Source organism: Oncorhynchus clarkii, chromosome 4 (assembly GCF_045791955.1).
Source record: "Oncorhynchus clarkii lewisi isolate Uvic-CL-2024 chromosome 4, UVic_Ocla_1.0, whole genome shotgun sequence".
In the NCBI taxonomy this organism is placed as follows: domain Eukaryota; kingdom Metazoa; phylum Chordata; class Actinopteri; order Salmoniformes; family Salmonidae; genus Oncorhynchus; species Oncorhynchus clarkii.
In genome coordinates this window covers 13,180,900-13,249,010 of record NC_092150.1, presented here as the reverse complement: position 1 = coordinate 13,249,010, position 68,111 = coordinate 13,180,900, and the positions used below count along the sequence as shown (strand labels likewise).

General features: G+C 42.6%; 1 protein-coding gene across 11 annotated transcripts; it reads right to left on the bottom strand.

Annotated features, from left to right (window-relative positions):
• Positions 1–12,784: 12,784 nt before the first annotated feature.
• Positions 12,785–61,590, bottom strand: LOC139406449 (protection of telomeres 1 homolog). Of its 11 annotated transcripts, none has more exons than XM_071149041.1 (21): positions 61,496–61,590; positions 41,314–41,509; positions 40,057–40,190; positions 39,615–39,687; positions 38,469–38,590; positions 37,613–37,720; positions 37,437–37,505; positions 36,950–37,076; positions 31,533–31,663; positions 29,457–29,750; positions 28,473–28,628; positions 17,932–18,116; positions 17,743–17,822; positions 17,575–17,601; positions 16,603–16,759; positions 15,948–16,153; positions 15,545–15,680; positions 15,343–15,425; positions 14,252–14,346; positions 13,995–14,100; positions 12,785–13,172 (listed from the first exon to the last, which is right to left on the bottom strand). In XM_071149041.1, the coding sequence occupies exons 3-21, from the start codon at positions 40,174–40,176 to the stop codon at positions 13,027–13,029; spliced, it is 2,421 nt and encodes an 806-aa protein (XP_071005142.1). In that variant the 5' UTR covers positions 40,177–40,190; positions 41,314–41,509; positions 61,496–61,590; the 3' UTR covers positions 12,785–13,026. The 11 variants fall into 11 exon arrangements, 10 of the variants coding, with proteins under 10 accessions (XP_071005142.1, XP_071005143.1, XP_071005145.1 ...); XM_071149042.1 differs by having other exon boundaries at positions 38,469–38,569; positions 61,496–61,581; XM_071149044.1 differs by lacking the exon at positions 41,314–41,509 and having other exon boundaries at positions 38,469–38,566; positions 61,496–61,568.
• Between the last annotated feature and the right edge of the window lie 6,521 nt (positions 61,591–68,111).

The window sequence follows — 68,111 nt, the reverse complement described above, 5'->3', positions numbered from 1 at the left end:
GAGGGCATTTTTTGTGCAACTTTCCAATAGCATGATTCACTGCAACTAGACGTTTCTGTTCAGCGTGGTGGCATGTTGTATATGTACACATCAATGGATATGGCCTGGACTGCAAGACCACAACGTGAGGCGCTCGGGTTCATGGACGCAAGCGCTCATTGTCTTTTTGTGAAAAACTTTTGGGGGCCATGCTTTCAGCAATTCCAAACACACCAGCATACTAGTCTATAGGCTATTGATTCATGTACCATTTTACAGCCACATTCAGTGGACAGGAGTTAAAGTAACTGTCCAGGGTTTCCAGATTTCTATGAAATATTACCTAGAATTAATTACAATATGAGTAAAATAGTTTCCTTCTAAAAAAAAAAACAGTAATTAAGTATGTTCATCTTTTTTGTGTTGGAATGGTTTGGGAGTACCCCAATAACAGAATGGTGTGGCCATATGCAGTTGTTAAAAATATTTATGCTAGTAATCCGCTGATTGGCCAGATCATCCTCCTCGGGAGTATGACATCATACTCTGCGAGAAAATAGCAAGCATTAGTTGTGGCTGCTTTGGATGATGTATTGATGTCTCTATCTTCTTGCCCTTCGTGTAGTCTATGCCCAATAATGTTTGTACCATGTATCGTGCTGCGACCATGTTGTGTTGCTTCCATGGTGTGTTGTCATGTGTTGCTACCTTGCTCAGTTGTTGTCTTAGGTGTCTCTTTATGTAGTGTTGTGTTGTCTCTCTTGTCATGATGTGTGTACAACCCACTTGTGTGGGTTGTAGACTCCGTCTCATGCTACCACTAGAGTGAAAGCACCGCCAGCATTCAAAAGTGACGAAAACATCAGCCAGGAAGCATAGGAACTGAGAAGTGGTCTGTGGTCCCCACCTGCAGAACCACTCCTTTATTGGGGGTGTCTTGCTAATTGCCTATAATTTCCACCTGTTGTCTATTCCATTTGCACAACAGCATGTCAAATTTATTGTCAATCAGTGTTGCTTTCTAAGTGGACAGTTTGATTTCACAGAAGTGTGATTGACTTGGAGTTACATTGTGTTGTTTAAGTGTTCCCTTTACAGTGCCTTGCGAAAGTATTCGGCCCCCTTGAACTTTGCGACCTTTTTCCACATTTCAGGCTTCAAACATAAAGATATAAAACTGTATTTTTTTGTGAAGAATCAACAACAAGTGGGACAAAATCATGAAGTGGAACGACATTTTTGGATATTTCAAACCTTTTTAACAAATCAAAAACTGAAAAATTGGGCGTGCAAAATTATTCAGCCCCTTTACTTTCAGTGCAGCAAACTCTCTCCAGAAGTTCAGTGAGGATCTCTGAATGATCCAATGTTGACCTAAATGACTAATGATGATACATACAATCCACCTGTGTGTAATCAAGTCTCTGTATAAATGCACCTGCACTGTGATAGTCTCAGAGGTCCGTTAAAAGCGCAGAGAGCATCATGAAGAACAAGAAACACACCAGGCAGGTCCGAGATACTGTTGTGAAGAAGTTTAAAGCCGGATTTGGATACAAAAAGATTTCCCAAGCTTTAAACATCCCAAGGAGCACTGTGCAAGCGATAATATTGAAATGGAAGGAGTATCAGACCACTGCAAATCTACCAAGACCTGGCCGTCCCTCTAAACTTTCAGCTCATACAAGGAGAAGACTGATCAGAGATGCAGCCAAGAGGCCCATGATCACTCTGGATGAACTGCAGAGATCTACAGCTGAGGTGGGAGACTCTGTCCATAGGACAACAATCAGTCGTATATTGCACAAATCTGGCCTTTATGGAAGAGTGGCAAGAAGAAAGCCATTTCTTAAAGATATCCATAAAAAGTGTCGTTTAAAGTTTGCCACAAGCCACCTGGGAGACACACCAAACATGTGGAAGAAGGTGCTCTGGTCAGATGAAACCAAAATTGAACTTTTTGGCAACAATGCAAAACGTTATGTTTGGCGTAAAAGCAACACAGCTCATCACCCTGAACACACCATCTCCACTGTCAAACATGGTGGTGGCAGCATCATGGTTTGGGCCTGCTTTTCTTCAGCAGGGACAGGGAAGATGGTTAAAATTGATGGGAAGATGGATGGAGCCAAATACAGGACCATTCTGGAAGAAAACCTGATGGAGTCTGCAAAAGACCTGAGACTGGGACGGAGATTTGTCTTCCAACAAGACAATGATCCAAAACATAAAGCAAAATCTACAATGGAATGGTTCAAAAATAAACATATCCAGGTGTTAGAATGGCCAAGTCAAAGTCCAGACCTGAATCCAATCGAGAATCTGTGGAAAGAACTGAAAACTGCTGTTCACAAATGCTCTCCATCCAACCTCACTGAGCTCGAGCTGTTTTGCAAGGAGGAATGGGAAAAAATTTCAGTCTCTCGATGTGCAAAACTGATAGACATACCCCAAGCGACTTACAGCTGTAATCGCAGCAAAATGTGGCGCTACAAAGTATTAACTTAAGGGGGCTGAATAATTTTGCACACCCAATTTTTCAGTTTTTGATTTGTTAAAAAAGTTTGAAATATCCAATAAATGTCATTCCACTTCATGATTGTGTCCCACTTGTTGTTGATTCTTCACAAAAAAATACAGTTTTATAACTTTATGTTTGAAGCCTGAAATGTGGCAAAAGGTCGCAAAGTTCAACGGGGCCGAATACTTTCGCAAGGGACTATTTTTTTGAGCAGTGTATATATATATATAATACTTTTAAAAAATCCCAACCCCCTGTCCCCGCAGGAGGCATTTTGCATTTTGGGAGGCCCTCATTGTAAATAAGAATGTGTTCTTAACGTAAGTGGCCTAATTAAATAAAAGTTAAATAAAATAAAACAAAAAAAGTCTGTTTGAGATACAAGTGAGGTGGGGTTTTTTATGTGTTTTTTTCCTCTAATTTATGCTTTGGCCACAAACATGAGTATAGGATAAGTCAACAAAATGATGTGGGAATGAGTTAACCTCTTGAAACTAGGGGGCACTATTTTTACGTTCCCAAAGTAAACCGCCTATTTCTCAGGACCAGATGCTAGAATATGCATATAATTGACAGCTTAGGATAGAAAACACTCTAAAGTTTCCAAAACTGTCAAAATATTATCTGTGAGTATAACAGAACTGATATTGCGGGCGAAACCTTGAGGAAAATCCAATCAGGAAGTGCCTCTTATTTTGAAACCGTTGTGTTCCTATGCACCCCTATTGGCCATTGAAAGGGATATCAACGAGATTCATTTTTGACATAGTTCCACACCTTTATGTTGAAGAATGAGCGTAAACGACTACATTGCGTAAGTGGCCAGCTGAGGGCTCTCAGAGTGATTCTTGCGTAAAAGACAGAGGTAGTAATTTTTCCTCTCGCTCCTACTGAAAAGCCAATTGTCCCGGTTGATATATTATCTAATAGATATTTGAAAAACACCTTGAGGATTGATTATAAAAAACGTTTGCCATGTTTCTGTCGATATTATGGACATAATGTTTTTTTTCTTGCAGTTGTCGTGACCGCTATTTCCGTTGGATTTCTCAACATAATGTGACCAACAAAATGAGGTATTTGGGGTATAAAAATAATCTTTATGGAACAAAAGGAACATTTGCTGTCTAACTGGGAGTCTCGTCAGTGAAAACATCCGAAGATCATCAAAGGTGAATTTTTAGCTTACATTTTTGTTAATCGAGCTGCACTGTCCAATTTACAGTAGCTGTTACAGTGAAACAATACCATGCTATTGTTTGAGGAAAGTGCACAACAACAACTAAAAATTATCACGGCACCTGGTTTGATACATTCACCTCTGAAGGTAAATAATGTACTTACATTCAGTAATCTTGCTCTGATTTGTCATCCTGAGGGTCCCAGAGATAAAATGTAGCATAGTTGTGTTTGATAAAATCAATTGTTATATTAAAATGTAGGAACTGGGTTCTACAGTTTGTTTGAACAGCTGCTGTGTCTGCTACTCACCTTTGTACAGAACAAGATTATTTCCACCTTAGCTGCTTCCTGACACCATGTAGCAGTGTATTCCACTATATAAATTTGCTTCACTGTGAATATCCATTTCAGGGACATTGAAAACCCCTTTTGAAGCTTTGGCTGTGAGAAAGGTATGCCGGGGGGGTTCTGTTGCGCTCTGCTCACACAAAGGGATGAAGTTAGAGAGCAGGTGTTGATGTGGGTGGATTTCCCCCAAGCGAACACTGGTTCCTCACAGCATGGATGATGCATACGGTACAAAACCAGGATTCAGGAAATCAGACTAAAGCTGACATCAAAAAGTCCCCATGCCAACCGCATTACAGCACACATCAACATCACTCCAGGCACCAGTCTTATTCATCTTGTTAATCATTTTGATCAGTGTGCCCTTGACTTAGGAGCCATTGGGCTATACACTGAGTACACAAAACATTAAAAACGCCTGCTCTTTCCAATACATAGACGGGCCAGGTGAAAGCTATGATTCCTCTATTGACGTCCCTTGTTAAATCCACTTCAGTCAGCGTAGAAGTAACGGAGGAGACAGGTTAAAGAAGGAGTTTTAAGCCTTAAGACAATTGAGACATGGATTGTGTCTGTATGCCATTCAGACAGTGAATGGGCAAGACAAAAAATGAAAGTGCCTTTGAATGGGGTATGGTAGTAGGTGCCAGGCACAGCGGTTTGAGCTGCTGGGTTTTTCACGCTCAACAGTTTCCTGTGTGTATCAAGAATGGTCCACCAACAAAAGAACTTCCAGCCAACTAGACACAACTGTGGGAAGCATTTGAGTCAACATTGGCCAGAATCCCTGCGGAACGCTTTCGTCACCTTGTAGAGTCCATGCCCCAACGAAGTGAGACTGTTCTGAGGGCAAAAGGTGGGGTGGGAAACTCAATATCTCAATATTAGCAAGGTGTTCCTAATGTTTGATATATTCTGTGCATATTACCTGCCGTCGGCAGTGCCCGCCTGATTGATTTGCTATACAGGACTTAAACTCTCACAATTACATAAATCAAAAGAATGCATCCGGTAATTAGGTTCTTGGCTGTTTCAACCAATGTTTTATCTGTTTATTACAGATGCAGTGTTTCCCCTCTATTCATTTAGCAGCGGGCATTTTATTTTGCTGACATTTTATTTTTAAATGGTAAAACATTTTCAGTGTAAACTTAAAATCAGATATAAAGTACAGTATGTACACAAGATAATGGAGCTATATATGAATTTTTAACAAGATCTTTGAGAACTAACAACGCCCAAATACAAACTACAGTCGGGGAGAATCTAAGAGTCACTCAGAAAGCATTAGAACACAAAATAGCGATGGCATAATGTGTAGAACTGCAGGACACTAGGTTGAAAACAGTCAAATGTTCTCTCCACCCTGATAAAATGTGTAGAATTGCAGTAAAAAAGCTTTAAATGGAACTGCCCAGTGAAAATCCAACTTGCAATAGTTCATGTTCTGTTAACTCATACGTAAATAATGTTGTTGACCCTGTGCTATATTAGTATTTGTGGCCAAAGCAGAAGTTGGAGAATTTTGTTACCAAAATTCCAAGAACAACAAGCCTGGCCACTAACATCATTAGCCTAATAATCAAACATAATCAAGTAATAGATTAGAAACCAAAACCTGCATGCACCCCACAGGGGCTCCATAGCGTTCATAACACATTTCACTGATACACCACCCGATGGAGCCCTAGAGCTACATGGACAATAGAACGTCACTACTAGTTCCCAGTGAACTATATCCATTTCAGCCACATTACCTCGGGCCATGAAGCCCATCATAAAACAATCGGTCACCCACAGATGAGCTCCATTGAGAGTGATACGACTGTGCTTTTAGAACCCATCAGGTGCCAGTGAAATTCAAAGAGAATTAAGAACTATCAGTAGACATTGAGCAGAGAAATAGTAATTCTATGGTTTTAACATGACATCATTTCACCCTGAGGCGGCCCTGGGTTGAAAGTGCCTACTGTAATGATATCCAATTAAAAACGTAATATATATTCTTCTTGCTGCAATTAAGCAGATGCAAACCTTCAAATCTGTCCCTATATAGGCTACAGAAGAAATAGTGTGATATGATGTAGAGCAGTGGTTCCCAAACTTTTTACAGTCCCGTTTACAGTCCTGTCCCTTCAAACATTCAACCTCCAGCTGTACCCCCTCTAGCACCAGGGTCAGCACACTATCAAATGTTTTTTGGCGTCATTGTAATCATCCTGCCACACACACTTTACGATACATTTATTAAACAGAAGAATGAGTGTGAGTTTGTGTCACAACCCGGCTCGTGGGAATTGACAAAGAGCTCTTATAGGAGGACCAAGGCACAAATAATAATCATTCATTGTGCTCTTTATTTAGCCATCTTACATATAAAACCTTATTTGTTCATATACAATTTGGGAATAACTCACCACAGCTTAATGAGAATGGTGTGCTAGAAACGATGCACATAACTCTGCAATGTTGGGTTGTATTGGAGTCTCAGTCTAAAATAATTTCCCACACAGTCTGTGCTTGTATTTATTTTTTTTTTGTGCTAGTGAGGGCCGAGAATCCACTCTCACATAGGTATGTGGTTGCAAAGGGAATCTGTGTCTTAACAGCTTGCCAAGGCAGGATACTCTGAACGCAGCCCTATCCTGTCTCCTAGAGATGAACGTACTATGGTGCGAAAAGTGCAAGTCAATCCCAGAACAACAGCAAAGGACCTTGTGAAGATGCTGGAGGAAACAGGTACAAAAGTATCTATATTCACAGTAAAACGAGTCCTGTATTTATTTATTTTTCTTTCACCTTTATTTAACCAGGTAGGCTAGTTGAGAACAAGTTCTCATTTGCAACTGCGACCTGGCCAAAATAAAGCAGAGCAATTTGACACATACAACAACACATACACATGGAATAAACAAAACATAGTCAATAATACAGTAGAACAAAATAAAACAAAAAGTCTATATACAGTGAGTGCAAATTAGGTAAGATAAGGGAGTTAAGGCAATAAATTGGCCATGGTGGCGAAGTAATTACAATATAGCAATTAAACACTGGAATAGTAGATTCCATGATTCATGGAATTTCCATGATTCAAATTAATCCATGCTTTTGTTACTTCTAGGTTCGACTACTGCAATGCTTTACTTTCCGGCTACCCGGATAAAGCACTAAATAAACTTCAGTTAGAGCTAAATACGGCTGCTAGAATCCTGACTAGAATCCAAAAATTTGATCATATTACTCCAGTGCTAGCCTCTCTACTCTGGCTTCCTGTTAAGGCTAGGGCTGATTTAAATGTTTTACTGCTAACCTACAAAGCATTACATGGGCTTGCTCCTACCTATCTTTCTGATTTGGTCCTGCCGTACATACCTACACGTACGCTACGGTCACAAAACGCAGGCCTCCTAATTGTCCCTAGAATTTCTAAGCAAACAGTTGGCGGCAGGGCTTTCTAATATAGAGCTCCATTTTTATGGAATGGTCTGCCTACCCATGTGAGAGACGCAGACTCGGTCTCAACCTTTAAGTCTTTACTGAAGACTCATCTCTTCAGTGGGTCATATGATTGAGTGTAGTCTGGCCCAGGAGTGTGAAGGTGAACGGAAAGGCTCTGGAGCAACGAACCGCCCTTGCGGTCTCTGCCTGGCCGGTTCCCTTCTCTCCACTGGGATTCTCTGCCTCTAACCCTATTAAGGGGGCTGAGTCACTGGCTTACTGGTGCACTTTCATCCTGTCCCTAGGAGGTGTGCGTCACTTGAGTGGGTTGAGTCACTGACGTGATCTTCCTGTCTGGGTTGGGCCGTGGCGGAGATCTTTGTGGGCTATACTCGGCCTTGTCTCAGGATGGTAAATTGGTGGTTGAAGATATCCCTCTAGTGGTGTGGGGGCTGTGCTTTGGCAAAGTGGGTGGGGTTATATCCTTCCTGTTTGGCCCTGTCCGGGGGTATCATCGGATGGGGCCACAGTGTCTCCTGACCCCTCCTGTCTCAGCCTCCAGTATTTATGCTGCAGTAGTTTGTGTCGGGGGGCTAGGGTCAGTCTGTTATATCTGGAGTACGTATCCTGTCTTATCCGGTGTCCTGTCTGAATTTAAGTATGCTCTCTCTAATTCTTTCTTTCTCTCTCTCGGAGGACCTGAGCCCTAGGACCATGATGACTCCTTGCTGTCCCCAGTCCACTGGCCACCCCTCATCATTTGAGAAACCAAGGCTGTTGAGTCTGCCGATAAGAATGTGGGGATTAACAGAGTCGAAAGCCTTGGCCAGGTCGATGAATATGGCTGCACAGTAATGGCTCTTATCGATGGCGGTTATGATGTCATTTAGGACCTTGAGTGTGGCTGAGGTGCACCCATGACCAGCTCTGAAACCAGATTGCATAGCGGAGAAGGTACAGTGGGATTCGAAATGGTCGGTAATCTGTTTGTTAACTTGGCTTTCGAAGACCTTAGAAAGACAGGGTAGGATAGATATAGGTCTGTAGCAGTTTGGGTCTAGAGTGTCACCCCCTTTGAAGAGGGGTGTGACCGCAGCAGCGTTCCAATCTTTGGGAATCTCAGACGATATGAAAGAGAGGTTGAACAGGTCTAGTAACAGGAGTTGCAACAATTTCGGCAGATAATTTTAGAAAGAGAGGGTCCAGATTGTCTAGCCCAGCTGAATTGTAGGGGTCCAGATTTTGCAGCTCTTTCAGAACATCAGCTATCTGGATTTGGGTAAAGGAGGAATTGTGGGGGCTTTGGCGGGTTGCTGTGGAGGGTGCCGGGCAGTTGACTGGGGTAGGGGTAGCCAGGTGGAAAGCATGGCCAGCCGTAGAGAAATGCTTATTGAAATTCTCAATTATAGTGGATTTATCGGTGGTGACAATGTTTCCTAGCCTCAGAGCAGTGTGCAGTTGGGAGGAGGTGCTTTTATTTTCCCTGGACTTTACAGTGTCCCAGAACCTTGAGTTAGAAATTTGCATCCTGTAGTACTATTTGAAAAAGCTAGCCTTAACTTTCCAAACTGCCTGTGTATATTTGTTCCTAACTTCCCTGAAAAGTTGCATATCATGGGGGCTATTCGATGCTAATGCAGAACGCCACAGGATGTTTTTGTGCTGGTCAAGGGCAGACAGGTCTGGAGTGAACCAAGGACTATATCTATTCCTTGTTAATTTTTTTTTGAATAGGGCATGCTTATTTAAGATGGTGAGGAAGGCACTTTTAAAGAATAGGCATCATCTAATGACGGGTCAATGTCATTCCAGGATACCACGGCCAGGTCAATTAGAAAGGCCTGCTCGCATAAGTGTTTTAAGGAGCGTTTGACAGTGATGAGTGGAGGCCGTTTGACAGCTGACCCATTACGGATGCAGGCAATGATGCAGTGATCGCTGAAATCTTGATTGAAAACAGCAGAGGTGTATTTGGAGGGTGAGTTCGTTAGGATGACATCTATGAGGGTGCCCGTGTTTACGGATTTGGAGTTGTACCTGGTAGGTTCATTGATAATTTGTGTGAGATTGAGGGCATCAAACTGGGATTGTAGGATGGCCGGGGTGTTAAGCATGTCCCAGTTTAGGTCACCTAGTAGCACGGGCTCAGAAGATAGATGGGGGGCAATCAATTCACATATGGTATCGAGGGCACAGCTGGGGGCAGAGGGAGGTCTATAGCAAGTGGCAACAGTGAGAGACTTTTTTCTGGAAAGGTGAATTTTTAGAAGTAGAAGCTCAAATTGTTTGTGTACAGACTTGGATAGTAATACAGAACTCTGCAGGCTATCTTTGCAGTAGATAGCAACACAGCAGTTCTATCTTGACGGAAAATGCTATAGTTAGCGATGGAGATGTCAAGGTTTTTGGTGGTTTTCCTAAGCCAGGATTCAGACACGACTAAAACATCCAGGTTGGCAGAGTGTGCTAAAGCAGTGAGTAAAACAAACTTAGGGAGTAGGCTTCTAATGTTAACATGCATGAAACCAAGGCTTTTACAGATACAGAAGTCAACAAATGAGAGCACCTGGGGAGTGGGAGTGGAGCTAGGCAATGCAGGACCTGCATTAACCTCTACATCACCAGAAGAACAGAGGAGAAGTAGGATAAGAGTACAGCTAAATGCTATACAAACTGGCAGTCTAGCACGTTCGGAACAGAGAGTAAAAGGAGCAGGTTTCTGGGCACGATAGTATAGATTCAAGGCATAGTGTACAGACAAGGGTAAGGTAGGATGTGAGTACATTGGAGGTAAACCTAGGTATTGAGTAATGATGAGAGAGATATAGTCTCTAGAGACGTTTAAACCAGGTGATGTCATCGCATATGTAGAAGGTGGAACAACATGGTTGGTTAAGGCATATTGAGCAGGGCTAGAGGCTCTACAGTGAAATAAGACAGTAATCACTAACCAGGACAGTAATGGATGAGGCATATTGATATTAGAGAGGCATGCATAGCCAAGTGAACATATGGGTCCAGTGAGTGGTTGTGCTGACTGGGAATACGGCGATTCAGACAGATAGCAGGCCAATGCTAACACGCTAACAGTTAGTAGGCCGGGGCTAAACAAGCTAGCAGTTAGCAGACCGGGGCAGGCAAGCAAGCAGTTAGCAGGGGCTAGCAAGTTAGCCTTTGGGGGACATCGCGATGGGGTTAAGTCTGTTTTTGCCTCTTCGTGCGGTGACGCCGATAGACCAGTCATGGAATTAGTAGGGTTCCAAGTAGCCAGCTTAGCAGGTTAGCAGAATGGGCCTTAAGCGGGCGCCGCGCCTTAGGGGCCTGTTGGAATCCTCGGGCTGATTATGTCGGTATTCCAGTCGTAGAGGATCGGCGGGGTTTCGTGCCCCATACCGGCAGTAGAAGGGGTCTGGATATTGTAGCCCAGGAGTGAGCCGGGAGATGGTTCTAACATGGGCTAGCCCCAGGCTAGTTGGTGCTAGCTCCGGGACGGAAAAGTTAGCCAGGAGTAGTCAACCCTGGTTGAGGTATTTCAGTTCTGAGGTAAATATAAATACTTTAGGGGAAAAAACATAAATCCACACCACATTGGGTGAGGCATGTTGCAGGAGAGTATTTTGAAGTTGAGGTTTAGGAAAAATATTAAAAAGAACGCAAAGAAAAATATATATACACACATGGGACGAGACAAGACAAAGACGTCTGACTGCTACGCCATCTTGGATTCTGAAAAGACACTCAGCAAGGAAGAAGCCACTGCTCCAAAACTGCCATAAAAAAGCCAGACAACGGTTTGCAACTGCGCATGGGGACAAATGTTGTACTTTTTGGAGAAATGTCCTCTGGTCTGATGAAACAAAAATATAACTGTTTGGCCATAATGACCATTGTTATGTTTGGAGGAAAAAGGGGGATGCTTGCAAGCAGAAAAACACCATCCCAACCGTGAAGCACGGGGGTGGCAGCATCATGTCGGGGTGCTTTGCTGCAGGAGGGACTGCTGCACTTCACAAAATAGATGGCCTCATGAGGAAGGAAAATTATGTGGATGTATTAAAGCAACAGCTCAAGACATTAGTCAGGAGGTTAAAGCTTGGTCGCAAATGGGTCTTCCAAAAATGGACAATGGCCCCAAGCATACTTCCAAAGTTGTGGCAAAATGGCTTAAGAAAAACAAAGTCAAGATATTGGAGTGGCCATCACAAAGCCCTGTCCTCAATCCAAAATAAAATTTGTGGGCAGAACTGAAAAATCGTGTGCGTGCAAGGAGGCCTTACAAACCTGACTCAGTTACACCAGCTCTGTCAGGAGGAATGGGCCAAAATTCACCCAGCTTATTGTGGGAAGCTTGTGGAAGGCTACCCAAAACATTTGACCCAAGTTAAACAATTTAAAGGCAATGCTAACAAATACTAATTGAGTGTATGTAAACTTCTGACCCATTGGGAATGTGATGAAAGAAATAAAAGCTGAAATAAATAATTCTCTCTACTATTATTCTGACATTCTTAAAATAAAGTGGTGATCTTAACTAACCTAAAACTTAATTTTTACTAGGATTAAATGTCAGGAATTGTGAAACTGAGATTAAATGTACTTGGCTAAGGTGTATGTAAACTTCCGACTTCAACTGTAAGTGAACCCCCAAATCAATGTAATTCTCATCATATTTGCACCTCTTCGATGGTCCAACGTCCCTGTCTGTTGTTCGGTGCTTTCCCAGGTCAGGGGGCAGTAGCTCTTCGGCTGCATCAGATTCACAACTGTCAGTATCCATGCTAGCTGGGCTAGCAACAAATGTAGAATTACTGATGCTAGCATTGGATGTGCTCGTGGAAGCAGAACAACTTGTGTCATCGACAGGTGTAGGTGTAGTACTGCTGGTAGTAGCAGTACTACCAGTAGAGGTGGTATGTGTCTCTATGGACGCAGGCCTTACTTTTTTTTGAACCATTTATCAATTTTTGAGCAAACGGAATGAGAAGCAGCTACGTTAGTCACCAAAATGTATAGCCCCGTTGGAAAATCTAAATGGACTGTTTGAAAATGTGAATCACATTTTTATTTGGCGCAGCCCTGACTGTCTTGCGTGTACCGCCAGTTGGGGAATAGCTGATGTAGAGTATTCAACTCTTACCCTATGAGGCCCGGAGCCTGCTGGTTTTCTGTTCTACCAGATAATGAATTGCACCCACACCTGGTCTCAGGTCTAAACCAGTCCCTGATTAGAGGGGAACTCTAATGCAGTGGAATTGAGTTTGAGGGATGTAGACAATGAAAATGCCATGGTTAAATTCAAATTGACAATACAAATAATTTTCACATAATTTATTTCTAAGAAGGGGAAAACAGAGTTTACACATACTCTCAATAAAGTTTAAAACATATAAAATGTTGGTACAAAGGAGGAAATATGACAAAGGAAATGGTCAGAGACACTCAAAGTCAGATACATTTCAGCCAATATAATTTGTTTTATTAATTTGGAGGTACACAACTGTATACAATATTCACAAATTACTATTTGGCATATACATGATATTTTGGTTGGTTGAGTGCTATGTGTCTCTAGGCGAGGCGTGAGGGTGTGTATGTGGGTTAGTGCCTCTGGTACCAGTGTGGCAGATCTGGTAGCAGGCCCGTCTCTGGCCGTTCTCCTCCACTGTGTAGGCACTGAGACACAGGTCCATCCAGGGCCTCTCCGCTGGGCACCAGAAGGGAAAGGGCACAGACAGACATGAATACACCACACAAAACAAAACATAAATACACCACACAAAACATAAATACACCACACAAAACATAAATACACCACACAAAACATAAATACACCACACAAAACATAAATACACCACTCAAACAATAAATACACCACACAAAACATAAATACACCACACAAAACATAAATACACCACACAAAACATAAATACACCACACAAAACATAAATACACCACACAAAACATAAATACACCACACAAAACATAAATACACCACACAAAACATAAATACACCACACAAACATGCATGCACACACACACCAAATTGAGATCCTTAAATACATATTTTAGCCTAGTCTGCTCAGGAGGACATGTGAAAACGAATTGCTGTCCAGTTACTTGCTCAATTGCTGCAGTGCATTCACGCTCTGAGGGGCCATCTGCCTGGAAGCTCATCCAGCCTCATTGCTCACTAATGGGAAACCTCTACGCGCTGTTTGTCAATGCTTCATTAGAGCCCACTGTTGATGTGGGGTTAAAATCTCTGCCCTTGAAATATTGACAAAAACATTCTCACTTCACAGGTCTATTTATGTGATAGTGATACATCCGTGGACAGTGCTAGAAGCACTGTCCAATGAGTCACTGTAGCTCAGTTGGTAGAGCATGGCGCTTTCAACGCTAGGGTAGTGGGTTCAATTCCCAGACTACCCATACGTAAAAAGTATGCATGCATGACTAAGTCGGTTGGATAAAAGCATCTGCTAAATGGCATATTATTATTATTATTATAATAATATATGATTACCCGTACTACTCCCTGGTGGGCAGAGTCTGTCCATGGTTTCCTGGACCCGGTCTTGTGCTTCCTGGTCAGCTGCTGCGTCCTCAGCTGACACGTGGAAGAAGGATTCCTGCCATAGGGTTAATGGCGTTACCAGTTAGATAACAAGAATACAACACACATAGAGCCCAAATACCCATGCAGACCTATGGGCACCAAGTTGAAAAATATTTCAATGTGTTGTGTCTGTCTTGTCTCTTCATATGGATGCCCTCACGTACTGCATCTCTCCAGAGCAGGGCCTCCAGGAAGCCAGTGCCATCCTGCAGCTCAAGCTTCATCAGTAGGCCATACTGCAGCAGCTGCACCCCGAGAGCTGGGCAAGGGAAGAGAGCCGAGAGGAGAGCCATAACATTAAAACCACATGATTTAAGAGAGAGACCTGAGCAGAGGCAGGAGCGGACGCTAGGCGTAACTTTACAACCTAAGGAGGGAAGCCATAACATAAAACTGAGGATTGGTGGAGTAAAGAAACACAGCAGACGTAACATTAAAAGTGCCGGTGGATTGGAGACATAAGATCAAAACAACTGAGGGTTCAGGAAAGGGGGAGGAGCCGAGTAACAAGAGGGAGATAGAAGACAATACAGTCCAACTAGAAGAGGCTGGTGGGAGGAGCTATAGGAGAACTCACTGTAAAGACGAATGGAATAAATGGAATGGTATCAAACACAACAAACATACGGAAACCATGTTTGACTCCGTTCTATTCATTCCATTCCAGCAATTACAATGAGCCCTTCCTCCTAGAGCTCCTCCCACCAGCCTCCCCTAGCTGAGGGCATGGTGCAGAGAGAAGATCAAGAATAGCCAGTACATTTAAAAGAAAAGAGAGGGATGAAGGTAGTCCTAACATGATCAAAACGAATGCAGTGACCATAGCATTAACAAACCGAGACGTCACAGACACAACAGAGCAGTGAAATGGAAAACACAGCCGAGCCAGAATATCCCCGAAAGCTGAAGAGGCAGTTACATTAAAAAAAACGTCAAGAACATAAACCCAGGTCACCGTGAGAGACCTGTCTCTGTGTATTGTAGCTCATGTTCCGCAAAGACCAGGTCACAGGTGTTCAAGTCACTCAAGTCCTTAAACTTGTACTTTTATTGCATGGAAAATAATGGTCTAACTGGTCTAATAAGATCTTCCTACCACTGCAAAATGTTTTGTTGAGGTTTTGCCTGTGAACACGACCCAGGTAAGAGGTTAATGTGATCAAGGGGTGAATAGGGAGAAATGACGATGGGGTCAGGTCCACACTAAATCGCCACCACCTAAAAGGTGTACATAGTGAGAAAGAGATCATCATACCGTCTGCCACACTTTTCTCATCCCAAACCTCTACTCCTTCTCCCAATGATTCTCCCACTTTTAGTTGGGAGCACTGTTTGCATCTGAAAAACAAAGGCATAAAAACCCACATCACATTTTAGTGTATTTAAGTACATTGATGGACAAAATGTGGCCTGTGTCAGATGTCGCTAAGACAGTCACTTTCAAGATAGGTACAGACCCATAGTATCTTTTCGTGCCCCGGAAGAGGAAGGGAGCCGAGAGATCCAGCGGGGTCATGGTTCCTTGTGGTGATGTCACTGGCACAATGTTACTGTACGCGGATGCTATCCGACACGTCTCCTCCAAGGTAGCCCCTACGGGAAAGCAGATAAAATAATGGTTAACAGTTTAGCCTTTGGCGTAAAACATAGAATCAAACTGTCATAGCATAGCTTTTAGAAGGTAAACGTGAAATGCATCACTAAAAGAGACACGCATCACTGTTTTTCAGTAGAAATAGATTGCATTTATATAGCGTTTCTTTACTAGGTTTCAAGTCTGTACGGTTGTGGCCATGAGAGGAAGAGAGATGCAGATAACACTCTGTCTCCATAGTAACAAAGCAGTTGTGTGGTTCGCACCCATAAGGAAGATCAGCTCCTTTGCCTTGCCCTTTCCCATTAGCTGACTGGACATCAGCAGGGTCAGGGTCCGGCTGGGGGATTCAGAAGGAGGCTCTCTGGGGAGAGGCAGAACCAGAGTCCAGTAACCATTATTACATGGTCCAACGTCCTTCTGGGCTTCTGAGAACAAGCCCCCCACTGTGACATCATCAGGGACGTCCCGTCTGAAAGGTACAGGGCAGTTTCTCAATCGTTTCTCAATCTATTCCTGATTGATTAGTGCTGTCTGGAATCCTAGGACGTCCCTACCCTAAACCCTAACCTTGTCCTTAACATTTAAAAATGTTTAAACGTTAACTTCAAATGGAGTAAGGATGTCACAAGGATCCCAGATAGCAAGGACAATACCTGATTGACACCCAGAGAGTGCACACATCTGTTTCAACTAATCAAAGGCTTGGTGATTAGTTGAATCAGGTGTGTTAGTGCTGGACTAGATAATTGTGCACACCCTGGGGTCCCCAATGGATTGAGAGAGACATGTGCGAGTATGTATATGAAGAAGCATGGATAACCTATGACCTCACAATTGGAGCTATGTAGCTAATACAATCAAGTAAATGTTGTGTCTTGCATGTTTGTGTTTGGTTGTCAGTGTATAGCAGTAACTCACATGGTTTTACACTTGTGACAGAAGAGTTTCAGGGACTGGTAGAGTCTCTGAGGCTGGTAAGACTTGAGCTGAACCTGAACGTGGAACACCTGAGGGGGGCTTCTGCTCTTCACTTCAGCCAGACTCACCTGTTCCACAGTGTGGTCACACGTCCTCTCTACACCAATACACATACAACAAGTGTCAGAGTAGCTAGCAGATTGTAACGGGCTAATGTGATTCTCCATTAGCCGTTATGGGATAGGTACTGTTTGGCGTAGCAGAGAATTTTCCACCAACCTTAACAATACTATCTTAGTTCTCGATTCACTCTAACATGCATCTTCTAAAATGCCCATGTCCAGTCGCAGCTGGTTCGTTTGAATGTAGAAAATAAAACAAATTAATGTTTTGCTCCATGAAGTAATCCAACAATGTGTACGCCACCATCTTTATTTCAAATCTTCTCTCACTGTGTTGGATTACGTCATGGAATAAAACAAATTATTTATTTTAATGACAGAGCATTTTCTAAATACAAACAAACCACTTACAACTGGACACAGACATTTTCGGAGATATATATTTGGGCGAATCGAGAACGAAGATAATATTGTCAAAGTTAAGGTTGGCCAGTCTCTATCCTGTAACGGCAAATGGAGCAGCACATTAACGCGTCACAATCTGCTAGCTAGTGTCAGACAGGACTGCAACAAATCAAAGACAGACTTTATCACAGATGTGGATGTACATTAGTAATGGAGGAACCCAGTTTCCATTGTACTGGTTGAGGGTGTGGATTACATCTAGACTGAGAAGTGATTTTGTACTGGCAGGGTGTGTGAATTATGTCTAAACTGGGAAGTGATTTTGTTTCTTGAGATGTGATTCAAACCTTTATTTTTCTGCTCACATCCTAATATTGTACAATTATATAAGCTTATAATTTGCCCACAAGTGTAACAAAATAGTGCCATACTTCTAATTTCATACCTGTAGCAATTTCATCTGGAGCAGTACCTAAAATGATAGCAGAAACTTATGTGGTGCCATAAGTTTCCTCCAAACCACAGCCTTCCAAGCCATTATGACTGTAAGGAATATTAACAGGAAAATGAGATGTTGTTCATATAAGCATCAAAGTGAAAAATGTCAACATACCAAAAGACTCTGGTGGTGTACTCCAGACTTCAAACATGGACGAGTCATTTATGTCAGACTCTGAGAATGTCTCCAAGATCCTGAAACAATGAGAAAATAAACTTCAAAGATTGTCACTTCAAGCGAAAGTGTCCTATCATTTAGGCCTTATGAGGTGACAACACAAATTGGCAGACAGCCCCCTCTTACTTTTTGAGGTCCAGTATATCTGGGCTGTCTTCAGGCAGCACACGTAACCCCCTGCCGTATGAGGTGCCCCCATGCAGGTGGAAACCCAGGTGTCCCGTCTGATCAGACTGGCCAGAGTCGTTGCTTGGCAACCGACTAGCCCCAGGAACTGCGTGTAGGTTGTATATCCGAAGGTATGACCCGGGCTAGAAGGAGAAGGAGGGGTCAAAGACATGTTAGAAACGTATGTATCACTCCAACCCCTCTCAACTAATGAAGTATGTTGAATGCTTTGGTTCAAAATAGCACCTGCATATTGGAAATTGATGAGGTGAGTTACTGTTTCACGATCCTTGGATTTGAGTCATCCAATGTATCATTTTTGCAATGCCGATTGTATTTATTTTGTATTTTTATGTAGTTGCAGTCTTCGCATCAGATGGAAATCAGCACCAGACATCATACTGCTCCCCATAGTGGTCGTTGAATCATTTCACTGTTGCTGAATAACAAGTAGCAGGATGCATCCGTTTAATTTGACACTTGCAGCCAGAAGAGGGCGGTATGGTACCAAATCTAAACCTTTCCCGTGATACGAGACAAATCAGGTTTTTTAACAAGTATATCTCATCAGCTAAATCAGCTAAACCGAATGTTTTTTAACAGATGAGCTTTATGGTCAAAACCAGCTTCAGGGTGACAGGAACCTGACTTCCCCACTCATGCTCTATCTGTGAGAGCACATGAGTACAGGGTAGTAGAGTAGTAGGGGAGCACCGTTTATCTCTACTGCTCATCAGAGGCTTTGTTCAGCTTCCGGTCACAACATGGGCTAGTACCGTGTACCTATCTAGTAACACTGGCCATGTTTAAAAGACAGCATACATTTGTGAGATACAATTCTTAGAAGTATCCTCCACAGGGTGAAAAAAGCTAACAGCAGAAGAAAATGGTCCAATTCATTCTTTATACTCAACTGCAACATCTACAGCCCAAAGACATTCCCTTATGTGCAGACAGAGGCAAGCAAGGTTTGCCTGATGGTCTCCCAAAACCTTCCTTTCTGGAGCAACACTCAGTTCTGAAGATTCTATCAGTCAGGGCTGACTGGAGCACAGGGGGTTGATAATGGTGCTGGGGGGGGGCACCAAAATTGCAGCACATTGAAGACATTTCACAGAAACATTGTCACAATATCCTAAGTATTTTTTTAAAAAAAATGAAAAGATCAACAACATTGGGGTGTCCAATGTTTAGTATTTGAGAGTTCTGTGAGTTGGCCACAGTTTTGTTTGTGTTTAAATGCCAAAGATAGAAACAGGTGTTAGAGCCGCAGAGTAAATGATTAATGCTCAGAGACTGGTGAGAGAACACAGGAGGACAGTGAGTCTTCTGCGAAACGGGGGTGATGCTGCATGCTTCTGGTTCAAAGCCAGCCAAGCCCAGCCCTGCTGCTAACCCCAAAGCTGTTCCTGCCTTGCTACAGCTATTACATCTACCATCCTCTGCCCAAAGTAGCCAGGTGTGGTTATAATGAGAACACATACTGAGCCAAGCGATGGGGGCTCTCTTTCTGCCAGTGACAGCTCTGGTTCCTGATATATTTTGTTGACGCATTAGGGTGACGTTTTCTATCCGCTTTAACAGTCATCGCCCAAAAATACATGTTCAAGTGCGTCTGTGTGACCAAACGTCATGATCCCACCGACTAACAGTGTCTCATTCTCCGAGTGACGCAATGATTGCTCAGTAAAGGATTCTCCAAATTCAGAAGATTGCTTTCGGCTTTACAGTTTCTTAACGAGTCAGGCTCAATAAACCAGACCAAACTTTAGTCGCCTGGCAGAGAAAAAAAACAACAACCCAATTTCACACCAGTCTTTTTATAATAGAGGGAAACTAGAACCAGAAGCTAGAAAGAAAGCCGACATTACTCAGTTACAGGATTCAGGGGTTGTGGGTGGGGAGTGGGGAAACTCACAGGAGAGGGGAAGGGGAGTAGCACAATAAGTGTGGCTCATTGAGATTAAGCACCTCGATTAAAAGTACAATGTTTGGGGCTCTTGGCAGCCATTTTGTTAACACTTTTCTGGAAGGTAAACAAAGTCAGACAAAGTGTTCCCTAAGATACAAGATTAAAACAAATGAGGAAACAGTGCATTGAAACAACTTTTTTTTTTTTAACAAGAGCTGCCTTAGTAATGAAGGTGGTTTCAGACCACGCTCATCTGACAAGTAACCTTGTGTGAGACCTGAAGACTTGTGTAGACTCCCTGAACTAATGCCTAGGCTTTAGCTCAGCAGCCTAACACCATCTTGTGGTGTTGGCTAGCCACGCAAGTGTGTTCAGACAGCACAGCTGCCCTGTCTCGCTCTTGTATTTATCTCGCACTTCATGAATAACAGATGACAAGATGTGTGGCTAGCCAAGAGGCCACAGTGGTACAGTATGGGGGATGGGCCTAACTATCCGCAGACAGAAAGTCATCTCTCTGGTCAACATGCAGTCTATGAAGGCTAAAGTGGTGGGACATTTACATAGAGGAGGCAGTTTATTCCCACTGTAGAGCAGGCCACATGTTTAAAGTTGTCCACGCACCCAGTCACGTAACTGACACGGTTTAATGCAATCTCAGAAACCCAGGGTGAGGTAAAACACCGGTGTGAGAATGGGACTGAAATCCTCAACTTGAGACAACCTGAGTCAAGAAAGGATACAACTACTAGGAGAGTTGCATTCTGGGAGCACACCAATGGAACTAGGTCCAGTTTTGAGTACTACTCTTCACATTGCAATTCTAATGATGTCAATAATCATCCCCATTATGATTAATAAGGACCGTTATTCAAAACAGCAATGATAGGAATCTGGAATCCAGGTGCTTCAATGACACGCGACCTCTCTTGGTCCAGACACCAGGGTTCACTTACAAATGGGGCTATTTATACGAACACAGACCTATGCAAAGCAGCGCTCCCAATTTGTCCTTTTTTCCCCCTTAAAATAACTCTAAAAATGGCATTGGGTTAAAAATGCCTTCTCACAGAAGGCGAGCATGGCAGATCATGTTTTCGCAGGCAAGGGGAGCGAGCGGAGTAATGAAGCAGAAGTGTGAACGTTATTCTTTCTCAGAATGCTCTCGCCATGCGCAATTGCTTTTTAAAGCATGAGGAGAAATGGCGTCTGACACTTCTGTACTTTACGGGGAGACTTTCAACCACAGCGTTAATCTCATTTTCACCATCATATACTGTGTTCAACAAACAGGAAGCAAGGGCAAGGGGTGTGGGGGAGGGGGAACTGCATCCAGTAAGTGCAGGGTCAGGGTAAATAATCACCATAGATTGTCCTCTGTATGTGTAAGTGTCTATACATACACATGGAAGGTCACTAACTATTAAGGGACTCTACTCTGCCTATTTTCTTACTAAAAGCAAATGGACATAACCAACACCTTTCCAGTTTATTTAGAATAAGTTGAATCCAAAAGTATCTATACATTTTGGGGTGGCGGCCTAGTGGTTAGAGTGTTGGACTAGTAAACGAAGGGTTGCAAGTTCAAATCCCCGAGCTGACAAAGTACAAATCTGTCGTTCTGCCCCTGAACAAGGCAGTTAACCCACTGTTCCTAGGCCATCATTGAAAATAAGAATTTGTTCTTAACTGACTTGCCTAGTTAAATAAAGGTATAATAATAATAATAATAATAATAATAATAATACACACACACACAAACAGTTGAAGTCAGGAGTTTACATGCACTTTTTCCCCCCCTTAACACATTTAATCGTAGTAAATATTCCGTCTTTGGTCAGTTAGGATCACCACTTTATTTTAAGAATGTGAAATGTCAAAATAATAGTAGAGAATGATTTATTTCACTTTAATGTCATTCATCACATTCCCAGTGGGTCAGAAGTTTACATACAATTAATTAGTATTTGGTAGCATTAACTTTCAATTGTTTAACTTGGGTCAAACGTTTCAGGTGGCCTTCCACAAGCTTCACACAATAAGTTGGGTGAATTTTGGCCCATTCCTCCTGACAGAGCTGGTGTAACGGAGTCAGGTTTGTAGGCCTCCTTGTTCGCACACACTTTTTCAGTTCTGCCCACACATTTTCTATAGGATTGAGGTCGGGGCTTTGTGATGGCCACTCCGATATCTTGACTTTGTTGTCCTTAAGCCATTTTGCCACAACTTTGGAAGTATGCTTGGGGTCATTGTCCATTTGGAAGATCCATTTGCGACCAAGCTTTAACTTCCTGACTGATGTCTTGAGATGTTGCTTCAATATATCCACATAATTTTCCTTCCTCATGAGGCCATCTATTTTGCGAGGTGCACCCGTCCCTCCTGCAGCAAAGCACCCCCACAACATTTTTTTTATTTGATTAATTTTTATTTCACCTTTATTTAACCAGTTAGGTTAGTTGAGAACAAGTTGTCATTTACAACTGCGACCTGGACAAGATAAAGCAAAGCAGTGCCACACAAACAACAACATAGAATAAACAAACATACAGTCAATAATACAGTAGAACAAGTCTATATACAGTGTGTGCTAATGAGGTAAGATAAGGGAGGTAAGGCAATAAATAGGCCATGGCGGCGAAGTAATTACAATATAGCAATTATACACTGGAGTGATAGATGTGCAAAAGATGAATGTGCAAGTAGAGATACTGGGGTGCAAAGGAGCAAGATAAATAAATAAATACAGTATGGGGATGAGGTAGTTGGATGTGCTATTTACAGATGGGCTATGCACAGGTGCAGTGATCTGTGAGCTGCTCTGACAGCTGGTGCTTAAAGTTAGTGAGGGAGATATGAGACTCCAGCTTCAATGATTTTTAAAGTTCGTTCCAGTCATTGGCAGCAGAGAAGTGGAAGGAAAGGCGGCCAAAGGAGAAATTGGGTTTGGGGATGACCAGTGAAATATACCTGCTGGAGTGCGTGCTATGGGTGGGTGCTGCAATGGTGACCAGTGAGCTGAGATAAGGCGGGGCTTTACCTAGCAAAGACTTGTAGATGACTTGGAGCCAGTGGGTTTGGCGACGAGTATGAAGCGAGGGCCAGCCAACAAGAGCGTACAGGTCGCAGTGGTGGGCAATATGAGGCTTTGGTAACGAAACGGATGGCACTGTGATAGACTGCATCCAGTTTGTTGAGTAGAGTGTTGGAGGCTATTTTGTAAATGACGTCGCCAAAGTCGAGGATCGGTAGGATGGTCAGTTTAACAAGGGTGTTTGGCAGCATGAGTGAAGGATGCTTTTTTGTGAAATAGGAAGCCGATTCCAGATTTAATTTTGGATTGGAGATGCTTAATGTGAGTCTGGAAGGAGAGTTTACAATCTAACCAGACACCTAGGTATTTGTAGTTGTCCACATATTCTAAGTCAGAACGATCCAGAGTAGTGATGCTGGACGGGCGGGCAGGAGCGGGCAACAATCGGTTGAAGAGCATGCATTTAGTTTTACTTGCATTTAAGAGCAAGTAGAACCCTGTGGCACCCCTATTGAGACTGCCAGAGGTCCAGACAACAGGCCCTCCGATTTGACACACTGAACTCGGTCTGAGAAGTAGTTGGTGAACCAGGCGAGGCAGTCATTTGAGAAACCAAGGCTGTAGAGTCTGCCAATAAGAATGTGGTGATTGACAGAGTCGAAAGCCTTGGCTAGGTCGATGAATACGGCTGCACAGTATTGTCTCTTATCGATGGTGGTTATGATATCGTTTAGGACCTTGAGCGTGGCTGAGGTGCACCCATGACCAGCCTGAAACCAGATTGCATAGCGGAGAAGGTACGGTGGGATTCGAAATGGGTCGGTAATCTTTTTGTTAACTTGGCTTTCGAAGACCTTAGAAAGACAGGGTAGGATAGATATAGGTCTGTAGCAGTTTGGGTCTAGAGTGTCACCCCCTTTGAAGAGAGGGATGACTGCGGCAGTTTTCCAATCTTTGGGAATCTCAGACGATATGAAAGAGGTTGAACAGGCTAGTAATAGGGGTTGCAAAAATTTTGGCAGATAATTTTAGAAAGAGAGGGTCCAGATTGTCTAGCCCGTCTGATTTCTAGGGGTCCAGATTTTGCAGCTCTTTCAGAACATCAGCTAGCTGGAAGGAGGTGCTCTTATCCTCCATGGACTTTAGTGTCCCAGAACTGTTTTGAGTTTATGCTACAGGATGCAAATTTCTGTTTGAAAAAGCTAGCCTTAGCTTTCTTAACTGCCTGTGTATATTGGTTCCTAACTAACCTGAAACGTTGCATATCACAGGGGCTATTCAATACTAATGTAGTACGCCACAGGATGTTTTTGTGCTGGTCAAGGGCATTCAGGTCTGGAGTGAACCAAGGGCTATATCTGTTCCTTGTTCTACATTTTTTGAATGAGTCATGCTTATTTAAGATGGTGAGGAAGGCACTTTTAAAGAATAACCAGGCATCCTCTACTGATGGGATGAGGTCAATATCCTTCCAGGATACCCGGGCCAGGTTGATTAGAAAGGCCTGCTCGCTGAACTCTTTTAGGGAGCGTTTGACACTGATAGGGGATGGTTGTTTGGCCGCAGAGCCATTACGGATGCAGGCAGAGGCAGTGATCGCTGAGATTTTGGTTGAAGACAGCAGAGGTGTATTTGGAGGGCAAGTTGGTTAGGATGATATCTATGAGGGTGCCTGTGTTTACGGATTTGGGGTTGTACCTGGAAGGTTCATTGTGATGCTGCCACCCGTGCTTCACGGTTGGGATGGTGTTCTTCGGCTTAGAAGCCTCCCCCTTTTTCCTCCAAACATAACACTGGTCATTATGGCCAAACAGTTTTATTTTGGTTTCATCAGACCAGAGGACTTTTCTCCAAAAAGTACGATTTTTGTCCCCATGTGCAGTTGCAAACTGTAGTCTGGCATTTTTATGGCAGTTTTGGAGCAGTGGCTTCTTCCTTGCTGAGCGTCCTTTCAGGTTATGTCGATATAGGACTTGTGGAGGACTGTGGATATAGATACTTTTGTACCCGTTTCCTCCAGCATCTTCACAAGGTCCTTTTCTGTTGTTCTGGGATTGATTTGCACTTTTCGCACCAAAGTAAGTTGATCTCTAGGAGACAGAACGCGTTTCCTTGCTGAGCGGTATGACGGCTGCGTGGTCCCATGGTTTTTATACGTGCGTACTATTTTTTGTACAGATGAATGTGGTACCTTCAGGCATTTAGAAATTACTCCAAATGATGAACCAGACTTGTGGAGGTCTACAATGTTTTTTTTTCCTGAGGTCTTGGCTGATTTCTTCTGCTTTTCCCATGATGTCAAGCAAAGAGGCACTGAGTTTGAAGGTAGGCCTTGAAATACATCCACAGGTACACCTCCAATTGACTCAAATTATGTCAATTAGCCTATCAGAAGCTTCTAAAGCCATGACATACTTTTCTGGAATATTCCAAGCTGTTTAAGGGCACAGTCAACTTACTGTATGTAAACTTCTGACCCACTGGAATTGTGATACAGTGAATTATAAGTGAAATTATCTGTCTGTAAACAATTGTTGGAAAAATGACTTGTGGCATGCACAAAGTAGATGTCCTAACCGACTTGCCAAAACTATAGATTGTTAACAAGAAATGTGTGGAGTGGTTGAAAAACGAGTTTTAAATGACTTCAACCTAAGTGTATGTAAACCTCCGACTTCAACTGTATATCTAGGTTTTGCATGTGGAGGAATTGTACCAAGACATTTGCGGTTTCAGCAGAAAGGGAAATTGGGAGATCCAGAGCTGAGCATTAGCATCTGTGTGAGAGTTTGTGCTGAGAAAGAGACATGAGATGACAAACATTGATTTTTTTATTTTTTTTAAATTTAACTTGGCAAGTCAGTTAGGAACAAATTCTTATTTACGATGACAGGCTACATCGGCCAAACCCAGACGACACTGGGTGAATTGTGCGCAGCCCTATGGGATTCCCAATCACGGCCGGTTGTGATACAGCCTTGATAAAGATAAATGAAGGGAGATTCGGGAGAAAACTTAAGAAATGACAGAGGGATAGATGGAAAGGGACAAAGGGAATGTTAGAAAAGAGGAAACCGATGCAAAGGGATGGGACAAGTGCAGTAAGAGGGAGAGAAAAAGAGAGATGAGAGTGGAACAGACCATGCCGGATAATACCATGTCATTTTCGGGTCTGACACGGCATGTTCTCCTTCTGGTCTAAAGACGTAGAAAGATACAGCTGGATTTTCATGATCCCACAGTATCATGACTTTGTGGTCAATGTCATTGGACCCTTACCAGTGAATTAATGAAGCTGGGCACCCAATCTGTCCTGCACTTCAGACAAAGTACAAAATATCTGCCAGTCCCCTGCATGCATAACTCAATGTACTGTACATGTTGAAAAGTGGGTGACACGTATATGAAACCAGATACCCCCGTGTATATGGTCTACAATGCATAAGAAGTAGAGTGATGACGTATCAGTTGTGTGCTCTATGATGAATGCGTAGGGGTCAATAAGAGTGTGTGTTAACAGCGCCATTGAAAGCAAACAGGCCCCATAATGTCTCACTGTGTAGTCATATATCTGTTTGAGTGTGTGAAGAACAGAATGTGGTATCCAGACCGCAACTGAAAGCACCCTGCTGTTTTAGCAGTGGCGAGTGTGTGTGTGTGTCTCAGAGACACCATGCTGTGAGGGTGACCACAGGGAAACCATGACGGAGGCGGATCGATTGGGCACTTCTCCTTCTCCTCCCCTCCCAATTCCCCCACTCTCTCATTTTCCGTTATCCTAATAACCTCCTTTCTTCTCTAACTAGCAGTCTTCTCAAAAGCCGGCTCTGCCAATTTCACACACTATTACTGACGATTCGCCAGAGGAGATTGATAAATGGGGAAACATTTCTATTTTCACACTCATCTGCCCTGAAAAACCTTTATTTAGGAGGGTGAATTGATTGATAAGCATTAAATGACTCCTGTCAAATAAATCCTCTTTCATTTAAGAGGCTATGATATTAAGTACTGTATTCCACCTAATCAGAGGAAGTCTGAAATAACTGGAGAATGTGTGAAGACAAAATCAATAGTCTTACAGTATATAAAAAAAGGAGGATAACATTTTGTTTTGACCTTTTTTTCTCCCAGTTATAAACAAAACACTGAAATTCTCTAAATTGTGGAACTTTTTAGTCATGTATCCACATAGTATTTGTTTGTGCATGTGTGTATCAAATTAACGTTTATTGGTTGCATACACAGTTTAGCAGATGTTTTAGCAGGTGCAGCTAAATTCTTGTGTGTGTATCATAGGTCATCTCTCTGCTGTCACACAGTAATGTTTATCCATGATGAAGGACAGTTAGGCTAGTGGACAGAAGTCATGAGTGGTCCAAAATCAAATGTATGTCAAACTCCATGATACAAATTCATGTTAGATGGTAGTTATGATTGACTTTTAAGCTTGTGATACTGTACATACATAATGTAGGTCGACCTGTATTCTACAGAGTTTGGCAAAATGGGTAGTTTGCACAGTTTGGTAAAAGCAGAGTATTGTTTTCCTTTGTGACAGAAAGGTTTTGTCTTATCATCCTTAATAAAATAGCACAATGTGAAACTGCTTCTTCTTAATCAAGAGAGGATTGACTACACATAACACAACATATTACTCAATGCATTGGTCTAGGCTAGGAGTTGTTGATGGAGATGACCCCGATGAGTCCTACAGATGACCCCAATGAGTCCTACAGATGACCCCAATGAGTCCTACAGATGAGATGTTGAGTGGGTGTGGACAGGCCACCCTGGTGATAAGAGGAATCTTGTCGGAGTGGGTTAACAAATTATGCAATCACGCAACCATATGCTAATAGCGCCTATCTCCACTGATAAGGATGATCGCTAAGGCAGAGGATCAAAGCTTTGCTGCTTCTGTCAAGCAGAAAGACGGAATTATACATTCAGGAAGGGTGGAGAAGGAGAGAGTAAGAAATGGAACGTGTGAGAAAGCAATGCATATTGTAGCATTTTAAATATTCATCGTTATTATTGTCAGCAGGGGAAATGAGGGGGAAGAAAGTAAAACAGATTTGCCTGAGGCGCTGCAAAAAGCAAAGAACTCAAGAGTTTGTATTTTGAAGGAGAACACAGTGAACTATTAGAAGACGAGAGAGAGAGAGACAGAGACAGAGAGAGGAGAGAGAGAGAGAGAGGAGAGAGAGAGACAGAGAGAGAGAGAGAGAGAGAGAGAGAGAGAGAGAGAGAGAGAGAGAGAGAGAGAGAGAGCGAGAGACAGAGAGAGAGACTGCGTCGTTGAATTAGGGCACGACGCAGCAGAAACAGCCCGTGGTAAAACCTTCAGGTGTTGATGTAGTGACAGGGCACTAATGCTTTATTTTATTACCTTCCCTCCCGATCTCTGTGTAATCACACAGCCATGTAGCCTACCGTCACGGACTGGTAGGCCTGTATTTCAAAGACAAACCATTGGATTGACGATGAGCACAAAGTACCTGATGTGGTTTTCAGTCCCACATTGCTGAGCAACAGTCTGTGACCTCTCACCTTAAACTGCCGGGCGACCTCTACATGGTTGTCGTAGACCAAGACGTTGGCTGTGAGGTTTGCCATGTCCTTGGACAACGTGGGACATCCTTCAAGAGTGTTGGGCTCCACAAATACATCTAGCAGGGGGTGTGGGCACTTTGATCCGTCCCAAACCTGGAGAAAGAAAAAGGTTGATCATTTTTAACTTACACAGAGGGAGAGAGAAAGAGTGAACAAGACGGAGAGCCTAAAACCGAAGAGGAAGACAACAGAACAAAACAAGTACAAAACAAGTCAACGACTCAAGTTGTCAACTGCCATACAAAATGTCTAAGTGTAAAAAATTAAATAATGGAAAGAATGCGCTACAAAGTGAGAACAAATAAAAAGGAGGGAATCACAAGATGGCCCCCCAGGCACTAGTAATCTAATGTCATGTTGCCATCCCAACACAGGAGGGTCATGAGCCTCAAGTTCTGTGGTTTATCACTGCGTCATTACCCACAATAAGGATCTTATGTAAACATACATGACTATTATTAAACTGAGTGGAGTGGCATCCCAATGAGGACAAATTCCCTGAGGGTTGACACGGTTCCTACCTCATAATGAGTATGTTCTTTGGCATAAAGTGTCAACACTCACAACTGCATCATTGCACTAAGCCCATGTCTTTTTACGTCTTCATATATATTTCAAACTGTATAAGCAGGGAGATGAAGTGCTCGTAGATATAAGTAGAAAATAAAAAAGAAAACGTCTTCCCCGCCTTTGCCACAAACCTTTAAGAGGGATGCTCAAAGACACACACTAGCCTAAATCAGAAAACTTTTTTCTCATCATTATGCTTTTGCTAAATGTCAAACCTTTTATTCACTGTACACCAAGGTAGCAATCCGACGACCAAAATATCACATTTTCCACTGGATTTCCAGAGTTTCCTAGCTACCGGATTCAATACAGTCGCTAAAGAAGTGGAAAAAGGTTCTTCATGGTTCTTACCTTCAACAGGGTGCAGCTGCTGTCCACAGGGGCTTTAGCCAGCAGTTGGCAGGTCAGGTCAAAGTAAGTCTTGGGCTGTACTGCCGACAGGGGTACACAGGGCTGGGCAGGAACCAGAGACTGGTTGGCCGCCCATGTGCGCAGGGCCTCCACGACCTGGCAGTCTTCCTCCCCAAATTTGAAGGACTCGCTGGAGGTACGAGGGACCACGGGACTGCCTACCATTCCATCAAAGGTGACCACAGAGAAACCATGGCTGGTCAAAAGGCTAATGGCTCCATTAAAAAGCTGGGTCTGAGAGAGAAAGAGATTTGAGCTTTGTGACTGGATAATCTCAAACATTTCAGCAAGGCTCACATTCTAAATATCAGTTCATTTCAAATTACAATAAGGTCAGAATCAATCTTGGGCAAGTCCACAGTAAGAGTGATGCTGAGACTAAGATTTCTCACTTTAAAATAATGTCAAACAAAAACCAATGATTGCAAAGTTAAACAAACCATCCAACTCTACGCACAAGGATGACCTTTCATAATTTCCACAGAAAATTTTACAGATGCAAAGTTTGGTAACAGAATGACGGCACCAACTGCACAAATTGTTATTCTGTTACAAAACGTTGCATCTGCACTGCTCTTCAAGTAAATGTGTTTTTGTAAACTGTTCAGTTAAAGTTGTCTGTGTGGCCTCCCGAGTGGTGCAGGGGACTAACATTCAGACCACACAATTTACACATACCCACACTGCTCGCGTGCGCCAACAAGCGTCTGCGTTGCCATGCTCTAAAATAGAATAGAAGTCAGTTCTATTTGTGACACTGAACGCCTTGCAAGTCCTGCCTCTCCCATCTCCTCATTGGTTTATCGAAGCATATACCCACATGCCATCTCCTCATTGGTTATACCCACGTGGGTGATTGAAAGATGAACTGAGGTCGGTCGGTCAGTTGTGGTGATACACCTTATTAGAAAAAGTTAGATGCCAATCGCCATATAAAGTCCAAAAAAGAAAAAGCCTGGAAGGAGGAGAAATGACTATAAACGATTCGGTTGACCGTTTTATGTGTGGATTAATTGTTGGAGTATAGGACCTTCTGCATTTCAGGTAAAACAACTCAACGTTTATATCCCAGGGCAAATTTGCTAGCAACAGCAATCTAGCTAAATAGGACAAATTAGCAATCAACTGCAAGCTAGCTAGCTAGCTAAATTGCCATGAATGTTTAATGCTTTTCGACCTGTCCCCAAAATAATATAATATAATCGGTTCAGAGTTTGTTTTGATATTTCAACCTGCATGTCGGGATCTCGTTTGGTGTGGGGGGACAAAATCGATCTGCGCGCGTGTCCGGTTTGGGCATGGTGTAAGGCACTGCATCGCAGTGCTTGAGTCGTCACTACAGACCTGGGTTCGATCCCAGGCCGTGTAACAGCTGGCCGTGACCGAGAGACCCATGAGGCGGCGCACAATTGGCCCAGCATCTTCCGGGTTAGGGGAGGGTTTGCCCGGCCGGGATTTCCTGGTCCCATCATGCTCTAGCAACTCCTTGTGGCGGGCCGGGCGCCTGCAAGCTGACTCTGGTCGCCAGATGGGCTGGTGTTTTCTCCCGACACATTGGTGTGGCTATCTTCCGGGTTAATCAAGCAGTGCGGCTTGGCAGGGTCATGTTTCAGATGACGCATGGCTCTCAACCTTCGCCTCTCCCGAGTCTGTAGGGGAGTTGCAGCGATGGGACAAGACTGTAACTGCCAATTGGATATCACAAAAAAGGGGTAAAAGTACAACAACAAAAAAGTCGTCCTTATGGTTTGTTTAACTTTGCAATCATTGGTTCTTGTTTGGCATACATTTTAAAAAGTGAAAAATCTGATTCTCAGCATCACTCATTTACATTTGAGTCATTTAGCAGACGGTCTTATCCAGAGCAACTTACAGGAGCAATTAGGGTTAAGTGCCTTGTTCAAGGGTACATTGACAAATTGTTCACCTAGTCAGCTCAGGGATTCGATCCAGCGACCTTCCGGTTGCTGGCCCAAAGCTCTTAACTGATAGGCTACCTGCTGATCACACATTTACCTTGACTCTGTGTAGGCGTATGATGTCTCCCATTTTGAAGATTTTAGGGTGTTCCTCGAGCTTGTCACAAAAGATGGTACAGCCCACTTTTTTATTTGATTGGTCTGTAATCTTCAGTGTGGAGCAGTAATCTATGGGGGATAGAAATCGGGACCACTGTCAGATCAGATTCCAGATATGGCCTATGGTCTGCTGAATACTGAGACGGGCCCTAGTATGCACATCTCATTGCAATGTGATTTGAGACAGCCCAAAATGATTGCTTGCTTTAAACATACCTTCTTATGCTCCCAACAAAAGCCCTTCTAATGCAGTGTTTCTCAACTCTGGTCCTTGAATACCCTCAACGGTACACATGTATTTTAGAGCCCAGATAAGCACACCTGATTAAACTAGTCATCAAACCCTTGACTACTTGAATCAAGTGTGTTTATTTGGGTCTACAACAACGTGTACTTTTGGGGGTACTCAAGGATTAGAACGCTGAGACACTGCTCTATTGGAAGTGATTTGGCTCATTTAAATTAGTCTGTGGGTACAAGGGCCATTGAATGCTGCAATAGAGGTCCACCCACAAAGACAATTTGATTGTAGAACTGGAATGCGGTTTACTGCAAAGCAGCACACAACAGTACACAATGTAAGAAATACACTCACCGGATGGTTTTATTAGGTACACACCCCAGTTCACGAAAATTGATCGCTCCTACAGACAGTGAGTCACGTGGCCGTGACTTGCTATATAAAGCAGGCAGACAGGAATCGAGGCATTCAGTTAGTTAGATTGAACGTTAGAATAGGTAAAACGAGTGACCTAAGTGACTTTGAGCGTGGTATGATCGTTGGTGCCAGGCGCGCCGGACCCAGTATCTCAGAAACGGCCACCCTTCTGGGCTTTTCATATACGACAGTGTCTAGGGTTTAACGAGAATGGTACGACAAACAAAAAATATCCAGTCAGCAGCAGTCCTGTGGGCGGAAACAGCTCGTTGATGAGAGGTCGAAGGAGAATGTTAAGAATCGTGCAAGCTAACAGGCGGGCCACAAACTGACAAATAACAGCAGTACAACGGTAGTGTTCAGAACGGCATCTCGGAAAGCACATCTCGTTGGTCCTTGTCATGGATGGGCTACTGTAGCAGACTACCAGAGGGTTCCAATCCTATCAGCAAAAAACAAGAAGAAGCGGCTCCAGTGGGCACCCGATCAACACTGGACAATTGAGGAGTGGAAAAACATCACCCTGTCTGACGAATCACGGTTCCTCTTGCGTCATACTGATGGCAGTCAGGATTTGGCGTAAGCAGTATGAGTCCATCATGCCTGGTGTCAACGGTACAGGCTGGTGGCGGTGGTGCATCGCCGTCCAATCTGCAGCAACTGCGTGATGCCATCGCGTCAGCATGGACCAATATCCATCTGGAACATGTCTGACTTGTAGAATCCATGCCCCAAAGAATTCAGGCTTTTCTGGCGGCAAAGGGGGGTCCGACCCGGTACTAGATGGGTGTACCTAATAAACTGTATATAATAACATTAGATTCCTAGGCTGAGGGGTGGTAAGGGGTCATCTGGCTAACACCTAACTCTGTGTTTTCTTCGCTGTGTAGTCAAGTGTGTGGCGTCAACCAGGCTAGGTAAGGGGCTCATCCATCTGCCACCCCACCAGTGTCTCAACTGATGGATTCTCTTAATATCTCCCTTCTGCTGCCACTAGGATTCAGTAGCATGACAATACATGGTCAGTTAATGCTGTACTACTAACACTGCTGTTTAATTTATTTATTTAATCATTACTCCATCCAGTTTGGCTTAAGGGGGAACTCTTTGTATGAGGCTCCCACAAACAAAAAGGACCCCAAGGTACACTGTTTGCAGGCTTTGTGAGACGCACAAGAAAATGTGAATTGGAAAGGCATGGACATATTACTGTCATTCAATATTGAGCTCTTTCTTTCATTACGGTACTTCCCGAGACAAGAGAGGTTCAGCGATTACTACTAACCGACTGTCCCCTCAGGTCAAAAACAAGGCATAAATGGCTTGGCTCGTAAACATTGTGCTCCTCGAAGCATATCAAGTCTGTTGTGCTTGCCATATACACACCTTGTGAAAATAAGCAGAGCAAAGCCCTGACCACACAAGAATAATAATTTTGTAAGGTACTTCCACATTAAAATGGTAAATGTTACAAGTTGGATCACACACAGATTACAGCTTTTCAAAGCATTAACACATGCTTTGCTCAGGCCCCATTTTACCACCTTAAGATCAGTTAACTATACTTAAGCTATAAGGCGAGGGGGTGTGGTATATGGCCAATAAGGGCTGTTCTTATGCACGACGCAACGCGGAGCCCTTAGACATGGTATATTGACCATATACCACAAACCCCCGAGGTGCCTTATTGCTATTATAAACTGGTTACCAACTTAATTAGTGCAGTAAAAATACATGTTTGTCATACTTGTGATACAGTGCCTTGCAAAAGTATTCACCCCCTTGGCGTTTTTCCTATTTTGTTTCATTACAACCTGTAATTTAAATTGATTTTTTTTTTCATGAAATGCACATACACAAAATAGTCCAAATTGGTGAAGTGAAGTGAAAAAAAAATACTTGTAAAAAAAAGAAGTGGTGCGTGAATATGTACCACCCCCTTTGCTATGAAGTCCCTAAATAAGATCTGGTGCAACCAATTCCCTTCAGAAGTCACATCATTTGTTTTTAAAAAGTCCACCTGTGTCTAATATAAGTGTCATATGATCTGTCACATGATCTCAGTATATATACACCTGTGCTGAAAGGCCCTGTTCTGAGAGTCTGCAACACCACTAAGCAAGGGGTACCACCAAGCAAGCTGCACTATGAAGACCAAGGAGCTCTCCAAACAGGTCAGGGACAAAGTTGTGGAGAAGTTCAGATCAGGGTTGGGTTATAAAAATAAATAAAAAATCACACGGAGCACCATTAAATCCATTATTAAAAAAATGGAAAGAATATGGCACCATAACAAACCTGCCAAGAGAGGGCCGCCCACCAAAACTCACGGACCAGGCAAGGAGGGCATTAATCAGAGGCAACAAAGAGAACAAAGATATCTCTGCTGTGGAGCTTTTCAGCTCCTTCAGGGTTTGGAGTGTCTGTCCATAGGACCACTTTACGCCATACACTCCACAGAGCTGGGCTTTACGGAAGAGTGGCCAGAAAAAAAGCCATTGCTTAAAGGAAAAAATAAGCAAACACATTTGGTGTTCGCCAAAAGGCATGTGGGAGACTCCCCAAACATATGGAAGAAGGTACCCTGGTCAGATTAGACTAAAATGTTGCTTTTTGGCCATCAAGGAAAATACTATGTCTGGCGCAAACCCAACACCTCTTATCACCCGGAAAACACCCGGAGAACAGTGAAGCATGGTGGTGGCAGCATCATGCTGTGGGGGTATTTGTCCATTGGCATGGACTGGGAACTGGTCAGAATTGAAGGAATGATGGATGGCGCTAAATACAGGGAAATTCTTGAGGGAAACCTGTTTCAGTCTTCAAGAGATTTGAGACTGGGACGGAGTTTTCACCTTCCAGCAGGACAATGACCCTAAGCATACAGCTAAAGCAACACTCGAGTGGTTTAAGGGGAAACTTTTAAATGTCTTGGAATGGCCTAGTCAAAGCCCAGACCTCAATCCAACGGAGAATCTGTGGTATGACTTAAAGATTGCTGTACACCAGCGGAACTCATCCAACTTGAAGGAGTTGTAGCAGTTTTGCCTTGAAGAATGGGCAAAAATCCCAGTGGATAGATGTTCCAAGCTTATAGACAACCCCAAGAGACTTGCAGCTGTAATTGCTTCAAAAGGTGGCTCTACAAAGTATTGACTTTTGGGCGGGGGGGTGAATAGTTACGCAAGCTCAAGTTCAGTTTTTTTGTCTAATTTCTTGTTTGTTTCACAATAAAACATATTGCATCTTTAAAGTGGTAAGTCTGTTGTTTAAATCAAATGATACAACCCCCCAAAAAATCTATTTTAATTCCATGTTGTAAGGACACAAAATAGGAAAAATGCAATGGGGGGGGAATACTTTCGCAAGCCACTGTATACCACGGCTGTCAGCCAGTCAGCATTCAGGGCTCGAACCACCCTGTTTATAATTGCTTTTTTTGCCATGTGCATCACAGGTACTTGCATTCAAAATGGATCTTTCATGCAGAGTTTTCCCTCCAGACACAATAAAGAACCAACTTCTCCATTCTGGGCCACTGATTCAATTGGACGAGATGGCCCAGCACATTGTACAGTACATCAAAATCAAGTCAGATATCTACAGGGTTGGTTGAGTGGGATGAGGATTGATTTTTCACCACTTTATGTCAGCTTGCATGACAAGATCTAATGCTCGATCAATGCTTAGGGTGTGTTAAGGCAGAGATTAACCGCACAAGGACTCAGTGACTGTGATTTAATACAGGGTGCTGTAATTTACCTTGTAATTTTTACAATGTGTTTGTATTGTACAAAAAGTAATTGGTTTGGAATAGTAGCAATAAAGAGCAGACACTGTAAATGTTGTGTATCCGGTTGTTCTGTTCTGGAGATTATTGGACAACCATAATAAAAACCATTGGTGATAAAAGAGTTGGAGAAGCTAGAGATGAAGAATATTAGGTGGATATGAGAGGGGGAGAGAAGGAGAAGAAAAGAGGAGAAGAGGAAGAGAGGAGAACAAGATAAGAGTCAGAGAATAGGTGCTATGAGGACAGGATAGGACAGAGTATGTTCGTATAACAGCAAAAGAGCGAGGTTCCCTTACCTCGGACAACCACTCTGCGTGCCCTTCTGCGCTTTCTGCAGCAAGGTTTTTTCTTCCTCTGTGTGAACAAACCTCGCCACACTGCCTGACTCCCGGCAAGGGCAGACCAGTTAAAAAGGCAGTCGCATCACTTCCAAGTCAAAGGTCACGAGTCGAAGGGCTAAGCAACACCGCAAGGACTCATATGTACCCTGTGATGTTAGGTGCTTAGAGAGAGGGTGCAGAGAGAGGTCTTCTTTTTCCCATTGCCAGCCTCCACCTCACCTCCCCCGCCCGCCAAACCCTACGCCTCTACAAATGCTTGTTTAATGAGATCACAGTACAGTAACCACCACCCAACCTACCTTGGATGACACCACCTAGACACACCAACAAACCCCTTATTATCTCGCAGCAGCAAGTCAGGGGGTCCAGTAGTCATAGCAACCAGCCTGTTGGTTGAATATGGACTTCAAAGTGCTTTGCTGAGTAGGAAGTGTGTCCATTTCTGCCTGTAGAGTATCTTAGCACAGAGCCAACACCTTGAACTGAACTCAACATGGGGCTGGTGGAATATCACCATATTTGTCTATACCATGTTAGTGCATTTGCAGGGCAGGTTGACCTACCTGTCCCCTTGGTCCGGAATGGCTGCTTGAAGAAGGTGACCACAGCGTAGACATTCACCACTACCCCAGGCTTCAGGTCGCTCAGTGGGACGTAGGTGTACTTAACCACCTTCACTGCCTTAGTGACCTGAAGACAAAGACTACTGCATTACCATTCAGGATCGGACAACAATTTAAGTAAAGAGAGAATGTCTATTTGTAAACGACTTCCGAGAGAACAACAGTCAGTTGTAGAGACTGGATATAATCAGTCTCTAAATTGATCGATTGGACAGAGTAAAGTTGTTTTGGGATCAGTAAGAGTGATTTAAGTGGAAGGGCCAAAGGCCAGCTATTTTATATGTATTCAGTACCATAAAGATCCTGCAAAACATTACACAAGCAGGTTCACATTGGGATGACATGAGATTTTTCAGACAGGCACAATACGGCATCTGACAGCCCCCATAAAACCAAGGTCTTTGAGCTAATGAGTTCACAGACTGACCTCAGTGCTGGCTGGAGAGGTTCTTTTGCGGGGTACAGATGCTCTCGGGCTTACAGTAGATGGCCACACCTAGGACACAGAGAAAAACATTTCAGAAAACTAAAGGGTCACATTTTATTAAAGCCTCCCTATAATTAACAACCACCGTAGGAATCCCTCCCTAAACATGTACTCACATACATCCAGGCATCATCTCCAGCTAGCTGCAGGTTACAGGCATGGAGCTTGTCCTTTTGAGCTGTGGGAGAATTGCCCACAGAGAAGCCAGTCACCAGCAGCATGTCCTGGGTGAACAAACGCATGCAACAGAGACAGAGAGAGTTATGTGGTGTGGTGAGAGGCGAGATAGCACTGCCCCCCCCCACCCCCAAATATTAAAACAATAATAATAAACGATGTAAAATAGCATTGACCTATATTAAACCTATCTGGGATACTTGGGATGTCCCTAACCTAACTCTTACCCTAACCAACCATTTACAATTGAATGGGGTAGGGAAGTCCCAAGGATAGCACAGACCGTTTAATATAGCAGATGTTGTGGTAAGAAATACAGGCTTGTGAGTAATACGCTACACTCAAAATAGAGATAAGCCAGTTGTATTTTGCTTGGGGAGCAGTGTGTGACTGTCCTCCAAATGGTTTAACAGTGTTCTCTGACATAACTCATACAGCAGACAAAAGGAAGGGAGATATACAAAGTAATCATGTTACAGTGGATTAAACAAACCATTGTTTGACAGACTACTCTACAGCCACGATAGCCAATCCCTTTTCCCGCTACGTCTGCTCAGAATGTGATGATTCTTCTCCTCCCAGGGATGTTCTGAGACAATAGGTCAGCCATGTCTAACACTGGTGCATCGCTCAGCTCATTCAACTTTGTCTGTGCATTGGTCTTAAATGACATGGATGCCTGAATCCTATCATTGGGTTTGAGTGTCATTTTATCAAGGTTAATAAAAAGATTTGCTGATCAGGGCCATTACTACACTGTGTTTGAGATCCTATAGGGAATGGTCAGAGACCTACCCCTTGACTGACGGATTCGGAGTAGTCCTTCGCCAGCGCACCAAACAGGATGATATTGATGGATGAGTGTTCCGGGGACATGTTCTGTTGGGAGTCTACTTCTGACGGAGACAGAGACAACTCTTAAGCAGAAGATAGTTTACACACGCAGAAAATTTGACAGATGCAAGACATATTCCAAAAATATCTGAGCCTGTACAGCTTTAAGGGTATTCTATTATTAGGGCTACAGTTCAATTAAATGTCACCCAACTCCACAGAAGGTGCAAGTTCAAAATTGGATAGAGGGTAATCCGTTTTCCTGTCAGTCATTGCATATCTTAGAGAGCTATAACTCAACTAGCCCATGTCAGCTAATGTTTTTCAGCCCATAGATGTTGTAGTAATGTTTGGGTCACTCAAACATCACATGAACACACATTGGACATGGCAAAATGTATAGAATTGCAGGAAATAAGCTTTAAACCTGCAACATATTCTCTCCACCAACAAGAGGGGTGTGAACAGTTTGTGTCATGAACAGTGCCCATAGAAATAGACGTGGCATGCGAGGGGGGAGGGATGTTCCCCAGTGCTGGAAGGGGGGCCTGAGTGAAAAAGTTGCTCTAAAAGGGACAATGCAATCAGCATCTCTGAAATGCTCTGTACACTACTAAGACAATTAGCACTTCCCTTCCAACCGCTCTGGGTTGTGTAAATGTCAGCAGAAGAACACAAAGTGAAAAACATTATCAAAAAATAGCACTGATCATTCTGTCACGACTGACAATTGCTGTGGTAATACAATTATTACACAAGACAAGGAAACAAGGCATATTTCAAATGGGTTTGAAGTACTGTATTAACAAGCGAGATAACTCTCTCTGAATAAGCAGTGCTGCTGTATGAATGCTAATCATAATGCAGAGGGATAAATGTAGCATGGACGACACAACAAAGAAGAAATGGCCTTTTTCAACAATCCTATTGAGATCCATTCCAGCTGAACGGCTTACAGTGGGAGTGAGACAATCGAGCCAGCTGAGATCTAACACAGCCAGCTACATGCCCTCCAAGGAAATTCCACCAATGCATGATTGGGCAGTCACTCCTTCATTGTATAGGCCTACATCCTTCTGGGCCTAAATGTTCTCTCATATACAATACCTTGAATCACAGTCTTCAGGACATAGTTGTCTTCTCCCATGGATACCAATGGCCCTTTGTGAACTACTCTCCCCTGGCAGAATAGCAGAAAAATACAACTTTAGATGAATGGTAAAACATGTCAAATTGATGCGTGTCAAATCGGTCAAGTCCACAAGCCAATTAGCACATAACTCCCTTAGACGCAAAATGGAGGATGGGGGGGGGATTTGTTGTTAATTGCTTTGTCTGCTTTACAATCATCTGCCATCTACCTTGAAAGAAGGTAAATAAATAAACTGTGGAGAGAGGAACATGGATAAATAGACAGAGAAAGGAGAGTGAAAAAGAAAAGCAGGCAGTGGAGGACAGGAGCGAGAATGCAGGAAATGGAGAAGAGGGGGATTTATGGAGATATAAGAAACGAAGCGTAGCGGAAGGGTTTGACCTGACCGAGACACACCTTCACAGTCTTGCCAGTGCAGTCTGAGGTAGGGCTGAGGAGTGGAATGGGGATCCTCTGGAGTTGAGAGGGAACCTGGGTGCCGGGACCGGGCCCGTCCTTGACCACAAGGACAGGCATTACTTCAAGAATACCTGATGAAAAACATACATTTACATTTTAGTCAATTAGCAGATGCTCTTATCCAGAGCTACTTACAGGAGCAATTAGGGTTAAGCACCTTGCTCAAGGGCACATAGACAGATGGTTCGAATCCCTGAGCCGACTAGGTGAACAAACAACCTCTCGGTTACTGGCCCAACACTCTTAACAGCTGGGCTAGCTATACACTATGTAGCCTATTGTCACAGAAATAACAGACATCTGTTCAAAAAAAAATATAGGCCAACAATGAAATGACTAAACTTCAAAATACAACTGACTCATCAACAAGCAAAAAGGTGTATGTTTATTTCCCCCAGGCAGTTGACTGAGAACACATTCTCATTTACAGCAACGACATGGGGAACAGTTACAGGACAGACAAATGAGCCAATTGGCCATGATGGTATGAGGGCCAGATTGGGAATTTAGCCAGGGTTAACAAGTGCAATGGGATATTTAGTGACTAAAGAGAGTCAGGACATCACTGCCCTGGGGCATTTGGATATTTTTATTTTAGACCAGAGGAAAGAGTGCCTCCTACTGGCCCTCAACACCCCTTCAGGCAACATCTGGTCTCCCCCATCAAGGGACCAACCAGGACGAACCCTGCTTAGCTTCAGAGGCAAGCCAGCAGTAGGAAAAAGGGTGGTATGCTGCTGGCATATCACAAAAGCCTTAGCGAGGGACACAGGAGGTGTTTTAGATGCATTCCCAGCAGGTGCTAGGTTGTTACCTGTCAGTGTGAGTACTTGTTTGCTTTGGGGGGATTTGACTGGTGCATCCGACTCCCACAGTGCTACATTGTGTGGCCAGCCTTGGAGGCAGCCAGTCAGTTAACCATTTAGTCAGTCAGAATGAAAGATTTTCCTTCCAATTTCGACTAGGGGGAGGAGCCACAGGCACAACGTGTGAGCCTGCTGGGAGGCTCATTGTACTTAGAACTGTCAATTGTTTACTTTTGAAAAAACGTTCCGACTTAACCAAGAACATCTCCATTTCATCTATAATCCCTCAGTCACAACTCTCTCTAGAACAGTCTGTCATTCTCTCCCAGCTCCATGTAAAACTAAAAGAGGATAGTCTGGCTCCTAGCTCTCTCCGTGTGCATCTTACCCTCAGAACAGCGGCAGCGACACAGTGGGGTTGAGGAGGGGTAGAGGCGCACCAGCTGTAAATACCACCCACAGCCCTGGAGCTTGGTGCCAGCCTGTACCCAGTGAGATGGCAGACGCTCTGGCCTAGGTCCTGCGGTGGAGAGACAGCTGCCTCAACCGTTCCTCAGTCGCCAACCCCCAGCCCTGCCTGGCTCCTTCAAACCACAAGGCGCTCGTTAAGTAAAGAGGCTAATTCAAGTTCAGCCAAACAAATGATTAATAGAGAGGTTTAAATGGCTGAATAACGCTGGAGAATGAGGGAGAAATACTGGCTACTATGGGTTTGTAGGTTAGTACATTCCAGTGTTCTGTAGTGGATGACCAACTGAGTGATATTGAGGACCAAATTAGACATAAACTACATGACATAATGCATAATGCATAATGCTCCTGAACTAAACACTCCCAAACAAGACCTGAATATTGAGAGTGGATAAGCTCCCAGGTGTCAATTATCATTGGCCAATAGTTAGGCTACATTAGTAACGCGTAAACATGCTAACAGCCTCTGTCACATATATATATATATATTTTTTTTTAGAGGGTGGATAATCTTTATTACTGCAAGTAGATTGTGGCTTCTATCAATGTAACTGTCTGGATCATTTTGAATCCCCCATACATACACACACACAGTACCAGTCAAAAGTTTGGACATACCTACTCATTCATACATTTAAAAAAGTATACATTGTAGAATAATAGTGAAGACATCCCCAAAACCATCACACCACCTCCTCCTCCATGGGAACTACACATGCAGAGGTCATCCGTTCACCTATTCTGCGTCTCACAAAGACACGGCGGTTGGAACAAAAAATCTCAAATTTGGACTCATCAGACCAAAGGACAGATTTCCACCGGTCTAATGTCCATTGCTCGTGTCTAAGGCCCAAGCAAGTCTTCTTCTTATTGGTGTCTTTTAGTAGTGGTTTCTTTGCAGCAATTAGACCATGAAGGCCTGATTCACGCAGTCTCCTGCATGTTACTTGAACTGCAGAGTTCTGTCACACTATCCAGGTCTATGCCCAAACAGGTCGAGCTTCTACTTTTAAAGATCCATCTCTCCAGAAATAAGTCCTGCACTGTTGCCGCTTGTTATAGACCCTCACTCAACTCCCAGCTGTGCCCTGGACACCATATGTGAACTGATTTGCCCCCCCCCCCCCCCCCCCCATATATCATCAGAGTTCATACTGCTAAGTGACCTAAATTTGGATATGCTTAACACCCCGGCCGTCCTACAATCTAAACTAGATGCCCTCAATCTCACACAAGTTATCAAGGAACCTAACAGGTACAACCCCAAATCCGTAAACATGGGCACCCTCATAGATATCATCCTGACCAACCTGCCCTCTAAATACACCTCTGCTATTTTCAACAAGGATCTCAGCGATCATTGCCTCATGCCTGCGTCCGTTATTGGTCTGCAGTCAAACGACCACCCCTTATCACTGTCAAGAGCTCCCCGAATCACTTCTGCGAGCAGGCCTTTCTAATCGACCTGGCCCGGGTATCCTGGAAGGATATCAACCTCCTCCCATCAGTAGAGGATGTCTGGTTGTTCTTTAAAAGTGCTCTCCTCACCATCTTAAATAAGCATGCCCTATTCAAAAAAATGCAGAACTAAGATCAGATATAGCCCTTGGTTCACTCAAGACTTGACTGCTCTTGACCAGCACAAAAACATGTTAACGCTGATACCGATTATTGGAGGACCAAAAAAGCTGATACCGATTAAATCAGACATTTTTTTTATTTGTAATAATGACAATTACAACAGTACTGAATTAACACTTATTTTAACTTAATATAAAACATATATAAAATCAATTTAGTCTCAAATAAACAATGAAACATGTTCAATTTGGTTTAAATAATGCAAAAAAAAAGTGTTGGAGAAGAAAGTAATATGTGCCATGTAAAAATGTGTGCCATGTAAAATATGTGCCATGTAAGAAAGCTAAGGTTTAAGTTCCTTGCTCAGAACATGAGAACATATGAAAGCTGGTGGTTCCTTTTAACATGAGTCTTCAATATTCCAAGGTAAGAGGTTTTAGGTTGTAGTTAATATAGTTTTATAGGACTATTTATCTCTATACCATTTGAATTTCGTATACCTTTGACTATTGGATGTTCTTATAGGCACTATAGTATTGCCAGTGTAACAGTATAGCTTCCCTCCCCCTCCTCGCCCCTACCTGGGCTCGAACCAGGAACACGTCGACAACAGCCACACTCGCGGCCCTTGCAGCGCAAGGGGAATAACTACTCCAAATCTAAAAGCGAGTGAAGTTTGAAACAGTATTAGCGCACACCCAGCTAACTAGCTAGCCATTTCACATTGGTTACACCAGCCATTAGGCTAATAGGCTTGAAGTCATAAACAGCACTGTGCTTGCGAAGAGCTGCTTGCAAAACGCACAAAAGTGCTGTTTGAATTAATGATTACGGGCCTGCTGCTGCTCAGTCAGACTACGCTATCAAATCAGACTTAATTATAACATAATAACACACAGAAATACGAGCCTTTGGTCAGTAATATGATCGAATCCGGAAACTATCATTTCGAAAACAAAACGTTAATTATTTCAGTGAAATACGGAACCGTTCTGTATTTTATCTAACGGGTGGCATCCCTAAGTCTAAATATTCTTGTTACACAACCTTCAATGTATATCATAATTATGTAAAATTCAGGCAAATTAGTTCGCAATGAGCCAGGCAGCCCAAACTATATACCCTGACTCTGTGTGCAATGAACTCAAGAGAAATGACACCATTTCACCTGGTTAATATTGCCTGCTAAACTGGATTAGTAGTTATAAAAAACAATCAATCATAATCACTAGTTATAAGATAAGTTTAATGCTAGCTAGCAATTTACCTTGGCTTCTACTGCATTCGCGTAACAGGCAGGCTACTCGTGTAGTGCAATGGTTAGAGCGTTGGACTAGTTAACTGTGCGGTTGCAAGATTGGAACCCCTGAGCTGACAAGGTGAAAATCTGTCGTTCAGGCCCTGAACAAAGCAGTTAACTCTTGAAGCTAGGGGGCACTATTTTTATGTTTGGAAAAATAACGTTCCCAAAGTAAATGGCCTATTTCTCAGGACCAGATGCTAGAATATGCATATAATTGACAGATTCGGATAGAAAACACTAAAGTTTCCAAAACTGTCAAAATATTGTCTGTGAGTGTAACAGAACTGATATTGCAGGCGAAACCCTGAGGAAAATTAAACCAGGATGTGGCTTCTATTTTGAAAACTCCATGTTCCATAGCCTGCAGTTGCTCCATTTAAAGGGATATCAATCATATTCCTTTTCCCATCACTTCCTCAAGGTGTCAACAGTCTTTAGACATAGTTTCAGGCTTTTATTATGAAAAATGAGCGAGAAAGATAACATCACGTCATTGTATGGCCGGGTGCCAGCAGTGTGGGCAGCCATTTCCCTCTCCTACTGCAAAAGACAGTTGCGGTTGATATATTATTGATTATATATTTTTATAACAACCTGAGGATTGATTCTAAAAAACGTTTGACATGTTTCTGTGGACATTACGGAAACTATTTGGAATTTGTCTGCGTTGTCGAGACCGCTCTTTCCTGTGGATTTCTGAACATAACGCGCCAAACAAACGGAGGTATTTTGGATATAAAAATAATCTTTAAGGAACAAAAGGAACATTTATTGTGTAACTGGGAGTCTCGTGAGTGAAAAAATCTGAAGATCAAAGGTAAACAATTAATTTGATTGCTTTTGGTGATTTGTGCCCAAGCTACTTGATGCTAGGTGTTCATAATGTTTTGTTGAGCGATCGATAAACTCACACAAACGCTTGGATTGCTTTCGCTGTAAAGCATATTTTCAAAATCTGACATGACAGGTGGATTAACAAAAAGCAGTGTTTTGCTATATTGCACTTGTGATTTAATGAATATAAATATTTTTAGTAATATTATTTGAATGTGGCGCTATGCAATTCAGCGGTTGTTGATGACAATTATCCCGCTAAAGGGATGGGTAGCATCAAGAAGTTAACCCACAGTTCCTAGGCCGTCATTGAAAATAAGAATGTGTTCTTAACTGACTTGCCTTGTTAAATAAAAAGGTATAAAAATAAATGTAAAAAAATATATTTTTAAATAAATCGGAAATCGGCGCCCAAAAATACCGATTTCCGATTGTTATGAAAACTTGAAATCGGCCCTAATTAAATCGGCCATTCCGATTAATCGGTCGACCTCTACTACAAATACCTAGGTGTCTGGCTAGACTGTAAACTCTCCTCCCAGACTAACATTAAGCATCTCCAATCCAAATTTAAATCGGCTTCCTATTTCGCAACAAAGCCTCCTTCACTCATGCTGCCAAACATATCCTAGTAAAACTGACTATCCTACCGATCCTTGACTTCAGCATTTACAAAATAGCCTCCAACACTCTACTCAGCAAATTGGATGCAGTCTATCACAGTGCCATCCGTTTTGTCACCAAAGCCCCATATACAACCCACCACTGCGTTGGCTGGTCCTCACTACATACTCATCGCCAAACCCACCCGCCAAGCCCTGCCTTATCTCAGCTCACTGATCACCATAGCAACACCCACCCGTAGCACGCGCTCCAGCAGGTATATTTCATCGGTCATCCCCAAAGCCAACACATATTTGGCCGCCTTTCCTTCCAGTTCTCTGCTGCCAATGACTGGAACGAATTGCAAAAATCACTGAAGTTGGAGACTTACATCTTCCTCACTAACTTTACGCGCCAGCTGTCAGAGCAGCTTACCGATCGCTGCAGCTGTACAAATAGCCCATCTGTAAATAGCCCATCCAACCAACTACCTACCTCATCCCCATATTTGATTTTCTGCTCTTTGCACACCAGTATCTTTACTTGCACATCCACATCTATCCCTCCAGTGTAAATTATTAAATTGTAATTATTTCACCACTATTGGTCTATTTATTGCCTTACCTCCTTACTTAATTTGCACACACTGTATACAGATTTTTTTTATTGTGTTATTGACTATACGTTTGTTTATCCCATGTGTAACTGTTGTTTTTGTCGCACTGCTTTGCTTTATCTTGGCCAGGTCGCAGTTGTAAATGAGAACTTGTTCTCAACTGGCCTACCTGGTTAAACAAAGATGAAAAAAAATAATAATTTAAAAAACAATCTGAAGCATTTATTTGGGCTGCAATTTCTGAGGCTGGTAACTCTAATGAACTCTGGGTCTTCCTTTCCTGTGGTGGTCCTCATGAGAGTCAGTATATCATAGCGCTTGATGGTAGCTCTTGATAGCCCTATCCAAGCACCTATCTTCTGTATACCACCCCTACCCTTTAGTATAAGAAATAAAACACTAAGTTTTGAATCCTGCGTCGTTTGGTGTGTCACTTCATAAACCATGTTCCATGGAATCGGTATATTGAAAATCTCTTCCCAATTATTTTGCCATCTGTATGGCACAGCTGTCAATTTGTTGGTCCTTAAATGAAACTGGTATACTTTTTTTTAAATGACAATTTTATTTAAACAATAATGATTATCATTTGACTTTATGATACTCAAGTCTCCTCTTAATGATAGATCATAGCAATCTCCAAGCCTTACTGTTCAAACCCCAATTGCAATAACATTAGCCTGTAACAAAAAGGTTCATTTCCTGAATATAAAAACAGCAGATTAAATCAGTTTTATGCTCTTGCAGGTGTATGAAAATGTATCCTTTGGCTGAGTAAAAACCCCATAGAAGATAAAACGGTACAGCAGGTGTTTCCATTGCTCTTTTATCGGCTGGGGAACAGTTTGCCAGTGGGAGTGTGAGTGCATGCGAGAGCCTAGTTATGCGCTGGCGGAGCCAAGGCCACTCTCTCACAGACCCAATTTAAAACTCGGCATCACTCTGTTCCTGAGTCAGACTCTCTGCAGGTGAGTGGAGAGGGGGATGGCTGGCAGTCTGTCCAGCCAGATAGACACTGCCTCAGACCCTTGTCCTTTGGTTCTCTCCTCACGCCCTTGAGGAAATCGGGCTGGGGACAGACTGAGGTGGCAATGATGAGTCGGTCCGTTCACTGCTAATTCTGCAGGACAGCATAGGAAGGGTTTCTAACTCAGTCAACATTCGTAGAGGGAGTGTCATAGTAGAAGATACTGTATGAGATGCCATGGCTTTAATTCAAAGGGCCCCCCTTTGTAGGCCTGCTAATACATTTCCAAAAACAAACAAAAAAGCTTACTGTAGAGAGTTAGAATACACATGGTGCAAGTTTGAAATGTGGTTGTGAATCAGCAGTTTCTTTCATTATGTCAGTCACAGTCACTTTTTTTTAGATTGGTAAATTAGCCAGCTATCCAATTTGAAAACAAGTGTTGACGGTCCATATTCTCCTTTCTATTTTCACTCCACAGGTGCCATTCTACTGGGTCCGTAAACACAGAAGGAGCTGATATTCCAAGTGGCATGAGTCTCTATGCTGCCTGACTTAAATCCCCAGCTTGGTGAGTGTGGCATTTGAAGGTGACAGGCCTCACAGAGAAACTCCCATCAGGCTGTGTTTGAGAGAGGCACAACTCCCAGAAATGCCAAACAAAAGAGAAAAGAAAAACTTGACAAATTTCACAATAAATCGGTGTAAACTGTAAAATGTCAACAACAAAAAAATCTAGATCAAGGTACCCATTTCTATATCAAATGCTAAAAAAAGATAAACCACAAAATTGTCGTCTTTGTTTAAAGGATTGGATTTGAGGTGTCGTTCTGACGCCTTTGAACTGGGATTTTACAGATTAGGCCAAGGCTACACACCTTTCAGTGTGACTTGTAATGTGATACCAGTATGAAAGCTCAGATAGTTTTGTTAATTCAACCGAACCATGCAAATATTTCAACATTTGTGCTGAATAGTCAGTTGATTTTGTTTGTTTCAATTCTTTCATCCACCAAGGCCTGTGCAAATCGGCTTGATTCCACAAATCTTGCCAGTGAGGGATTCACGACGAACATGTAAATAATATGCCGTACCAAATGTCTTGCTGCTGCAGAGAGTGTAAATGTGGGATTGAGGAAAAGCATAGAGAAAAAAAAAACAAAGAGCGACGTCTGTATTCAGTGATGCCTCCAGGGCAATGCTGACAAAGCGTCGCTACATGTCAAACAAACTGTTGCGGATGAAGGGAGGACCCCTTCGCTTGCTCCACATTTCCATAATCTGGTTTTGATAAAGGCTTACAGAATGGGGCTACCGAAATAGGTCTTCAAAAGGGCTTGTCCAAATCTAACGATACCCACTGCCAAGGGAAGCTTTGTGTTCCTGTATCTCTACAGTGCATGGGGAATTATGGCTCCGACAGAGATGCTGCAGCTGTTTATGTAAGAAGTGTGATGGGACAGGGTTCTTCCAGAATGTCGTCTTTGCCATCTTTCTCTCCTTATCTGCAGTCTTCTTTTGAGGTTTCACAGCAGACTGCAAAGGCATTTGTATCTCTGCTCTTCTTCCTTCAAATGGAGCTTATTCCTCTTCTGTGCACCTGTTGTGACTCAGGCGACCATCTTAACACAAACACTTGCCGTTAAGGCCCGGGTATTTGCTTCTGGGTCAATCCCTTTCAATGGACACAAAGGAAGAATTGGTAGCAGACAGAAAACACAAGACCATCTTTAAAAAACATCTGTTTATTTTCTTTCATGAATTACAGAGAGCAGTTTTGCATCCTCTCTTTATTATTATCGTCATCATCATCTTTATTCCATATTTAATAGTCTATGTAAAGTATGTATTTTCCTCCTATATATTTCTCTAGTTTTAACAGTGCATTCGGAAAGAATTCAGACCCCTTGACTTTTTCACGTTAGAGCCTTATTCTAAAATGGATTAAATATTTATTGTTTTCCGGGAATCGACACACAATACCCCATAAAGACATAGCAAAAACAGGTTTTTAGAAACATCTGTTAATTTATTATAAGTAAAAAAAAGAAAAACCTTATTCATATACAGTGGGGCAAAAAAGTATTTAGTCAGCCACCAATTGTGCAAGTTCTCCCACTTAAAAAGATGAGGCCTGTAATTTTCATCATGGGTACACTTCAACTATGACAGACAAAATGAGAAGGAAAAATCCAGAAAATCACATTGTAGGATTTTTAATGAATTTATTTGCAAATGATGGTGGAAAATAAGTATTTGGTCACCTACAAACAAGCAAGATTTCTGACTCTCACAGACCTGTAACTTCTTCTTTAAGAGGCTCCTCTGTCCTCCACTCGTTACCTGTATTAATGGCACCTGTTTGAACTTGTTATCAGTATAAAAGACACCTGTCCACAACCTCAAACAGTCACACTCCAAACTCTACTATGGCCAAGACCAAAGAGCTGTCAAAGGACACCAGAAACAAAATTGTAGACCTGCACCAGGCTGGGAAGACTGAATCTGCAATAGGGAAGCAGCTTGGTTTGAAGAAATCAACTGTGGGAGCAATTTTTAGGAAATGGAAGACATACAAGACCACTAATAATCTCCTTCGATCTGGGGCTCCACGCAGGATCTCACCCCGTGGGGTCCAAATGATCACAAGAACGGTGAGCAAAAATCCCAGAACCACACGGGGGGACCTAGTGAATGACCTGCAGAGAGCTGGGACCAAAGTAACAAAGCCTACCATCAGTAACACACTACGCCGCCAGGGACTCAAATCCTGCAGTGCCAGACGTGTCCCCCTGTCCCCCAGTACATGTCCAGGCCCGTCTGAAGTTTGCTAGAGAGCATTTGGATGATCCAGAAGAAGATTGGGAGAATGTCACATGGTCAGATGAAACCAAAATATAACTTTTTGGTAAAAACTCAACTCGTCGTGTTTGGAGGACAAAGAATGCTGAGTTGCATCCAAAGAACACCATACCTACTGTGAAGCATGGGGGTGGGCTGTTTCTGCAAAGGGACCAGGACGACTGATCCGTGTAAAGGAAAGAATGAATGGGGCCATGTATCGTGAGATTTTGAGTGAAAACCTCCTTCCATCAGCAAGGGCATTGAAGATGAAATGTGGCTGGGTCTTTCAGCATGACAAAGATCCCAAACACACTGCCCAGGCAACGAAGGAGTGGCTTCGTAAGAAGCATTTTAAGGTCCTGGAGTGGCCTAGCCAGTCTCCAGATCTCAACCCCATAGAAAATCTTTGGAGGGAGTTGAAAGTCCGTGTTGCCCAGCAACAGCCCCAAAACATCACTGCTCTAGAGGAGATCTGCATGGAGGAATGGGCCAAAATAAAGAAGAAGACTTACAGAGAACGTTTGACCTCTGTCATTGCCAACAAAGGGTATATAAGTATTGAGATAAACTTTTGTTATTGACCAAATACTTATTTTCCACCATAATTTGCAAATAAATTCATTAAAAATCCTACAATGTGATTTTCTGGATTTCTTTCCTTATTTTGTCTGTCATAGTTGAAGTGAACCTATGATGAAAATTACAGGCCTCTCATCTTTTTAAGTGGGAGAACTTGCACAATTGGTGGCTGACTAAATACTTTTTTGCCCCACTAAGTATTCAGCCCCTTTGCAATGAGACTAAATTGAGGTCAGGTACATTGTGTTTCCATTGATCATTCTTAAGATGTTTCTACAACTTGGACTCCACCTGTGGTGAATTCAATTGATTGGGCATGATATGGAAAGGCACACACCTGTCTATATAAAAGGTCCCACAGTTGACAGTGCATGTCAGTGCAAAAACCAAGGCAAGAGGTTGAAGGAATTGTCCGTAGAGCTCTGAGACAGGATTGTGTCGAGGCACAGACCTGGTGAAGGGTATCATAACATTTCTGCAGCATTGGAGGTCCCCAAGAACACAGTGGCCCACATCATTCTTAAATGGAAGAAGTTTGGAACCACCAAGACTCTTCCTAGAGCTGGCCGCCCAGCCAAACTGAGCAATTGGGGAGAAGGGCCTTGGTTGAGGAGGTGACCAAGAACCTGATGGTCACTCTGACAGAGCTCCAGAGTTCCTCTGTGGAGATGGGAGAACCTTTCAGAAGGACAAACATCTCTGCAGCACTCCACCAATCAGTCCTTTATGGTAAAGTGGCCAGACGGAAGCCACTCCTCAGTAAAAGGCACGACAGCCCGATTGGAGTTTGCCAAAAGGCACCTAAAGACTCTCAGTCCATGAGAAAGAAGATTCTCTGGTCTGATGAAACCAACATTGAACTATTTGCGAAAAAGGACTGTCGTTGCTCCAATGTGTACCAAACCATAAACATGAATGCCTTTCTTAAAATCAATACATAGAAGTATATATTTTTAAACCTGCATATTTAGCTAAAAGAAAGGTTAGCAGGCAATATTAACCAGGTGAAATTGTGTCACTTCTCTTGCGTTCATTGTACGCAGAGTCAGGGTATATGCAACAGTTTGGGCCGCCTGGCTCATTGCGAACTAATTTGCCAGAATTTTACGTAATTATGACATAAGATTGAAGGTTGTGCAATGTAACAGCAATATTTAGACTTAGGGATGCCATCCGTTAGATAAAATACGGAACCATTCCATATTTCACTGAAAGAATAAACGTTTTTTTTTTCGAAATGATAGTTTCCGGATTCGACCATATTAATGACCTACGGCTTGTATTTCTATGTGTTATTATGTATAATTAAGTCTATGATTTGATAGAGCAGTCTGACTGAGCGAATGTTGGCACCAGCAGGCTCGTAAGCATTCACTCAAACAGCATTTTCATGCGTTTTGCCAGCAGCTCATCGCAATGCTTCAAGCCATTTATGACTTCAAGCCTATCAACTCCCGAGATTAGGCTGGTGTAACCGATGTGAAATGGCTAGCTAGTTAGCGGGGTGCGCGCTAATAGCGTTTCAAACGTCACTCGCTCTGAGACTTGGAGTAGTTGTTCCCCTTGCTCTGCATGGGTAACGCTGCTTCGAGGGTGGCTGTTGTCGATGTGTTCCTGATTCGAGCCCAGGTAGCGGCGAGGAGAGGGATGAAAGCTATACTGTTACACTGGCAATACTAAAATGCCTATAATAACTACAACCTAAAACTTCTTACCTGGGAATATTGAAGACTCATGTTAAAAGGAACCACCAGCTTTCATATGTTCTCATGTTCTGAGCAAGGAACTTAAACGTTAGCTTTCTTACATGGCACATATTTTACATGGCACAAATTTTTACATGGCACATATTACTTTCTTCTCCAACACTTTGTTTTTGCATTATTTAAACCAAATTGAACATGTTCCATTATTTATTTGAGGCTAAGATTTTATTGATGTATTATATTAAGTTAAAATAAGTGTTCATTCAGTATTGTTGTAATTGTCATTATTACGAATAAATAAAAATCATCCGAATAATCGGTATCGGCATTGAAAAATCATAATCGGCCGACCTCTATTAGGGGCCCTCGCTTTCACCCACATACAGTATCTCAGCTGGGCCCAATACTGGCCAAAGACCAGAACTGGGAGCCATGATGGAAAGGCTTGGATCAGCTGATCCCTGTGGGACATAGGGAGGGTCAACCACGTCTTACTGCCTGTGACACCGTGTGTTCACTATTTGAGTTCAAGTGAATGCTCTGGCAGATAATATCAAATCAAATCAGATTTTATTGGTCACATACACATGGTTAGCAGATGTTAATGCGAGTGTAGCAAAATGCTTGTGCTTCAAGTTCCGACAATGCAGTAATAACCAACAAGTAATCTAACTAACAATTCCAAAACTACTGTCTTATACACAGTGTAAGGGGATAAAGAATATGTACATAAGGATATATGAATGAGTGATGGTACAGAGCAGCATAGGCAAGATACAGTAGATGGTATCGAGTACAGTATATACATATGAGATGAGTATGTAAACAAAGTGGCATAGTTAAAGTGGCTAGTGATACATGTATTACATAAGGATACAGTCGATGATATAGAGTACAGTATATACGTATGCATATGAGATGAATAATGTAGGGTAAGTAACATTATATAAGGTAGCATTGTTTAAAGTGGCTAGTGATATATTTACATCATTTCCCATCAATTCCCATTATTAAAGTGGCTGGAGTTGAGTCAGTGTCAGTGTGTTGGCAGCAGCCACTCAATGTTAGTGGTGGCTGTTTAACAGTCTGATGGCCTTGAGATGGAAGCTGTTTTTCAGTCTCTCGGTCCCAGCTTTAATGCACCTGTACTGACCTCGCCTTCTGGATGATAGCGGGGTGAACAGGCAGTGGCTCGGGTGGTTGATGTCCTTGATGATCTTTATGGCCTTCCTGTGACATCGGGTGGTGTAGGTGTCCTGGAGGGCAGGTAGTTTGCCCCCGGTGATGCGTTGTGCAGACCTCACTACCCTCTGGAGAGCCTTACGGTTGAGGGCGGAGCAGTTGCCGTACCAGGCGGTGATACAGCCCGCCAGGATGCTCTCGATTGTGCATCTGTAGAAGTTTGTGAGTGCTTTTGGTGACAAGCCGAATTTCTTCAGCCTCCTGAGGTTGAAGAGGCGCTGCTGCGCCTTCTTCACAATGCTGTCTGTGTGAGTGGACCAATTCAGTTTGTCTGTGATGTGTATGCCGAGGAACTTAAAACTTGCTACCCTCTCCACTACTGTTCCATCGATGTGGATAGGGGGGTGTTCCCTCTGCTGTTTCCTGAAGTCCACAATCATCTCCTTAGTTTTGTTGACGTTGAGTGTGAGGTTATTTTCCCTGACACCACACTCCGAGGGCCCTCACCTCCTCCCTGTAGGCCGTCTCGTCGTTGTTGGTAATCAAGCCTACCACTGTTGTGTCGTCCGCAAACTTGATGATTGAGTTGGAGGCGTGCGTGGCCACGCAGTCGTGGGTGAACAGGGAGTACAGGAGAGGGCTCAGAACGCACCCTTGTGGGGCCCCAGTGTTGAGGATCAGCAGGGAGGAGATGTTGTTGCCTATCCTCACCACCTGGGGGCGGCCCGTCAGGAAGTCCAGTACCCAGTTGCACAGGGCGGGGTCGAGACCCAGGGTCTCGAGCTTGATGATGAGCTTGGAGGGTACTATGGTGTTGAATGCCGAGCTGTAGTCAATGAACAGCATTCTCACATAGGTATTCCTCTTGTCCAGATGGGTTAGGGCAGTGTGCAGTGTGGTTGAGATTGCATCGTCTGTGGACCTATTTGGGCGGTAAGCAAATTGGAGTGGGTCTAGGGTGTCAGGTAGGGTGGAGGTGATATGGTCCTTGACTAGTCTCTCAAAGGACTTCATGATGACGGAAGTGAGTGCTACAGGGCGGTAGTCGTTTAGCTCAGTTACCTTAGCTTTCTTGGGAACAGGAACAATGGTGGCCCTCTTGAAGCATGTGGGAACAGCAGACTGGTATAGGGATTGATTGAATATGTCCGTAAACACACCGGCCAGCTGGTCTGCGCATGCTCTGAGGGCGCGGCTGGGGATGCCGTCTGGGCCTGCAGCCTTGCGAGGGTTAACACGTTTAAATGTCTTACCTCGGCTGCAGTGAAGGAGAGACCGCATGTTTTCGTTGCAGGCCGTGTCAGTGGCACTGTATTGTCCTCAAAGCGGGCAAAAAAGTTATTTAGTCTGCCTGGGAGCAGGACATCCTGGTCCGTGACTGGGCTGGATTTCTTCCTGTAATCCGTGATTGACTGTAGACCCTGCCACATGCCTCTTGTGTCTGAGCCGTTGAATTGAGATTCTACTTTGTCTCTGTACTGACGCTTAGCTTGTTTGATAGCCTTGCGGAGGGAATAGCTGCACTGTTTGTATTCGGTCATGTTACCAGACACCTTGCCCTGATTAAAAGCAGTGGTTCGCGCTTTCAGTTTCACGCGAATGCTGCCATCAATCCACGGTTTCTGGTTAGGGAATGTTTTAATCGTTGCTATGGGAACGACATCTTCAACGCATGTTCTAAAGTGCTGTGCAGGGTCTTGCACAGCACTTTGTGATCCATAGCATGCAGTTTTTACCTCAAAAGGGGAGGAGCACTGGACAAACTTTCACAGGCTAACCTTACTGGCATTGAGGCTTATAAATATTCTCACACTATTACACTGGGCACTCCAGCACGAAATTACAGCCTCTGGTGTGCATCGTAGGGTAGAATACACGTGGTGAATGAATTGCCCAGTGTCGAAGGGAGATTTAAACAAAAGGAAGCATTTGTTTTTACAAAGAAAGACAGGAAAATACAAGAGGCTTATTAATTCCATACTCTTCACACAGTGATAATTCATTACATTATCCTGTACCTGAACCATTATTCTCAAAGATGTATGCTTTGATTCTAACTGCCCTTGAAAGGCGAGATCCTAAAATAATGGCACCGGGCAATTTAGCAAAACAAATCTATTATCCTAAATTATAGAGCAGATAAAAGTAAACAGGGATTTTTAAAGAAATTGGTTAAAATTACAGAGCCAATTTAAACATGTAATGCCCTACCTTTAACAAATATGGCACTACCTTAAAAGCCCTTGGTGATAGAAGTGATTCATGTGCTAATAAGCCTATGATTTAAAATGTAGCCTTGCAACACTTCAGCTAAAATTAACTTGTGCTACTTTGGCTATGCCTAATTTAAACACTGTTTATTACTGAATGAACATGATAAGCCCCACAGACACCTTCACCTCATAGTATAGGGAAGTGGTTTTCAAACCTCTCCTTGGGGACCCCCAGACTAGCTCACCAGATTCACCTGAAGAGCTTGATAATTAGTTGACAATGTAAATAAGGTGTGCTAAGCAGTTAGGGCTGGCACAATTACCAGGGGTCCCCTGATTAAAAGCATAAGAAATGTCTTTCTGCATTTTGTAAACGCAGACCTAAAATGCTTCTTGTTGTAACTTCTGCTCGGCATTAGACTAATTTTGTGCTTCATTTGCACTTCTCTACTTGGATGAAAATTCACGAACTAGGCATTCTATCAGCAAACAGCGCTCTGACTGATGTGTAGCTACTTTTCTCAGTGTAGCCTACTTTAATCAGGTAAAATGCAAGATTAACTTCAAGAAAAACATTAGGGAATGTAGCTGGCTACATTCTATGATAAACATTAGAAATATGACCTTGCTTTGTCATTTACTTGTGTGGCTACTAGCCAAATATCGTTGCACCTCTGTTCTCATCTGATGAAAACAAAGCTATTTTCTGACAAATGTGTAGCACTAATGTATTTTCTGTGAAGGAAAACTATAGTTGCAAGCCCCTGATCACTAGTGAAGAAAAAAATAAACACTTGACTTTCAAAAGAAAAACTGGTAAAATGGTTTGAAAAAACAGATTTATTTATGGTCAGAGTTTTGAAAATGCAGTTTTCTGAACATTAATGTGATTGATGAATTACTGTATAACCCTGTAGCCAACAGTTATTGATGAAGACATCATGAAAATAAAATAACCGTTTAAACCATTTGTTATTCTTTTTTTTTGTGTGGAAAGAACAGCTGACTGAAGACGGGATGGCCGGGCATTCATGTGGTTTAGTCCGTTTCTACTTTACCATGGACTCTACAACATGATGAAACTTTGTTGCACATTGCTGAAACAAGCAAGATGTTGTAGCAAACGAGTCTTCGGTTGCCTATGCAAAACACCTTTCCCTGAAGCAGCAGCTCATGCATTCAGGAGCGGAGGAGAAAATGTGAGTCTTAAAAAATATATAGATATTATTTGTTGTGCTATTCGAATAGCTATTACGGTGACCACGATCATTTGGCTGACCAATAACCGTCATCCAAAATTCAATGACCGTCACAGCCCTACTAGCAGTAAAATCGTTCAAATTAGAGGTCAACCGATTATGATCTTTCAACGCCGATACCGATTATTCGAGGACCAAAAAAAGCCAATACCGATTAATCAGATGATTAAAAAAAAAAAAATTGTAATAATGACAATTACAACAATAATACATCAATAAAAATCCATTTAGCCTCAAATAAATAATGAAACATATTCAATTTGGTTTAAATAATGCAAAAACAAAGTGTTGGAGAAGGAAAAGTACAATATCTGCCATGTAAAAAAAGCTAACGTTTAAGTTCCTTGCAAAGAAAATGGGAACATATGAAAGTTGGTGGTTCCTTTTAACAGGAGTTTACAATATTCCAAGGTAAGAGGTTTTAGGTTGTAGTTAATATGGTATTTATAGGACTATTTCTCTCTATACCATTTGTATTTCATATACCTTTGACTATTGGATGTTCTTATAGGCACTATAGTATTGCCAATGTAAAAGTATAGCTTCCGTCCCTCTCCTCGCCGCTACCTGGGCTCGAACCAGGAACACATCGACCACAGCCACACTCGAAGCAGCGTTACCCATCGCTCCACAAAAGCCGCGGCCCTTTGCTGAGCACGGGGAATAACTACTCCAAGTCTCAGAGCGAGTGACGTTTGAAACGCTATTAGCGTGCACCACGCTAACTAGCTAGCCATTTCACATTGGTTACACCAGCCATTAGGCTGATAGGCTTGAAGTCAAACTGCGCTGTGCTTGCGAAGAGCTGCTGGCAAAATGCACGAAAGTGCTGTTTGAATGAATGCTTACGAGCCTGCTGCTGCCTTCCATCGCTCATGTCAAGACTGCTCTAACAAATCATAGACTTATTTATAACATAATAACACACAGAAATACGAGCCTTTGGTCATTAATATGGTCGAATCCGGAAACTATAAATTTCGCAAACAAAACGTTTATTATTTCAGTGAAATATGGAACCATTCCCTATTTTATCTAACGGGTGGCATCCCTAAGTCTAAATATTCTTGTTACATTGCACAACCTTCAATGTTATGTCATAATTATGTAAAATTCTGGCAAATTAGTTCGCAATGAGCCAGACTGCCCATACCCTGACTCTGTGTGCAATGAACACAAGAGAAATTACACAATTTCACCTGGTTAATATTGCCTGCTAACCTGTGGTTAGGTACAGTCGTCCAACGATTGTGCTTTTTCCGCAAATGCGCTTTTGTTAAATCATCCCCCAGCATTGCATCAAATATATGCAACACAGGACACGCTAGATAAACTAGTAATATCAAACATGGGTAGTTATAACTAGTGATTATGATTGATTGATTGTTTTTTATAAGATAAGTTTAAGGCTAGCTAGCAACTGACCTTGGCTTCTACTGTATTCGCCTAACAGGCAGTTGTGGACTCCTTGTGGAGTGCCACGAGAGGCAGGTGGTTATAGCGTTGGACTAGTTAACTGTAAGGTTGCAAGATTGAATCCTCCGAGCTGACAAGGTGAAAATCTGTCGTTCTGCCCCTGAACAAGGCAGTTAACCCACCGTTCCTAGGCAGTCATTGAAAATAAGAACGTGTTCTTAACTGACTTGCCTTGTTAAATAAAAATGTATAAAAATATATAATTAAAAAATAAATACAAATCAGCAAAATCGGCACCCAAAAATACCGATTTCCGATTGTTATGAAAACTTGAAATCGGCCCTAATTAATCAGCCATTCCGATTAATCGGTTGACCTCTAGTTCAAATACATGGAATGTCTGGGGGAGCCCAAGGAGAGGTTTGAAAACCCCTGCTGCTGTAGGGTAGGCCTACCTTTAGGAGAAAGGCCTATCAAATAGGCTTTCTTTTTAGTATTATTTGTGTAATCAGTGTCCTGCACCAATTTCAGTGACGTACCATAACGCCAGAGGTTGCTGATGTCAACATAGTTAACAAGACCTGCACCATTCAAGTGGAACGTTTGTAATAATTTCCAGCACAACCATCTACCCTGTGCTTCTAAACACTTCAAGAAATTAGCAAGCTTTGAGTGTATGGGTTAAGGAGAAGTAAAAGTTAGTCTATGTTCTGATGGTGGATGCAGTCAATTACAATGTAAAAGCGTGTTAAGACCTTTAAAATGCATTCTATCATTATCATGCTCTAATTCTGTTGCACTCAGTCTTACCTGGAAAAACATATTCCATACCCATCCCTAATAGAGGGGGCAAAACAAAGGCCTCGTCGGTTGCCTCCCTATAGGTCCTTGGTATTTGTTGTCCCTTTCTGTGTCATCTCTACTCTGGGCCCAGTATCTCTAAATCGAACCTAATTGAAGTGATTACACAAGGCTAAAAACAAATGCAGGACCAGAATTAAGAAAACACTTGAGGTTGTGAACACAGCACTGGAAACAGAGTGATGACGCAAATCTCACTACATCTAAGCACAGAGCTGATGATGGAGAACAGCTCCAATATTTTGCATGAGTGTTACTGTAGATTGTGGAGTAGTTTTTTTTCTTCTTCAAAATCACATTTGCTCAATTTCAAAAATTAAGCTATTCAACCTTCTTGCCGTAAACTTGTCCTACACAGTCCCTCTAACCTTGATACTAATAGCAAGCATTTGTCCCAGCCTAGCACTACAACAGCTGATTCTAGTAGCCTAACCAAGGTGTTAATTAAAAGTGTGGTGTGTGTTCGTGCTGGCCAGGAACAAAAACCTGCACACCCTGTAGGTGTCCAGGAACAGGGCTGGTCACCACAGATCGACAGGGTCCCTTTTAAGCAATATATTTACAAAGAAAAACTAAAGGTGAATTAAGTAACTTATAATTCAGGATGGAAAACCACAGCTGTTAGGACCGTATAATTACAGTGATTTATGATTAATAGCGCAACATTTTTTAACTTCATTAAATTATTGTCTACGTGCCGTCTTGATCACTAGAACTAGTCTGCTATTTAATATTCTTAATCATTATTCGTGTGTCTCTGTACCACCATACAGCCACCCAATGGGGACCAATTACACAGTGGAATTACAGTTCCCTTAAATGGTAATTATGCCTGCATTGGGGCCCACAGTGTAGCGCTACATAGTAATTTAGCTGCTTTAGTGACTTTGTAAATTCACTGGGAACTTATTCCATTACATTTAAACAGAAAGTCATCTTGGCCTATTAGATTTTTTTTTTTTTTAACCTTTATTCAACTAGGCAAGTCAGTTAAACAAATTCTTATTTACAATGACGACCTACCCCGGCCAAACCCTAACACGGACGACGCTGAGCCAAATGTGCGCCGCCCTATGTGACTCCCAATCATGGCCAGTTGTGATACACCGTGGAATCGAACCAGGGTCTGTAGAGACGCCTCTAGCACTGAGATGCAGTTACTTAGACCGCTGCGCCACTCGAGAGCAAATTCTTGGCACACACCACTTATGCATTTTACAATTATTATTCATCCTGCTACCAGTCACTTTCTCCTAATCCCTCGCCTATATGTACATCTACCTCAAACTACACCAGTATCCCTGCTCATTGTAAATTTGGAATTGGCACTGACCCTGTTTGTAGCTTCCTCTATTTTCTTGTGTTTTCTTTATTAAATATACTATTCTGATATTGATTACTGCACTGATGGGTTGAGCGTTTCACTGTACTTGTGCATGTGACAATAAAACCATGAAGTTGGCATGTTTTGGACTTAAATTAGGTCTAGCTAACATAAATGAACTGTCAAACAAGTTCGCTAGCTAAAAACAGTAGCAGGCTTGCTGGTTTCAGTTCGCCGCTGACTTGCTAGCTCTAACGCTATGGTCCACGCGCATGCGTCGGATGCACACGCATGGAGAGCTAAAATGCAATTTTTTTTAGAAACGACATCCTGCGCACACAACACTTTTTCAGGACTTTAACAAAATTTTTACTTGGTTGAGGTTATGAAAGCATACTGAAGATAGTCACTAAACAAAATCGGGGGGAAACAAAGACAACTTGCTGTTGTTGTGCGATGGACCAGAGCTACTTGGCTAAAATGGCTAGGTATAGTAACTTTCTAAAACAATTGCTAGTAGATATGACGCTACGTTATGCCTCAATCTGATTAGCTACATTCCCTAATTGACATATTAAGTAACTAGAAAGGTATCCATATTCTGACCATACGAAACATTTCTGACGGTTCACTAGCTAACGTTGGTTTTCACAGCTAACGTTAGCATGCACGATAGCTAGCAGTAGACAACAAGATAAGTCTTGCAAGGATCCAAAGCAAGTCCATTTTTCCTCATACGTGACAGACGAGGACACCAATATAAATTATGTTGAGGCAATGACTAAATGAAAGTCAAAGTTTGTCAACTTACTTTGAGTTTACATGCATCACGGACTGATTCCTTGAATTTCCCTCTTGTTTTTAACTATGGAGGAACCAACTACCAGTATGACAGATATCGACGTCATCTTTTTGCGCATGCGTACGGCATATGGAGGGCCGCGTTCACCTCAGTCAAAGAGGGAAAGGCAAAGTCAGTATAATATATATTTTGAACGGTTTGTGTAATGTTTACTGTTCATTTCTAATTGTTTATTTCACATTTGTTTATTATCTATTTCAATTACCTTGACAATGTTAACATATGTTTCCCATGCCAATAAAGCCCATTGAATTGGGGGGGGGGGGGGGCTTCCGAGTGCATCTCAGTGCTAGAGGCATCACAACAGACCCTGGTTCGATTCCAGGCTGTATCACAACCGGACGTGGGCGGCACACAATTGGCCCAGCGTCGTTAGGGTTTGGCTGGGGTAGGCTGTCATTGTAAATAAGACTTTGTTCTTAACTGATTTGCCTAGTTAAATAAAGGTTCAATAAAAAAATAACTGAATACAGATGCTCTTTGCTTGCGTGCAAACAGTCAGACATGCTTCCAGAGAATCTTATGCAGGGTTTCAAGTAATTTCTATCTCAAATACAATTGTATTTCTCACTTACGCCGAATACAACAGGTAGACCTTACCATGAAATGCTTACTTACAAGCCCTTAACCAACAATGCAGTTCAAGAAACTTAACCAGGAAGCAAGTTATCATGAAAATTCAAAATGGCTGCCATAACAGCTGGTATTTGACCATCAAATCAAAGTTTATTGGTCGCGTACACAGTTTAGCAGATGTTATAGCGGTGCAGCACAATACTTATGTGACTAGCTCCTAACAATGCAGTAAAAGGTCAAACAAGTACATAAATAATTAAAATATAAAACAAATTAGTAAAAATAATTACAAATGATCAAGAAAGTTCATGAAGCATTCAATTAACAACCCAAATAGCACTGAAAAAGTAATCAAAATACAATCATGCAACAAGTAAAAGCATGCAATGTGGTATAAACATTCCTCAGGTGGTATGAAAACATCCTAGAAGGGATGCTCACTTCAAAATCACCCAGAAAGTGGAATTCAAAATGGCCACCAATGGAGATGGTAATAGACCCATAGTCATATTTAAAACAGTTATTAAGTGAAATAAAACATGAAAACAAGTCATAATTAACGGTTGTAAACCGTTCAGGGAACAGAACAGACAATTATGAAATTATTTGGGGAACAGGACCCAAACCGGAAAGGCAAGTGATCTATACTATTCCAGTATCATAACCGTTATTTTAAAAGCATGGGAACTAGTTATTTATGTTCCAGGCAAAACAAAGCACCTATGCAAAGCATTTAACTTATTCCAGTGTCTGTCTGCCTGCCAGCACATGTGTGTGTAGGCTGTAGGCTACCTGCTCCTCCCCTCTAAAGCATAGGTTACTGTAGCCTACTAACAACGTTACAAGCATGATTCAGAAATCAGGGAGACATGTTTAAAAGAATGGTCCAACTTTTTCCATACTAGTTAAGGATACTATAGTTATCACATTTCACGTTGGATTTATTAAATACAAAAAGGTAAGACCTGTTTTTAATTGTAGTGCTGCTTTGCACACACAAGCTTGTTAGCAAGCAAGCTAGCTAGCTAGCTGGCTAACTTTTGCTCTGGTCCAATGTTAAACCAACTCGGAAGTTCAAAGACATTCAAAGTTCCTCCATAGAAGCTGCTCCTCTGTAGAGATAATTGTGGGCATAATTCATATAATGCAAGGCATAACAGTGCTTCAAGGCAAGCTTCCTCCATCCTCTCTTGCTCTCTCCTCACCTACAAAGTTTCAGTTGCGTCTCATGCCCTAAACTGTTACTGGCAGCACAGTCTGTGTTTGTCTTTCATTTTGATTAAACCATTATGTCCTGGCAAAATACAATTAGCTCTTAATGACTTTCCTATACAGATTAAATCGTTTACCCGCTCCATAGCAAGCCGCTCTGTCCGCACTGATTGGTGAAGTTATTTAATGTCGAATTAGATGTAAAAACAAAAGTAGATTTCAGAGGTTTAAAAAGGAACCGAAAGGAATGATATAAACCAAAACTTTTATTTGGTTCTAACTGATTCAGAACTTTATTTTTCTGGTCAGTAGAACATAATAATGGTTCTGTTCAGAATTGGAAAATAATTTTTATTGGAAAATAATTTTGGTTCCAACCCCTGGTAATAAAACATCAAATGTATTCCTTAAATTGTGATTAGCGAAGAAAATAAAAACGTAGGGCCCTGGTACACATATGCCAGCATAATGCAGTGCATGATAATCTAGCATTCTGTCATCAACACTTCCAAGAACAGATGTGTCACGGCTTCTAGGAGTAGTGGGTGGAGGAGTCAGGCGCAGAGAGCAGGGTTAGTAATAACGTGGGTCTTTATTCCAGGAACAGAGTAACGGTCACGCTAAACACAAGGGCGCATAAAATACCACGTCCAAACAAACAGGACGAAACGGTCCGGAAAAAGGAACCCACAATAACCCACACACATGAACAGAAAAACAAGCCAGCACAAAAGCAGGCGGGCCTACCGGGTTTAAATAGCCCCAAAACAAAACCCAAACAAGAAACAGGTGAAACTAATCAGACAAAACTAACTGAAACAGAAAAGGGGATCGGTGGAAGCTAGTAGGCCGGCGATGACGACCGCCGAGCTCCGCCCGAACAGGAAGAGGAACCATCTTCGGCGGGATTCGTGACAAGATGGGCTCACTTTTGCAGCCACACCTCAAGAGTTCTCTACAAACTTTGTCAGCCCTTAGTAAGAGTGTCCACAAAGTTGTCCAGGAATCAACTGTTTTTTTATAGCCCATCCTAATCTTTCTGGTGAAGGTGCCAATTGGATGGTTTTCAGACTTGTTGACCAAATGCTTGTTTGGTACACTGCTCGGTTTGAATATCGCAGCAGCGGAGCCTCTGTTGGGGAGATGTTCTCCATCGGGAATGACCTCTTTTTGAAGATATCTTTTCTCAGATCATTGACAAAATCTAGGCTGGTTAACTTGTTATGGACAAAACAGGTGTATGTGAAAGTGGATTAATCCAGATCAAGTGTTTGAAATAGTTCAGCTGCCATGGAATGAAGGCATCAGTCACCTCTGGAAATGACTTCCATGCAACCCAAGCTGTCTTTTTGCTCTTTCCATGTAACTGTGAGGTTGTACCACAACCTGTGAATGCGTGGAAGCGGTTGTGCATTCCAAGCTTCTCATAGATGGTGTTGATACAAATCTCCTGGTAGTGTTTACCCATACCAAAAGTAACCCACAGCTTTAGGGTTGGATAATCCTTGTTAAAATGGAAGAACAGCACAGAAAGGAGTACAATGATGTCTGTATCCACTGGTCCAATGAGAATGGTTAGTGCACCCTTTCAAATCATTGTTCATTTGGAAGACCCATTTGCGTCCAACCTTTAACTTCCTGACTGATGTCTTGAGATGTTGCTTCAACATAGCCACATAATTTTCTTTCATCGTGAGGCCATTATTTTGTGAAGTGCACCAGTCCCTCCTGCAGCAAAGCACCCCCACAACATGATGCTGCCACCCACGTGCTTCACGGTTGGGATGGTGTTCTTCGGCTTGCAAGCCTCCCCTTTTCTCCAAACATAACGATGGCCAATTATGGTCTTTTTTCTGAGAGGTATGACGGCTGCGTGGTCCCATGGCGTTTATACTTGCGTACTATTGTTTGTACAGATGAACATCGTACCGTCAGGCATTTGGAAATTGCTCCCAAGGATGAACCAGACTTGTGGCATTCTACAATGTTTTTTCAGAGGTCTTGGTTGATTTCTTCTGATTTTCCCATGATGTCACGCAAAGAGGTACTGAGTTTGAAGGTAGGCCTTGAAATACATCCACAGGTACACCTCCAATTGACTCAAATGATGTCAATTAGCCTATCAGAAGCTTCTAAAACCATGACATAATTTTCTGGAATATTCCAAGCTGTTTAAGGGCACAGTCAACTTAGTGTATGTAAACTTCTGACCCACTGGAATTGTGATACAGTGAATTATAAGTGAAATAGTCTGTTTGTAAACAATTGTTGGAAAAATGACTTGTGTCATGCACAAAGTAGATGTCGTAAATGACCAAAACTATAGTTTTTAACATGACATTTGTGGAGTGGTTGAAAAACGAGTTTTAATGACTCCAACCTAAGTGTATGTAAACTTCCAACTTCAACTATAAGTCTACAACTTCAGTGATGTTTGCAATTCGTTCCAGTCATTGAGTCTCCGCAGGTTCCCGTGGTATTGGGTATACATCCTACCTTTCATGTGTCCAGAGTTAAACCCATGTCTCACAGCCCTTTGTCTCCTGTTTCCAGGTCCACCCCTCTTCCCCGTCTCATCGATTGCCAACCGGCTTACGCGGTGAGGCGTCTCCTGAAGGTTCCACCTCGGGGCAGGGGGTTCCAGTTTCTGTTCCTGTTTTAACCTTTTGTGCCCGCTCTGACCCTGAGCCTGCCTGCCGTCCTGTACCTTTGCCCCACTACTCTGGATTACTGACCTCTACCTGACCTGACCTTGAGCCTGCCTGCCTTCCTGTACCTTTGCCCCACTACTCTGGATTACTGACCTCTGCCTGACCTGACCCTGAGCCTTCCTGCCGTCCTGTACCTTTGCCCCACTACTCTGGATTACTGACCTCTACCTGACCTGACCCTGAGCCTGCCTGCCGTCCTGTACCTTTGCCCCACTACTCTGGATTACTGACCTCTACCTGACCTGACCTTGAGCCTGCCTGCCTTCCTGTACCTTTGCCCCACTACTCTGGATTACTGACCTCTACCTGACCTGACCCTGAGCCTGCCTGCCGTCCTGTACCTTTGCCCCACTACTCTGGATTGTTGACCCCTGCCTGCCTTTACGTTGATGTAATAAACATTGTTACTTCGACACAGTGCGTTTGGGTCTTACCTGAAATGTGATAAAAAGTGTCAGTGCAAAAAAAAAGGAATAAAATATGGGGTCAATGTAAATAGTCCTGGTGGGCATTTGATTAACTGTTCAGCAGTCTTATGGCTTGGGGATAGAAGCTGTTAAGGAGCCTTTTGGCCCCAGACTTGGTGCTCCGATACCGCTTGCCGTGCGTTAGCAGAGAACATTATATGACTTGGGTGTCTGAAGTCTTTGCCAATTGTAAGGTCCTTCCTCTGACAATGCCTGGTATAGAAGTCCTGGATGGGAGGAATCTCAGCCCCAGTGGTGTACTGGGACGTACGCACTATTCAAGAACAATGTTCCAGAACTGGAAGGTTGGAGACCTATGAATAATGTCTGCTTTCCATGGAATAACAGAAGTGCATGTGGACTCCAACAGCCAATCATCTTTCAGGAGTTTTGACAATGAAAGTAAATTAACTTGATTAATGTGCCTGGTTTTAGTCAAGTATGCTGCCTTTAAGAATGAGCCTGGTGTCCCTGAAGTTGCCACGCCAGCATCACACAAGTCAGCTGTCCAACCTGCGCCATCCAAAAGTTATCCTATTGTGTGCCAGAGGGCCATCTCTATGTGCAGTCCACCAAACTGAACCACAGACATTTGCTTTCCATAAGCCTTAGAAAAGCTCTACTAAACAAACTTTGCAAGAGCAAACAGTGGTTGGTCAAAAGCCATCACAGGTATTTGGTCAGCATTGAGATGTTCTGTAATCTATGCAAATTATATATTAGATTGCCAGCTTGCCTAACTGATTGATCTACTTTGTGTATTAAAAGCTTATTTCCCTCATATTACAACCACAGTTTGGAACTAGCAACATTTTCCATTGGATTAAGTTTTGGTTAGGTGCTAACTGTAATGTAGGTTAGTATTGGTATTTACAAAAAGGTTGAATTGCCCAGCTAGCTACCCGGCTAATAGGGAACATCCTATGGTATGTTCACACCGATCCCTGTTCATACAAATATTTACACATGTTAAGTTTGCTGAAAATAAATGCAGTTGGATGCGAAAGGACATTTTTTTTTTTTTTTTAGAATTAATATTATATGTTGACTGTTGTTACCCATGGTCTCAATAAATTAGCTATATAATGTATATCCTATGGTGTGTTGGCAATGTTTAAGCTTGATAACATGTTTTTAAGGTGATCCCTGATTAAAAATTAAAGTGGTTTACAGGTAGATTTCTGGTGTTTCTAGGCCATTTCTGCTATAGCATACAGGTCGCAGTGGTGGGTGGTATAAGGTGCTTTAGTAACAAAGCGGATGGCACTGGGATAAACTGCATCCAGTTTGCTGAGTAGAGTATTGGAAGCCATTTTGTAGATGACATCGCCGAAGTCGAGGATCGGTAGGATAGTCAGTTTTACTAGGGTAAGTTTGGCGGCGTGAGTGAAGGAGGCTTTGTTGCGAAATAGAAAGCCGATTCTAGATTTGATTTTGGAATGGAGATGTTTGATATGAGTCTGGAAGTAGAGTTTACAGTCTAACCAGACATCTAGGAATTTGTAGTTGTCCATATATTCTAGGTTGGAACCATCCAGGGTGGTGATGCTAGTCGGGCGTGCGGGTGCAGGCAGCGAACGGTTGAAAAGCATGCATTTG

Excerpts from the sequence above, each read along its gene's own strand:
- LOC139406449 (XM_071149041.1), bottom strand. The coding sequence starts at position 40,176 with ATGCCTGTCCTTGTGGTCAAGGACGGGCCCGGTCCCGGCACCCAGGTT. Across the intron at positions 39,688-40,056 it reads GCACTGGCAAGACTGTGAAG|GGGAGAGTAGTTCACAAAGG; the intron begins GTGTGTCTCGGT and ends CTATTCTGCCAG. Across the intron at positions 31,664-36,949 it reads ATTCCGGACCAAGGGGACAG|ATTACTGCTCCACACTGAAG; the intron begins GTAGGTCAACCT and ends TATCCCCCATAG.